The sequence below is a fragment of the Homo sapiens genome, chromosome 6 (genome assembly GCF_000001405.40).
Source record: "Homo sapiens chromosome 6, GRCh38.p14 Primary Assembly".
NCBI lineage: Eukaryota > Metazoa > Chordata > Mammalia > Primates > Hominidae > Homo > Homo sapiens.
The window spans coordinates 105495259-105567347 of NC_000006.12; the positions used below are offsets into that span (position 1 = coordinate 105495259).

Genomic DNA, 72089 nt, shown 5'->3' on the forward strand with positions numbered 1-72089 from the left:
ACATCACTGAATAAACAGACAAGACTCCTGCCTTAAGGAAGCTTGCTAAAGTGTCCAAAATGACTACATAACTTCCCTGGTTAAAGCCAACCAAAGCAGTAAAGTAATATTCAAAGATTCTCTATTTCCTCAATTTAATGGCAAAATCTTGGTTTGGAAATCAAGTTCCTCCACCATTTGGCCTCACTTTCCCTTTTCCCTTGCTCTTCATCAGCAGGTGCTCAGCCTTGCACCCAATACATTCTGTTTATTCTGTTTCCCAACACAGTGATTCTCTCACCTCCCTGCCTTGCCCTTGCTGTCCTTTCTGCTGGGAATAGCTCATCTTCACACTTCTCTACACAAATATTTCTGCTTTCCACCACCGTGGAGTTGTTTGCCTCCACCACGGGGCCAGATCAGGAGATACGCATGTCCCTTACTCACTTCACTGCTGTGGTCAGGTCTTGCCCGGATCTGGGGCAGGAGGGATTTAAATAGTATATAGCCTGACACTTTGTGGTAGAGAAAGTCCCTTTGTGACAATTTAGCCTGTTCACCCCCCTCAGCTCTTGCTTTGGTTCTGAGGCCCATCTTCACCCTCAGTTCTGGTACCTGAGCCTGTGCCTCATTTCTGTTTTCTGCGTCCCTCTTAGGGACCCCTTACCTCACACGTTGAACTCAGCATCCCCTTCATATAATCCTTCCCTTAAACTCCACCCCTATGACTGAGACCCCAAGGTCCCAAAACACTTTTGCAGATTCTAACAGCCTACCTGCCTCATTGAAAACTGGAATATTATGGTTCATTCATTCACCAACAATAAATGTTTACTGGAGCCTTCCTGTATGCCAGGGCCTGACCACATAACACATGGCAAGAACTATTCCCCATTCTCATGATGCTCACTCTCTCATTGGGGTAAGTGGTTAAATAAAGAAGCAAAGTAATTTTGGGGAGTGAGAAAGACTATGAGGAGAGTCAAACGGGCTACTGAGATGGAGGCAGGGACTGGCAGAAGCTGGTTTAGATGGGGCGCTTAGGAATAACATCTCAACTGAGATTGGAACGACGAGAAGGAGCCAGCCAGCCATGTGTAAAGCTGAGTAGTGTCCCAAGCAGAGGAAACTGCAGGTGAAAGATCCTACTGTAATCACCAGAGACCAAGGAGAGGCCAGCAGATCAGGGCAAAGGAGGGGAGAGTAGTAAAGAAAGTAGGGCAGCAGGGGCCAGAGCAGGGGAGACCTTGTTGCTGTGTTCCTGAGAAGTAGTTTTGTTGGATTTTCCCCAGTTGCCAGCTGCCTGGCTCTGCAGATCTTCTGCACTGTTTGTCTGGCTTACGTGCTCCTAGTTCCTTTTGGCTTGATTTGTCCTTCCTCGTTCCCCCTGGACGTGCCCCATTTTGATGGCAGGGTCTTGGATTCCCATCACTGTCTTTCTCATGGTCATTAAGTGGGCATTGCCCAGATAACACGTCCAAGGTAAGATGGTGCCCATCCAAGTTCTCCCTGGTCTCTAAAGCCTAATTCCCATATAAGTTTCTTTAGGACATTTTCCCAAATGATCATAGCTGGAGAAAGATCTAAGGCAGTAGCCTGGCTTGGTCTGAGCCATCACCCAGCTTTCCTCACATGCTCATTTATGCTTTGGTGTCACTTTCCTTTCCAGATTTTATGCCTCTGAAAATAGGAGCTGTCTCTGGTACAATTTTGTTCCACCAGATTAATAGCATGGTGGCTCGTTCTCAGTAGCCATGGAAATGTGTTTTGGAGAATAAACTATTTGTGGAGCTACTTGGCTATTGTCATGAGGATTAAAAATATATGTGAAGCAGTTGGCCATGATGACATGCTCCTCTAGTCTGAGCTACTCCAGAGGCCGAAGCAGGAGGATCTCATGAGCCCAGGAGTTTGAGGCCAATCTGTAAAAAAAAAATTATGAAGCATCTAGAAAGGTACTTGGCACATAATAGGTTCTAAATTAATGATAATATTATGATCATTGTCATAGTTGAGTGACTTTGGGCGTAACTCTTCCGATTTTTTAGTTTAAATGATACTGCTGGATAGAATGATTTCTAAAATGTTTTCTAGCTCTAAAACTTGATCATGGCTTGGATGAACACCTTGAAAGCTCTCAGGAAGAGAAAGAGTCTTTGCCTGTTGGGTAACTTTTCCCTAGTGAGAAGGCTTGTAGGCATTTGAGATTCTTTTATGGCATCAGTGATAATGTACAATATTTTCAATAAGGAAGCAATTATACATTTTTAATTTATTGAGTAGTATATATTTAGTAGTATTTCAGGCATTTTGAGAGTAGAGACAGTGATAATACTTTTTTCAAATGTGCACCTGCAATAGCAAGTGTTGTCAAAGGTGTGGAGAAACAGAAATTCTCATATACTTCTTACGGGTATATACATCAGTACAGCCTCTTGGAAGTGCAATTCAACGATAGTGAGAAAAGGAAAAGATGCACATATTGTATGATCCTGCAATTCTACCCCTAGAGAAACTGTAGCACATATGCACAGAGGCTTTTTCAAGAATATTCATGGAAGCTTTGTGGTAAAAAATCTGAAGCAACCCAAGTGTCTCTGAGCAGGAGAAAGGATAGATTGTGTATTCAAATACAAACATGAAAATAAATGAGCTACATCTACAAAGCTTCATATGGATAAGTCTCAAAAGCATAATGTTTAGGGAAAAAGCAAATTGCATAATCATAATATAGTATGATAAAAAATAAAGTTAAAATCATACAATATATAGCTATGGATATAAACAGATAATATAAAAATGTAAGGACCGGCATGAAAAACACCAAATTCAGAATAGTGGTTAACTCTAAAAGGGATGGAGGAAGGAGAGTGGAATTAGGAGTGGGATATATACGGAGTTTCAACTAAATATGAATGTCTTTTTTTCCTTAAAGAAAGATTTGAAAGAAATAGGGCAAAAGATTAAGATTTAATGAAGCTGGGTGTATACAGCAGTGCTTATTATTGATCTGTTTTTTGTATACTTATAATAATTAAAAAGAAAAATATAACTATTAAAATATACCTGTGACTAGTTGGATTTGAAAGAAAAAACAATTGAAACTACTAGTACAGTGGCTATCTAAACACTAAGTCTTGATGCTCATTTTTGTGTTCACATTGGAAAAATATCTGGATTTAGGTTTTGAGACTAAGTATCAATAATGATAAGAAGTAATCATGAAAACAATTAATGACATGTTTTGACAAATTTTTTTTTTTTTTTTGAGTTGGAGTCTCGCTCTGTCTCCAGGCTGGAGTGCAGTGGAGTGATCTAGGCTCACTGCAACCTCCGCCCCCCAGGTTCAAGCGATTCTCCTGCCTCAACCTCCTGAGTAGCTGGGACTACAGGCGCCTGCCACCACGCCTGGCTAATTTTTGTATTTTTAGTAGAGATGGAGTTTCACTATGTTGGCCAGGATGGTCTCAATCTCTTGACCTTGTGATCCGCCTGCCTCAGCCTCCCAAAGTGCTGGGATTACAGGCGTGAGCCCCTGCACCCCGCCTGACAAGTGTTTCTTATCCTACATCCTGGAAGTGTAAAGCTTTATTTTTTCTTTAGGCAGATTTTATCTTACCAAATGCCCATTTAGGTATTTAATTGTGTATTGTTTTTACCTTCATTTAAATGTTTCCTGTACTTATCTTCCCAACTACACTGAACCAGAACCCTGAATCACCCAGTTTTCAGTCTGGAGTTTTTCTCATCAACATCATATACTGCTTTTGTACTCAATAAATACTTTTTGAGGGTATGAATGACTAAATAATTATCCTCTTAATGCATTAATTTCTCTTATATAAGAAACCTAGACCCTTCTCTGAGGACAACAGAATTACTGACCTACTAAAGAATTTGATTTTCTGTGAGTAGGACATGAGTGATTCTTTTCTCAATATGCAGGTTTGTACAGTATCACAACAAATAAACAAAGTAAAAAACCTTATGGTTTATTTAAGCATTTATAAAAATGCACACTTCAGTTCTTTCTAGACAAGGCAGCTGGCCTCTCCCTCCCCAGCACAACACGAAATGGTTCCTACCATGCTGTCTGGCATCAAGGGCTGTTCTCGTCCAAGAAACACACATGTTGCTACTCTTCTATTCTATTTTGATTGACATTTGTATTTCTCAAAAGCAACAATCAGATTTTTAATATTCAGACCCAAATACTCATTGCATTGTCAATGATGGCAAGAAAAATTAGAGGATACAGGCAAATTTTCAGCTATGTGGATGAAAGCAACCTTTATTTTTCTCTAATACTGAATCCAGCTTTGAGGTTCTTTATTTACAGCAGATATGAAGCCAAGCCTTTGTAGTTGTGTGTTTTTTTCTTCCCCTCTTTTTTTTGGGGAGGGGTTGATGTGAGCTGGCATCTCTCATGAAAAGATAAAGGCATTAATTAACTACACTACCAAACCTCAAGGATAAAAGCTATTGTGAACAGGAGTTAGGCATGCACATGGTATCAAGTAAGGGCCTGGAAACAGACTGCTGCCAAGGAAAACAGATGTCTGTCTCCTTTAAGGAGATCAAATTATGGGTATATTAGCTATTGCTAATCTCTCAATTGATTTAACAATGATGGTATTGATGAGCTAATTTGAATTGAGTGCAATCATTGCCATTACCATTGTCACAATAAAATTCTTAAAACATTTGACTCAACCAAGTAATAATAAACAACAACAATAACAAAACAATAGCAAAGAAGCCATCCTAGAAGAGAAATGGATGCATCAAATCCAGAAATGATAAAGGGCCAGACGGGCTCCACTTCTATCTTTTGCTGTAAAGTCCAGATGTGAGTAGGAGAGGAATTTCCCCCACATAACAGTGAGTATTAACGACTCACAATCATAGGATGCATGAGACAATGATGAATTGTATATTACAAGCCTATAGAAGACAATCAAAACGGTCACTTTCTTCCTAGTGGAATTCACTAGCAAAATTGGAACAGAAAGAAAATTCTGCTTAAGGTTTTGCACACTGTTTTTCCTGTTTTCCTGACATGGTTATAAATAAGAAAAAGTGCAGATGTTCAGATTCTCTCTGTTGCATGACTGTGTTTCATCCCTTTATTGGGTTGCTCTTATTGTTTCTTTTATGTTGTTGTGGTGTTGTTTTTAAACTCCCCTGCACATGCTATCTGCAGAACATTTTCTTTCTTCTCTCTCTTTCTCTCGTTTCTTTCAACTGCACTTGTCATTTCTCAGGATTTTTGGGAGAAGAGGGAGAGGAGAGTTAGGCATAGATCATGAGCCAGAATCTAAGGGAGCAGGGTAAAGAGTATCTGAATAAGATAATATGCCCTAGAAAAACCCAGTTCTTTCTCTCCATCTTTTTAGAGGCCACTTCAATTCTTGTTTACATTCACACTTAGGGGACATATGCAGAAATAGGCCAACTTGAAGGTTAAGTAACTCCAGCATGACCAGGTCGGCCATGAGAACATGGAAAAAGTTCTGAAGTCAGTCTAGAAGTTCAGGTTCACTTTCAGGAAGCAGAGGGCCCAGTTTAATAAGTAATGCCTGATGTCAATACAAAATTAGACCCAAGCTTTGGCTCCCTTCAGAGTTGAGCTCTCTACTGCCCCTTCCCAGAGGTTTGAGGAATGGACATATAAAGAGGTTTCTTGACTGAGCAAGATACTGCAAAGCCATTTGAACTGCAGTGGGCTTTGTTGTGTTTTTCCTTTCCTTGTTTCAGTCCCTCTGGCAAAGCCCTATTAACCTATGTGTTTGATTCCAAGTTCTTTTTACTTTTTAGACTAGATAGTCTGATTCCCATGAAGGTCTTGAGAGACTCACAGTTCCTCCCAGCAGTCAGGAAAAATGATGTCCAAGCTTCTGGCCCTCACTTTCCAGTGGACTAAGACTACAATACAAGATACCGAACACCTAGATATTTCCAGATTTTGGATATTGGTCTGCCTGATGCCAAACATCTGGATAGTTGAAAAATCAGGATGCTTGGCATCAAGCAGACAAAACATCTGGATGACTGCTTGAGTTTTTCACTTTTTAAGTGGATGTTTGGTGTCTTGTAGACACAAGCTGAGGCTCTGACTTCATCTTGTAACAGCCCCCAGGCTGCCAGGCTGGCTCCAGATTCCCTTTATTGCAACTGACATTTTTACAAGAAAACTTTGCATTCTGTGTGATGCCTGTTGTTCTTATGCTGAGAAACAGATTGGTTACTCAGGAAAAAACCAGCCCAAACCGAGCCCCAAAGGCCACATGCTTGAGCAAGGGCTTGAAGGAGCTGGAGAATTTCAGACTCACTATTGTCTTTGTGAGGAAAATCACCACATAACTGCAGTAAGAAGAGGTGGTTGCTGGAGAGAGAAGAAGGCCTCCAGAGTGCTAAAAGTGCCAGATCCATTCTAATAGCTCTCAATTTAGCTCACCCTCATTGCAGCCATGGAATATTGTTTCCAGGTAGTGCTTTTTGTACCACTTAATGCAGATTAATGATAAATGGTCAAACATTCCATAAGATGCACCAGTGATTCTACAAATGAAACAATAGGGATGGTTTAGGAATCACCATTTTTTCTAGAATATTTGAGCAAATAAAATTGAGCAAGTAAGATGCTCAACTTTGCCTCATTTGAAAAAAGAGTTTCACAATCCAAGTGAAGGCTTATTCACTCCTCCACCTTGGAACAATTGTGGTAATGATGAAAGTAAATTATCAACAGTTATTTATTGACCACCTTCCATGCACCTAGCTGTCATGAACTGTCTGACTTCACACCCCTTCTCATCCCTGCTCTTTGCCAAGTGTACCTATTAGCTTCTCTGATGAGCTCAGACCTGCCTACTCACTGTGAACAGCCCTGCTGTATGGCACAGAAGGATCCCTGGCCTCCAAATGCTGTTGGAACGGGTTCAAGCTACACTCTTTCCTCTTTTCCCTTCATGCCTGGCATACAAGATCCCTTGCCTGGATCTTACTCCTTGACACCTCAATCCTTGGCCTGTGTTTTTAGTCTCCATTTGAGTCCCTCATCATTAACTTAGTCTTGGAAACTCCATTTTTTATCTCTGAGCTTCAATCTCCCTAACTCTGGATGATTCTTACTATCTATTGGAATTACAGGATTTGCTTCTTCCTACCCACTTTAATAGCAACCACTTGTTGAATACAGGATCTAGCATCGAGCTGACCTTTTAAATTTACTATCTTATTTAATCCTCACATGAGGTTAATATTGTAAACTGCTATTTTGCAGAGTAGAAACTGAGATGTAGAGCAATTTAACAACTTGAGGAAGCTCACAAAATAGAAATGAACAGAAGCAGAACCAGAATTCAAACCCAGGACTGACTCTAGAGCCTAGACAGTGACCACTACTCAGTATCGCCTCGCTTTGTTCTTCTAGGCTTGATGCCTTGCTTCTCTGGCCTGTAGTACCTCTCCATCTTCAGCACTTTGACTTTTCTTTAATTGACTGACTGTGCTTGATCCTATGCCTGACATTAATTTATTTATCGGATAACATAGCTTGAGTGCCCACTCTGTGGCAGGCACTGTGTTTTGTGTTGAGAATAAAATCATGAACAAGGTAAGACCCAGGCTCTGCCCTCACAGTCATACTCAGCTTAGTGCCTGGTAAGGGTAACAAACAAGTCAGACAGTAATTTCCATATAGTGCCATAAGAGCAGTAACACAAGGAGCTATTTATATAATAGTACCTGGTGGGTAAATTTCTGGTTCTGAGCCCTTCTGGTCTTCCCTGCTCCTGGTCCCATCAGGTCCCCTTCTTCTCTCCCTTACTAAACTGACATTGAGTCTTCTACTCAATGGAAGGGCGGGCTCATTCGCCCCTCAATGTGGGGGAGATGGCAGGATGAAAGGTCAGCAGCCTGAGGTCACCATCTGGGAGAACTTAGAATTGAGTTCTGCTCTCCAGATCTGGAACTCAGTGGCTAAGTTGGAACTTCTGAGCTCCTGTATGTACCCTCCAGCCTCCTCTGCAGCCTGGGACATATAGGCTCTGGGCTTCTAGGTATGAGCTACCTTGCCAGCATTCTCATCAGAGGTTCATAGAGTCTATGAGGGTTCCACTAATAGTCCCAAGTTTCTGCCTGCTACCTTTCTTAGTGGTTTTTAGGTGTTCTCTAGAATTGGGGCCACAGTATTCCTTCGCCCCAGGGCAGGGCTTTGTTTTTCAGGCCCCTGCCACCTGGCAGAGATCTTACAACCTATGGATGACAGGACTTCTGACATGGACTGCTTTTCAAAGTCTATTTCCACAATGTTTCAACCCCTGGAAGGGCCTCTGATGCCAAGGGTTACCTGAATCTCATGCAATCTTGTTGCACGTGGGTTTATATTGTGCTTGGGGGCTTCAAGCTACATTTAGGCTCATTCACTGGTCCTGGTCAGTCGCCAGGTCAGTAGCCGGGTCAATTTTCCCTTGACCTTGTTCAATACTGGCAATTTTCTTGGTAATCTCTCTTATCACAGTGATCATATGTGTAAGTAAATGCCCAATAAATATTTACTAAAGGAATTAAGTGAAGTTAAAACAAGAACTGATGCCAACACCCAAGCAGCACAGATCTTCATAGATACCCATCACTCAATAACCATTTGCTGATTTGAATGTTTGAATTGACTTGAACTACAATATGTCTGAGGAGATAAGATTTATAGATATGAAACAATTAAGGAGCAATAAGAGACAGCACACCTCAAACATGGTTTGGTACTGACTGCCCTGTGGATAAAGGAGACAGCCCTAGGGAACAGAGTTGTCAGCAAAAAAAAAGCTCATAGAAGATGAGGACTTGCAATGGACTTTGGGTCATTAATACCTCTCATGTTTTTCCAAATGATTTCTACAGTATAGCTACATCACACTCATTTTTAGAAAAATTAAAGAAGTTGAGAGATTAAAGCGTATTCAGAAGTGAAATAATATTTTTGTTCAAATTTGGCAAATATTGAATGCCTACTACATGCCATGCTCTGTTGCTAAGAATTGGGCATATCAAATGAACAAGAAAGACATGGTGGCCCTTTGGGGAACAATGTTGGTGTGTCTGTGATAAATAAGAAATCAAAGGACAAGGTAGCAAGTTCTAAAAAGGAATTATATGACAAGTACTATAATGGGAATCCAAAGAACAAGGGACATATGGGATATAGCTGGCCTTCCTGGCCGTGGCAGGGGTGGGAATACATTGGTAAGGAAATACTGCAGGACCTGAGTCTTAAAAAAGGACCTTCAGTTTACTGTGCAGGGTGAGAGAGAAAGGACTGAAAAGGAAATTGCAGGGCAATGACTTGCACTGCCAAAGAACATGGCATAGGTTGAGGCTGGCCAGGAGGGTTAAGGACAGGCTACGGAGTGCCTTCAGTACCCTGCCAAGATATCTAGAGAGATTTTGGAAACTTTGTGCTGCCTTGTACTTGTAGACTGTGGGTTCTAGCTGCTTTTTCTCTCCACTTTTCTTCTTCTCTCCTCCTTAGCATCCCACTTGCTCTGTCTCTGCTCAGCTCTTAATGCCTTGACTCATTCATGTGCAGGGACTAGCTCTAGCCAAGTCCAAATACAGGGCTGCAGGGCCTGCCAGCTCTCCACAAGGATGCCTGTGACCTCAGGCCACCTTGACTTTTTCCCTTTAGTTGGATTCTGCATTTGTTTCCATGGGAGTAAATCTAAAAGAAGGATGTCCCGTGATGCTCTTACAGAGTCAGAATGTTGGCTTTACACATCCCTAATGATGTCCAGAAAAGTTCAAAGCATTTTACTGTGTATAAGGGACAGGGCAGAATATGGTTCTCCCTGTGGATAAAACATGGTGTTTATTTCTGGCCTCTGGCTCCAGAAACATTTATTTCTAAAGATGGCAAAGGATCAAAGCCAAGCCTGTAAGTTATACCTCATATTCTATAGAGTTGTGTGATTCTTTTCTCTAAAATATTAGGCAATTCCACCTTCCATTTTGGCTTGGCAATGGTTTTAAAAATTATTTCCTTTGGGAGTCAGAGTGGCCTGACAGAAAGCACCTAAAAATTCACAAAACCATAGAGAAGATCATCCTTCCTTTTGGCCATATGATAAGGCAGTCTAAGAATCAGGTGCGTTTTTCTATTCCAGGAGTGGGCTCCACTTTTGAGATTTGCATGGTTCATTAAACCAACCCTGTGTCCTGCTGAGCCTTCCGGCTGTAAGCGCAGAACCCCCCACATGAGCATTAAGCTAATGAAATTCCCTGCCAGGAAAAATAGAGCCTAAACTAAGCTTGACACATCAAGGTTTCACCCCTCCAAGTATTTTAAAGGACATGATACAAGTTAGAGACCAAGTCAGGGTTTCTGCTTAACTCTTTGTAGGCCTGACCATCTGCTATGTGGTACATAAAGCCTGTCCCGGTGATGACTGAGTTTACAAAATGGCACTCTGCCCTCATAGATGTTTACCAAACAATACAACAACATCAACACTTTTCCCTTTTATGTTCACTTTGTTGTTTTTTTCATCTTTCCTAAAACATTTATTTTTAATTTCACATCTTCTAAATTTCGGATGGCACAGCCAAGTTTCATTGGAGGGTCTAGTCTCACTTGGTCTCCTACCCAGTGCTTCTTAAACTTTAGTGCATATGAATCCCTCAAAGGATTTTGCTAAAGAGCAACTTGTGACTCAGGAGGCTAGGGTGCACCTGAGATTCTGCATTTCTAACATGTTCTCAGGTAATGACAATACTGCAGGTCCATGGATCACATTAGAGGTAGTGTGATCATAGAATATTAATCTCCCTGTATGGACCAGGCATTGGGTAAGGTGGTGAGGATACAGGAGAAAAGAACAGAGGTGTAGCTTACATTCTTATACTCAGTATACAGTCCTGATCAGTTAATCAGTAAAACCTGACTTTATTCTTGATTGAGAATTAAGTGACCTAAACTTACACTCCTTCATCTAATTTTATCTATAGACTATTGATTTACTTATAAACAGAGTCTTCAAACTTTCCGGGAAATATGAAGTGGTCATCATTAACTCTGATTTCCCAAGATCGGTTACCTTTGGGGTAAATGAAACACACAATGATTTATTCCTGGAGGTGAATGCTTCCCAATCTTTTTTATTTCATGACATGATAGCAAGTAATGTTGGAGTGTCATCCTGACAGAAGCTCCTTGCCTCTGGAGGCAAGGCGGCCAATGGGAAGAAACTGGCCCATGGGCTGCCCAGTGGCAATCAATACCTTGGCATGACAGTAACCAATACAGTCAGCCCCGATTGACAAGCTCTGTTTTTTGGCTATAGTTCATCAGCTTCAGAAATTCATCTTTAAAATACAAATACCATGGGAAGAGTAACACCAAAGTCACTATCAGATAAGAGTCCTGTGGGAATTAGTTGAGAGCTAAGCCAGATACAAGAGGAACTTGGATAGGACCCAGAGTATGCCAAGGACAAAGGAGGGGTAGAGAGGATGGCAGAAGAAAAGGGATGGTGAAAAGACACCAAAGGTGGGTTCTTCACATTTTGCCAAAGACATGTCTGCTTCAGCACTGATCATGCTTGCTCAAAATATTTCCTCTTCCTTCAGCACATACTGTGAATCTACACAAAGATCAAGTATTAAAAAGTAAGGTGGGGCTGCGTACAGTGGCTCACGCCTGTAATCCCGGCACTTTGGGAGGCCAAGGTGGGTAGATCACTTGAGGTCAGGTGTTCAAGATTGGCCTGGCCAACATGGTGAAACCCTGTCTCTACTAAAAATACAAAAATCAGCCAGGTGTGGTGGGAGGCGCCTGTAATCCCAGCTACTTGGGAGGCTGAGGAAGGAGAATCACATGAGCTCCGGAGGTGGAGGTTTCAGTGAGCCAAGATCACACCGCTGCACCACTGCACTCCAGCTACTAAAAAAAACAAAATAATAAATAAACATGGATAGGCATCTGTCTTTGCATATTTTTCTCAGTGAGTTGAAAGGCAATGACTTTAAATCAAATATTCTTTTGCAATGTTCGATCATAAGGAATTAGCACCCAAACCCATGTGATGGATAATTGCCTCCTATAACATTTGTTTTCTTCTTTGTGGACCAAAGGTCAGCAAACATTTTCTGTAAAGGGCCAGATAGTAAATATTTTAAGCTTTGTATCCATACAATCTCTATAGCAACTATTCAACTACTGTGGCATCCATAGACAGCACATAAACAAGTGGGCATCCATGTGGACCAATAAACTTTATTTACAAAAACAAGTGGTAGGGTGTACTCGGCCTGTGGACTATAGTCTGTGGCCCTTCTTATGGAAGAACTCTATATGTTAATTAATCTAAAATAAAAGTTGAATATGGAAGAGAACAGAGCATACTTAATTGCAGGGCATGATGGACAATCACAGAGGTATGAAGACAGATTCTTCTCAGTGCCAGATGCTAAACACAAACACCCACCCAGGGCCTTTGGAAAGTGGTAGTAGGTTTGGCAAATTGCCCAGGGAATAGGACATAAGTGGGAAAATTGAGACTTAAAGAAATGGTCTATGAAATGATCCTGCTACGTCAACCTGGCTGATAGATTTGAAATTCTACTATTCTGCAAAAGTTTTTGTTTTTTCCAGAAGTTTCTCAGCAGCCATTTGTCATAGCAGTTGTTACATATAACATGACACTGACAACCAGTAGTTTGCAAAAATACTGCACAGTTGGCATAGGTTGTATTTTCATGTTTTACTAAAATTCTTCTTTGACCACATACCAATTTGTCTTCTTTGAGCCTATGAGACTATGCTCATTTGGATGTCTGTGGTTTATGAAGTGGGGCCATCTAGCTATTTAAATTGTACTTTGGGAGTTTCTCAAAAGAGGCCAGATATAGACACTAAATATTATGATCTCAAAATACAACAGATAGATAAGTGCACTTGTTAGGGTTGCAAAACATATGCACATTAACTATACATGTTATTTAAACATGTATATATTGAGAGGTCAACTTTTTCTTCCTGTGTGGCCCTACTTACATTAACTATTAAACTGCATTTTAAATGTAAATTAAAGGTATCTAAATACAAGCACTTTTATGTTAGTTGCACAAGTAACAATTTACTTCACTCAGTTATGCATCCATTTTTGTTTTGTTTTTACAGGAAGTGAAATCCCTGTCACCAGAGAGAACCTTAGGTAAGCCAGGGATTTCTCATTTGAAATAAGTGTGTTGTTCACATTATGCCTTTAAACATTTATCCTAAATCAACCCTTTAATCTAGGAGTCTTTGATCCTAGTTCTTTTCTAGAGTCTTCAATACCAGAGCTTCCCCCAAGTTATTCTTGTGTAAATCGATATCATGGATGTTAGAAGGCAATAAATGAACAATGCCACATCTAGTATTTATAACAACAGGGATTATTAACTTAATTACCTTATCCTTTTGAAATATCTGAAGAAGAATTATGACCTCTGGGACACCAGCAACAGTCTCCTAATCTATTTCTTAAGTTATAGCGGCAAAGTCTGCAGCAGGCATCCCTACGTGCTCTGGCTTATTGCAGTCACTATGGTGGCATTTAGTGGTGTTCTGTCTTCGCGGAATTCTAAAGGCAGATGCTTATTTCAGGAGTTTTCTATTTCATTCAGAAATGAAATGTCAAAATTAAATTTGGGGACCAATGTGGAAGCATCAACTTTTAATTTTGTCAAATGAGAACAATAATCATTTTTTATCATATTCATAACTTCAAAAAAGAAAGACATTTGAACATAAAAATAGTAAGTAGAAAATAAACTCAAACTAAAGAACAAATCTTTATGGAAAAACTCCGTACATTGTCTTTATCTTGTTTTTTCCATATAGATTGGGAAGAAAATGCATAATTGATAACAAAGATGAAGGGAATTAGAAAATCTAAAAATCTTAAATAAAATCAGAAGGGTCATTTGCTGTGTTTAGATAAAAATCATTTGACAGTATTCCTTTATAGTAAGTGAAGTTAAAAGAGCGAATGATTTAAGGGTTTTAAAAAAATCTGCCCCTTCAATTACTGTAATTCTATGGGACATGTTCCTTCAATAGGATAAGACTGTTCTTAGAACATCATCCCTAAAATTAGACTGCAGGGAAATTTATCTCAGTATTTTCTAAACTTTTCAGGTGGTCAAATGAAAGTCATTATTCAAGAGGTTATTAATATGGTGATTTTAACTGGTAGCGATAATAATAACCATATATAAATGTTAAAGAATGGCAGTCCTATATAAAACAATATTTCCTGGTAAATCTATTTTTAAAACATTTTAGACGGAAAATTATCATACCCCACAGAACAAAAAATTTGCAAAAGATGTTTTCAACTCCTTTCCTATCCAATTCTCATTTCCTGTCTACTGGCCTCAGGGGTATAAGCCAAGCAAAATTTCAAAAGCTCTTGGAAAAACAGAAGCTGTGTGTGTGTGTGTGTGTGTGTGCATGTGTGTGTGTGTGGGGTGGGGAGGTGGAAGGCCATTAAAAGAAAAACAGATTTAAAATGTCCCTTTTTGGGGTAATTTGCGTATCTCTTGCAAAGGCTCAGACACACACACTCTCTGGCTTTGTGAATTTCCCTGTGATTGCAGAGGCTGATTGATGATGTGCTGTGATGAGAGAATCCAGTGGAAGCATTCACTGAAGGAACAGAAATGATTTGGGAGACACTGAAGTGATCTTATCATTTGGGTTATCAATAACTAAGCCTCTATAAATATCAACACTTCATCCATTACATAGTGAAAAACACAGAGGCTACCAACTGGGATCTGGACTGGGTGTAATGCAATGATTCAGTATCCTTTGGAGTTGGAGGGCCCGGCTGAGAGAGGGCCACAGAGTGGAGCTGTGGAGTCGAAATGGGTGGGAGCAGCCGCGCCCACAGTTAGGGGTCAGTGTGTGTTCAGACACTACAGTGAGCATCTCTGCGAGGATGGGTTTATGCAGAAAGAAGAGGGATCATGAAAAGTGCAATCCCTGTGTCCTGAGATACTCCAGCAGTATAGGAAATTGACGTTAGTGTCTATGGTTTCCTGTCAACGGGGAATCTAAGAGAAAAGTGTTAAAAAAGCCACTTGTTTCAACTATAAAGAGATGTTACCCAGATTTCTCACTCTGTAAGTGCCAGGGACAAACATATGACAGGCAGAACAGGACGTCAGAGAACAGTAATGCTAAAAGATAGGAATAGGATGTGTGTAAAATATTCCCTCAGTACATTGCTGCTAATCTGTCAGGAGGAGTGGGGCTGGCTAATGAGGTAATGAAAGAAGAATAATGCAAATTATAGTTCATATTTACTATGAAATGATTCTGTTTCAGGCTCTATGCTCAAGGTTCTATTCAGTCACCAAACCTGTGCTTCTGAAAGAGGACAGCGTAGATTAATAAGGAAATCAGTTATTGGTAGCTGCCTTTTGTTATCAACACTGACAAATTTGCTGTCTTTACTATGCCTTCCAAGTGACTAATATCAGTAGATTTGGTTAATAGAAAGAGTGAAGTCTAAATACTGAAAAAGAATAAACAAAATGCAGATAAATATTTTGAAATGATTCAGATTGGGAAAGTCCTAATACCACTGCTAAGCTTTCAACATTTTCCTTGCCACAGAATGATTCCTCTGAGAACAAAGTAATTGTTGACTTCAAAGAACTCTGAGGAAGTTCAGTGGATGGAAAGAATTTGGCTAGCAACAGGATGAATCAAATCTAGATTTTTTCCTATCACTAGTATATGTGTGTGTCTGTGTGTGTGTGTGTGTAGAGCACATGAATATTTCCATACAATTTAACTCACTACCTAAAGTGTTTCTCAATATTAAAAATGCACTGAAGAATGGAAATGCCCTTCCTATTTGGTAACTACTCCAAAGATGCCTTGGAGTTGTTCCATACCTGGGCTACACCTACACTCTATTAATTATGGAGAGTACTGTTCCCCAAATCTAGCTGGGCCCCAGAATCATATCAGGACCTTTAAAAGTATTTATTCTTTTATCATAGTCCTACTGAATTGGCTTCTTCAGAGGTGGAGGTGGAAATATATATATTTGTGCAAGTGATGCTGAAAACAGTCTGGGTGTACACTTACATTTAATTCAGGTTGGCAGTGAATCTTGTGAGCCACTCATCTAAACAGCTCAATTGACAGGTTAAGTGACTGCTACCTGTTCCAACTGAAGTTATTCCCTCAATAACAGCAGATCTGTGTAGACCCCATCAAGGACTTTAACAGTAATTGATTGACCCTCCATACTCACTTGATTGACCCTCCATACTCACCACCTGAGACCCTGCTTTTCATTCTTGCATTTCAAAGAACATGTTCCACTGTGAAATACCAAGATATCTTGGCCAACCTGGCCTTGAAATTGCCTGGCTGTTGGAAATGATGCCCCCACAATGGATTTGGAGAATACACCTTAATATATGCCCTCAGCAAGATAGGTTTCAAATAAGCGACTCAAACCTGGAAGCCTCCCACATGGTACATGAGACATTACAAATAAGCTCTTGGTTCTGTTGATTCTTCCTCTTTTAGTTTTCTATGTTTATACAGTTTTCTTGGTTTTAGAAACCTCCTCACTATAAACTCTGCTTATCAGCCTATTCTAGCTCTCCACCACACAGAATTGCATGCATGAGACAAGAGCAACCTGCCTGCTGAAAGCCTGAGACCACAGTCGCTTAGATTTTTAGGGGGCACTAAGTGTCACTGGAGGACAACCCACTTCAATTATGGTTTTTCTTACTTTCTTTCTTTCTTTTTTTTTTTGAGACAGAGTCTCACTCTGTTGCCCCAGCTGGAGTACAGTGGTGATCTTGGCTGACTGCAACCTCTGGCCTCCCGGGTTCAAGTGATTCTCCTGCCTCAGCCTCCCAAGTAGCTGGGATTACAGGTGCCTGCCCCCACGCCCACCTAATTTTGTATTTTAGTAGAGACAGGGTTTTGCCATGTTGGTCAGGCTAGTCTTGAACTCCTGACCTCAGGTGATCCACTTGTCTTGGCCTCCCAAAGTACTGGGATTGCAGGCATGAGCCACCACACCCGGCCAGTTTTTCTTTTCTTTAAAAGTATTTCATCAGCATCTCATATGGTGTGTTTGTGAGTTTGGCAGAGCACAGCAAGGCATTTCAAGATCTCAGCATTCGTTTCTTGCTTGGAGAGACAGGAAAAGGTGCACTTGTTCTCATCCCTGGGGAAATGGTCCCTCATGAGTCAAAAATGCTTTGTTTCTGGTCAAGGCAGCTTCAGAGATACCGACACTGCCTTTCTCTTCCTAGTCCAATCACCCCCTTCCTTTTGGGTCTCAGCAGGTATAGAAGTTGAGAAGACTGAATTCACTGTTGAATTCATTCACCTATCAATTCACCTCAACAATGATTTCTCATTGTCATGTGCCAAGCACTTTGAGGAATACAAGGTAATCCATGGAGAGAATAAATTATATATAATTTCCAATGCAAAGTAGAAAGGGGTTTGTAGCATGAAAGAGGAAAACAAAAATTGCTATGTGAGCTTTGTGGTCAGAGCTCATATATTATATAGTGGAAGAGAAGGTTAAGGGGAAAGCTTCCCTTTCTTTCTTTCCCTATATCCAGTCCCCCAACTCTAAAGTATTGGGTGTAACATAACTTTTGGAATGCCTATAAGGTCTTACGTTTCAGGAATCTCTGTGACAATGCCAGCATTTGTGGGGTTCAGGAAGACTGAGGCCAGCTTTGCAGTAGAATGTTGCAGAATCACCTGGGAAGTTTGGGGAGCAAAAATATTCTTGCTTGGACCACAGAGATCGGGATTCACAGCCCTAGGGTGGGTCCCTCATGTCATCTCCAGGTACATGTGCAAAATTCTCCCAGGAGTTAGGCTAGTATCTCTCCACAGAGAGCCACAACACTGACTTAAACTGATTTTATGTTTCCTGCAACAGCAAATCCAGAAGATAGGAAGAAAAGTAACAGTTGGCCATGTAGCAGCACAAGCTTTATGGCATTTAGTGCTCACATTAAACCCATCTCACAGATGGAGAGACACATTGAGAAAAAGACCAAGTTGTTGACCTACAGTCATAGGTGGTCAGTGATAGAACCTGGCTATCCACTCAGATTTCCTGATTCCAAGTCCAGTGCTATTCCCTTGTCACCTCACAATGTGCATAGTAGTTATTCAATTAGTATCCATTGAAAGGAATTGAATCAGAGACAAAATAGTGCTTCCAGAGCACTGGTGAAGAAAGCCGCCCTTGTGGCACCTTTTCTCAGAACAGGGCTCCCAGACATTGATGCCTGGGTGATCTTTCACTGGGGCACCTAGGTGATCTTTCCACAGACACAGCTAGATGGCATCTGCAGCCAGTGGCGGGGAGCTGGAGCCCTTCCCAGTCTAGCCATCACGACATCTTTTTTTCTTTTTCAATTCTGTCATTCTAACAATGGCTGAGTAGAGGTTCAGGATGATGTTGGCAAAAGATCTTTTCCTGGGCCTCCCCTTTGAAACAGAGAAAGGGAGAAGCCACCATAGAAGGTCCTTCCCACTGTTTTTCCCTTCAAACTTACCTTCATTTGTAAGGGTGGCCTGAGCAGAGCTCACCCTGATTTCTGAACAGGTTATGCCATCCATCAAAGATGCAAGCATCATGTGAATAATTGAGGTAACTGGGAACTTTGCACCTGTAGCCAAGGCAGAGTTTTCTGCAGTGCATATTTACAATGTAGTTTTCCTTCAAGATATTAAAAATCATATTTATCTTTTATTTCAAGTCATTTCTACTGATAAAGGATGTTTTTATAATAATCTGCAAATCAATTGCAGAAGAAAGAAAATTGAGTACTGGATGCATACGTTGACTAATATCTACATGAAAATTTTTGGCTTGAGGTATTTAGAGGAAAAAATTCAATTATTATTCTTCTTCTCATTAAATATTTTCTGTACCCTGAGATAAAAAATGTTTATAAGCTTTATTTCCCCTTCACAGTTCAAAGTCTTTATCTTGATTAATCTGATCTTTTGGCTTTCTTCTTCGATGCTATGATTCATTGGTTTCCTGTCATTTCACTCTGCAGAGAGTCTGGTTTTCCCATTGACAGCCTGCCATATAGTCTCGGCAACAAGAATTAGCCTGAAGTAATTTGGGGCTGTTACTGTGGCTCTCTGACTTGTTTGGATCTACAGGGAGATGGCCATGACCAAACAAAACAACAACCAAAGGAAAGCTACCAGGTCCTCCTGTATTTGGACAGCCCAGATGTTATTTACAGCCTTGTTTATGAAGTATTTTCTTGACCCCGCTGGCTAGGATCCACACACTTTGTCCTTTTAGAGCCCACACGTCCTGTCACATGGTGACAATGTGCCCTGAACAAGTAAACAGGCTGGAAGACTATTATAACAGTAGAAAAATCTTTTGGCGTAACATCGTGCTCCTCCACTCCACCTCTAAAAAGGACAAAGGAAAGCATGGAGGAAGAGAACCAAGGACTGCTTTAGTTTTAGATTTTCAAATGACCGTAACTCATGCCACCATTTTGAAACTCCTACTATGTGCAAGGTGCTGTGAATAAAGAAGTTACATAGTCCACAAGCCCATCTCTCCATGACCTCAGGCTCCCATTCTAGTGGTATTAATGAGCCCAGTGGACCACCTACAATCTGAGGGCATGGTTGCTTTAACACACTTGGGCAGGGGTACCAAATATTCTCAGTATTACAAATAATCTGTGCACCCTACCATTTTTCAGTGACCATTATTTATCCCATTATAAATAATATTGAGAATATAGGGACTCTCACGTGTCTCAAATTAGGATAAAAATTAACTAAATTACAGTCTGTCCCTACAATAGAGGGCTTTGCTGTCCTGTTTACTTCTACTACCAGCAGAAGTCTCCTTGGTCAAACCTCCTCCCCAGCCTCTTACCCAGCATGGCAGGGTACACTCTGTAATCTGATTCCGTCTCCCATTGTTCTGATCCTTTCCCACACCCCTCTACTAGGCTGTTGCCAGCAGACTCCTCTGTCTTGAATACGTGCTTGGAACATCCTTGTTCTAACTGAAACCTGAAAAGTACCTGAGAATTACGCAGCCCACTGGGCCCTCTTAGGAGAACGTTGTTGCTTTCTTACCTCTGGCTCTCACAGCGCCTGAAGGTGCATTGGTACCTACCTTGCTCCTCTCTTGAAATCTGCAGTTCTTTTGATGCTTACATGCCATAAGAATCTGGCTGCTATTCATACTTATTGCTGTAATTAACTGACAGCCTCGTTATTCTTTCTCACTCACTAAGGGTTTTGGCACGTGACTCCCTACCTTTCCATCTACCACCTCTCCTGACATCATTCTTTAGGACTTTAACACCCCCATAGGTGATCATCTAATGTCCTGTCTTCAAAGTTCCCTGCTATCATCAGTTCTTTTTTTTGAGACAGGGTCTCGCTCTGTTGCCCAGGCTACATGGCTCACTGAAGCCTTGACCTCTTAGGCTCAGGCAATCCTCCTGCCTCAGCCTCACTAGTAGCCAGGACTACAGGCACACACCAGCACACCTAGCTAATTTTTGTAGTTTTTATAGAGACAGGGTTTCGCCATGTTGTCCAGGCTGGTCTTGAACTCTTGGGCTCAAGCAATCTACCCTCCTTGGCCTCTCAATGTGTGGGATTATGCATGAACCACCGTACCCAACCTAAGCTCAGTTCTGATGCTCATTTCCTTTACAACCCCATTTCCAGCCTCTTCAGTGATTTTACCCTAGAATTTACATAATCAATTAATGCACTGCCTCCAACATTTCTGGCTTCCCACTCTCTGTCCACCAACTGCTTTTCCAGCTCACTTACTGTAGTACCATTACTCCATTTAGGGTACGCCAATCTATGTGCCTTACCATTTTTCAGTGACCATTCTCCATCCCATTACATGTCCTATATCTCTTTTCTTATTAGACTCTATGGTTCATTGAGGTAATCACTTCTTTGCATATGCCCTCAATTCTTAAAGTGAATTGAAGAGTATCTCCCCCAAATCCACGTCTACTCAGAGCCTCAGAATATGACCTAATTTGGAAATAGGGTCTTTGCAGATATAATGAGTGAAGATGAAGTCTAAATTAGGGTGGACCCTAAATTCAATAACTGGTGCACTTATAAGAATAGAAGAAAGATACAGGAAACATAGACACAAGGAAGAGGACCATGTGAAGATGGAGCTAGAGAATGGAGTTTTATGCTGCCACAAGCCAAGGAATGCCAAAGACAGCTGGCAACACCAGAAGACAGGAGACAGTTACCCACTCCATTACTTCCTTCTCCTTTATAATAAAACTCCTCCAAAAAGTTGTCAGTATTAAATCTCTCACATCAACCTACTTCCATCATGTCTTCATTCCTATCAATAATGTTCATTTTGTCAAATGCAGTGGTCAGTTTTAACCCTCATCTTAGAGACTTCTTAGCAGCATTTGAAGCAGTTGACCACAAAATCTTCTGTAAAACATATTTTCTTCAATTGGCTTCTTGGATATCTGTTTTCATATCTTCCTCTATACTCATTGGACTCTCATGCTTGGTTTCTAAGTATCTGAATGGCAGAGCAGCCAGGGTTCAATCCTTTGAACTCTGCCTCTGTACCTACATTCATGCGTTCATTAGGTAATCTCATCCTGTTTCATTATTTAAAAACCATCCATATATGTGAAAAGGTGCTCAACATCATTGATCATCAGAGAAATTCAAATCAATACTACAATGAGCTATTCCCTCACCCTGGTTAAAATAGCATATATCCAAAAGACAGGTGATAAACAAATGCTGGCAATGATGTGGAGAAAAGGGAACCCTCGTACATTGTTGATGGGAATGTAAATTAGTACAGCCACTATTGAGAATAGTCTGGAGGTTCCTCAAAAAACTAGAAATTTAGCTACCATATGATCCAGCAATCCCACTGCTGGGTATATAGACACAAAAAAGGAAATCAGTATATCAAAGAGATATCTGCTGGCCTATGTTTGTTGCAGCACTGTTTACTACAGCTAAGATTTGAAAGCAACCTAAGTGTCCATCAACAGATGAATGGATAAAGATGGTACACATACACAATGGAGTACTATTCAGTCATAAGAAAGATTGAGATCCAGTCATTTGCAACAACATGGGGTAGAACTGGAGATCATTACGTTAAGTGAAATAAGCCAGGCACAGAAAGACAAACATCACATGTTCTCACTTATTTGTGGGATCTAAAAGTCAAAACAATTGAACTCATGGACATGGAGAGTAGAATGGTTACCAGAGGCTGGGAAGGGTATTTTGGGGGCTGTGAGGGAGGCGGGGAAATGGGTACCAAAAAAAAAAAATAGAAAGAATGAATAAGATTTACTGTTTAATAGCACAATAGGGTAACTATAGTCAATAATAACAATAATACATTTAAAAATAACTTAAAGAGTGTAATTGGATTGTTTGTAACTCAAAGGATAAATGCTTGAGGGGATGGATACCCCATTCTCCATGATGTGCTTATTTCACATTGCATGCCTGTATCAAAACTTCTCATGTACTCCATAAATATATACACTTATGTACCCACAAAAAATTTTAAAGTGTTAAAAAAAATTAAAATGTTTATTAGCAGGTAAAAAAATAACTAAAAAATACAAAATAAAAACCGTCCATATGCTACTGACCCAGATGTTATCTACAGCTCCTCAGAGCTCTAGAATCATGGGTAACCAATGTCCTATTCAACATTTTCACTAATAGACATATCAAATTCAATCTGTACAAAACCAGACTTGATTTCCTCACTTACCAAGTTCAGTGCTCCCCCATTCTTCCCCATCTCGTTTATCCCTGTCTCATTCTGCCCAAAATGTTAGATATTCATTATCCTGGGCTCCTTTACATCATTCCACATCCAAATCTAGCACCAAACTTTGTGAGCATTACTTTCAAATCATGTACCCTTTTAGCATCTCTGCAACTACCACCCTGTCCCAAACCCCATGTCTCTTGTCTGTTACTGAGTCAGCAAGATGCCTCCCAACTGGCTTTTCCCATTAGACTCATTTGCTCTTGTCTTATTGTTTGCTCCTCATACATTATCCAGGATGGTCTTATTAAAATATGAATCAGATCATGTCATTCCCCTGTATAAAATGTCCCAATGACAATTCCATTATACTTGGAATAAAAGCCATACTCCACACGGTGGATCCCAAGACCATACATGGTCTGGCCCCTCCCAGTCTCTCCAACTCATTTCCTCCCCCTCTGCTCCAGCCATCTTTGCCTTCCTGACATTTCCACTAGGGCAAGTGCATCTCGAGTTCAAGGTCTTTGTACTTGTAGTTGTCTCTGTCTGGGAGGTTTTTCTTCTCTGATATCTGTATGTCTTATTCCCTCACTTTACTCAGAAACTTTTCTTAACTATTTCCTCCTCAGAGAGGCCTTATCTGATCATATTATTTAAAATAATATTGCATCTATACCATATCCAATCATTTTCCATATCCTACTTTGATTTATGTGTTTTTGGGGTGATATTTATTGGTACTTGAAATTATATACATATATATTTTTTAATTTTTATTTTTATTTGAAGTCCTGGGGTACATGTGTAGAATGTGCAGTTTAGTTACATAGGTAAACATGTGCATGGTGGTTTGCTGCACCTATCAACCCATCACCTAGATATTAAGCTCAGCATGCATTAGCTATTTCTCCTAATGCTCTTCCTCTCCCCACCCGACCCCCCGACAGGCCCCATTATATGTTGTTCCCCTCCCTGTGTCCATGTGTTCTCATTGTTCAGCTCCCACTTATAAGTGAGAACATGTGGTGTTTTGTTTTCTGTTCCTGCGTCAGTTTACTGAGGATAATGGCTTCCAGCTCCATCCATGTCCCTGTACAGGACATGATCTCATTCCTTTTCATGGCTGCATAGTATTCCATGGTGTATATGTACCACATTTTCTTTATCCAGTCTATCATTAATGGGCATTTGGGTTGATTCCATGTCTTTGCTATTGTGAATAGTGCTGCAATGAACATATTCATGCATGTATCTTCGTAATAGAATAATTTATATTCCTTTGGTTATATACCCAGTAATGGGATTGCTGGGTCAAGACAATAATATATTATATTTATTTACTTACTGGCTTATTACCTGTCTTTTTTATTAGAACATAAATATCAAAGGGCAGGGGCTTTGTCTTGCTCACTATTTTAACTCTAGAAGCTTAAACATGGTTGTCATTAAATAAATATTTAATTAGTTGAGTAAAATTTCTGTTTACAAAAAATTTAAGAACATGGAGAAAATGTATAAAATAACACTAATAATCAAATCGCTAATAATCACTGGATATATGCCAGGGAGTCTGCAAAGTACTTTACAAATATGATCTCTTTAATCCTTGTATCAACCTGAGAGGTAAGGTATTATTATTTCAATTCAACAAATGAAGAAAGGAGAGTTTAAAAAAAGTTTAAGAAATTTACTGCAGCCAAACAGGGGAGTGGGGCATGTTCCCTTCTGGGTCACACTATGCGCCTCCATGGATCCCTCAAACCCAGGAGGTCATCTCAAACCCTTTATTCAGAGACAACCACCTTCTAGGCCGAGGCTTTCTACCTAGCAGAGTAGCACCCTCACTGTGGACACAATTAAACAAACAAATGGATGAACAAACATCTAACTTGCCTATGGCCGTACAGTAGTAGGTCAAATAACTGAAATTCTAACCTGAAATTGACTGGTGTCAAAGCCCGAGGATTCAATATCTCAACCATGTAAATGTTTATTCTTATTTATGGTAGAAAAGGGACTGGTTATGTTTCCCGTAGTATGCTGGAGTAGTACCCTAGGTGGCTCTCCTGACTAAAACAAAATATTGGACAGAATAAAAATGCTGCATTGAGCTGGCACAAAAGTAAGGAATTCACTAAGCACATAAAAGAAGGGAAACTAGCAACCCTGGGAGGTAACCAGATGCTGGAGGCTCTTAAACTGGGGAATTCTGATTAAACCTGGAAACCTTGGTTGTTGCTTGAGGTTCAGGGAATGAAAGATAAACCTCAGACCTCTGCCAAGGTGAGGAATCCTTGTATAAAGTTAGGAGAATCTCAAGTGGTTGCATCCTCTATGAAAAGCTGCTGAATGAGAAATAAAATCCACTGTTCAGGAAAGCTACAAAATAACTTGCTTCATAACTTTTGGTTTTGAAAAGAAGGGAAAAAGATCTTCACTGAAAATGCATAATCATATTAAAGTCCCATGAAAGATGACCTGTTAGAATTCATGCCTTCAAGCTGAGAATTGAATTAAATAATTTTTATTTGGTAGCACTTCCAGGTAACTAGCAGAAGTAGACATGAATCCACTATAGAGGAATGGAAGTTCAATTCAGGTCTCAAATAATTTTTGCAGAAAAGGTTTTAAGAGAAATGAGCCACTTATAGTCACAAATCACACACACAAAGCAACATAAAGGAGAATTTCAAAGAGCGGACAATAGTCACAGACTCCGAAAGACTCAACCAGCTTGATTTATCAATGCTAAATAGAAGTTATACTTAATGTTAAAAAAAAGATAAGTTGGAAATTGAAAATATGAACAGAGAAAAGGCAGAATTTTTTTTGAGGCAGAACTTCTAGAAATTAAAAAGGTAATACTTGAAAATAAATTTTGGCTGATGACTTCATTAGCAGGTTGAATAGAACTGGATAGAACATACTGAGATGGAATATGGAGCTCTAGTCCAGACAGGCAGGGGTGAACTGCTGAGCCAACAGGTTTATTAGAGGGGGTAAGGGACAAGTGAGGGACAATAGCCCAGGGCATTCTAGCAGGCTGTATGGAAGCTGAGAATCTCAGATCTCAAGTTACTCCAGCAGCAGGCTAAGGATGGGGCCATCAGGATGAACAGCTTCCAGATGATAACAGGCAGCTCTGCAAAACAGCAGATACTACGAGCATTCACCAAAAGCAGCATTCACCAAAGGCCCAGCATGAGAATAGGATGTCCTTTTTCCCTAATGTTACAAGGACACATAAACAACACATCTCCCTCCATATATTTGGACTCCCTGCTAAGGGGCAAGGGGCCCTGAGAGCTCAAGCATTTTTATCAAAATGAGGTACTATTACCCGACTTTTAAAAATTTTGCAAATAATATCAATATTAAATCAGAATGCAAATTTAGTTAATTTTTAAACACACAGTGGCTAGGGTTATGAGTAAAACGATATTAATTTCAGACAAAATTACAGAGCTACATTTTTCTGCCACATCTCCATATATGACATCTCTACATTTGTATGATTTATTTTTTTTTTGAGACAGAGTTTCACTCTTGTTGCCCAGGCTGGAGTGCAATGGCGTAATCTTGGCTCACTGCAACCTCCGCCTCCTGGGTTCAAGTGATTCTCCTGTCTCAGCCTCCCGAGTAGCTAGGATTACAGGCACTTGCCACCACGCCTGGCTAATTTTTGGCATTTTTAGTAGAAACAGGGTTTCACCATGTTGGCCAGGCTGGTCTCAAACTCCTGACCTCAGGTGATCTGCCTGCCTCGGCCCCCCAAAGTGCTGGGATTACAGGGGTGAGCCACCACGCCAGGCCTTGTATGATCTTTTATTTAAATTGGCTAAAATTCCATCTAGTTACTTTTTTTCTTCGCCCAGGCTGGAGTGCAGTGGTGTGACCTTGGCTCACTGCAACCTCCACCTCCTGGGTTCAAGCAATTCTCCTGCCTCAGCCTGCCGAGCAGCTGGGATTACAGGCGCCCGCCACCACGCCCAGTTAATTTTTTGTATTTTTAGTAGATACGGGGTCTCACCATGTTGGCCAGGCTGGTCTCGAACTCCTGACCTCAAGTGATCTGCCTGCCTCAGTCTCCCAAAGTGCTGGGATTACAGGTGTGAGTCATTGTGCCCGGCTCCATCTAGTTACATTCAAATCTAGTTAGTTCTCTTCCTCGTACATTTATAATATTGAATGGAAGATAAAACTAAAGATATAGTGGAAAATTGTTTTATTCCAAGTTTCACTGTTTCAGTGTTCCTGAGACCTCCAAGTAGGGCTTGAGAATGTAAGTTTTATGCAGCACTCCTTTATGCACCACTCAGATCATGAAGTGTGTAATAAATTGTTTGATTCTTTGTGCGTGGTCCAGAGACCTGCCTTCAGTAAACCTTTTAAGTAATTTCACAAGTTTGGTAAGGGGAGGCTAGAGGAGACAGAGATCCAGAAATAAAGTTTCTTTTTTCTGCTTCTGTGCAAAATTCCTGGCCCCTAGATGTCAGAAAGGAGAGGGCATTTTGAGTAGGTTTGGAGTAAGAGTTGAGACACTAAGACAGACCCTGCAATACCCTGGTCATCATTGCATCCTCTGTTTCAGGGCAGTCATTTGGAATGAATAAAAAGACAACTGACTGAGTAGCAGAAAGAGGGGTCTTCGCATCCCAAACCAGTGCCCGTGATAGGTAGGTGATGAAAGGCCCACAAATGTGTAAACACAGATGCTGACATGGAGATGCTGAGTCATGACTCAATGACTGTGATGTTATTATCTATTTTGCTGACTCATTGGGGCTAGTTGTTCTATAGTTTTACCTGTCCCATTGGCCGGGGGTTTATCAATATATGACTTGCTCTGAAAGAATTCCTAAAATTATTCTGTAGCAGAGGGATATGATGGGAGGAAAAAAAGTTTTCTTTCTGGCAGAGACTCAATGGCTGTACTCTAAGTAAGGAGGAAAGATCAGTATGGATGTATCATTTTAGCTCATATATTTCATATCTCACTCATTCTTGAATCAAAAGTATAACTTACAGAGAAACTCTGGATGAGTATGTCAGAATCTCACAGAGTGAAACTGAGGAGGTGTGGTAGATGTTGCTAATTCCAGTCTTCTACTGTAGGAGAAACTGTTCCTGTCTCCATGGCCTCCACCTCACATAGGACTTTCTCCTACCAGCCCTGCCTGGGAGGAGTGGTAGGAGTCCAGTCCCTTAGGAGGGCATGTGTTCTTCTCCAGATCAAGGGCTTTCTTTGTTACAAGGGAACCTGATGCTTGACTCATGTGGTTTATATCCAGTTTAACTCTCGGGATCACCTACGACAAGTTTTCCCCCAATCCAAACAGAACCCTTGTCATCACCTGTATTCTCTTCACTACGTTCAACTGTTATCTCTGGTGACTCTTACTACAATCTGTCCAAATTTGGCTAACATTCTAGTAGAAGTCTGTTTTCTGACTTGTAATTTTCTTGCTTTGAAATTTGTCTGTACTCCGTTAAATTCTATCTTAACTGCCACCACTAGAAAAAAAAAAAAAACTATTTCAAAAATAGTACAAAAGCTTTGGGAAAGTGTCAGAAATGTTTATAATTAAATTTGGCCTGATACGATGCTAACTTAATATTAGATTCACCACAAGCTATAAGGAATGAATGAACAAAATAAATAAAATTTTAAACTGATATAACTGAAAGCAAGAAAGATGGGCTCTTTCTTAAAAGAAGAGGTATGACAATCATTTCTTACCTCCTTTCAGTTAATGACAGTCTATCCAATTTCTTAAATAGCTCTAAAAATGTATTTCCACCTCTACATTTCTACCATCACTTTTAGTTAAGATTTCATTATCTCTTGCCTGCATTCTTATGAGATAAAAAAAAGTAGAGAGTAAAGGGAAAGAGACCAGTTATTGGAGGCTTACTATGTGTTGGGCAGTTTGGTATACGGAGATAAAGGAATGAATAAGACACAGCCCTTGTCCTTAAGGAGCTCATAGTCTTAAGGGGAGATACATGCAAACAAGTAATTGTTTTACAGTGTGATTAAGATGACAATAGTGACAGTATGAGATAAAGCATTAGCACTGAGGAAGAAATAACTAAGTCCTGTCTAGGGGTGTTAGAGAATCCCTTCCAGAAGTCATGCCTGAACTGGCAGTTAAGGGAGTAGGGCAAGGCAACCCAGGAAGAAGGCACAGACAGATACTTGGCCTGCTGCAGATGATCCAGGCTGTGCCTGTCTTCTCCATCCTTTATCTCACATACGTGAGCTTGGGCAACCTCAAAATGCTTATGGCTTTCCCAGAGATTCCATGTGGTTTCATGCCTTTGTACTTTTGTGTGTTTTGCTCTCTTCATTTTCTACCTTTTCCTGTAAGTAGTGATAGTTAGGGAAAGTTTTGAACAAAGGAGGAACATGATCAAGCTTCTATTTTAGAAATAGAGAAAGCTTGATTTTAGAAATCAAGCTTCTATTTTTGTGGTTTTGTTGGGGATGAATTGAAAGAGAAAAAGACGATAGTTAGAGAAACGAATCACAATCCTGCTACAAGAGTTAATGAGATGCTAGACTAAGGAAGTTGCGGTGGAAAGGAAAGAACTGCGTGGATATGAGAGATGATAAAAGGTGGATTCAAAGAGACTTGATGATTTATTGCGTGGGATGAGTAGGGCAAAGGAAGAACAGCATGGAGTGAGAAGAATCTATGATGAACCTTAGTCTCTGTCCTAAGACGTTGGGTGCTTGGTGTTGCCACCAACCAAAGTCAGAAATAGCAGATGAAGAACATATACTGGGGGAATGTTAATTTCATTTTTTGACATAAATGGTCATGTAGGTGACTTGGTTAGAGGTGACAGGAAGTAGCTGGATTTGTGGCTAGAGTTCAGGAAAGAGCTCTGGGGTAGGGATTTATATTGGGAGGCTTCATCAAATAAGGCGTAGTTTAAATAAAGGGAATGCATTTAAAAAGTAGAGAAAATATGGGTGAAACTCCTGGTTTGTGACTGAGGTGACTGATTGACATAGTTGACTTCTACGGGGAGGGACTCACTGCTATTGTAGAATGTTTTTTAGGAGTAGCCCAGCTGGACAGAATGCTACAGATACCAAAATAAAATAGGTGCCAGTTTTTTCAAACTGAGGTGACTGAGAATGATCCATCTGGCATAGGAAACGTCCACCTTCCCGGACTGAGGCCCTTAAGCACTTTCATCCTGCAATTAAGATTATCTGGATGCAAGAAAATATGATAGGTGTGTCTGACTGAGATGATTTGCAAATAATTTAATGATTGAGGTACTTTCCTCTCTAAGTAATTACAGGAAGACTTACAACCTTATGAAAGACACCAGGTTATGAAATTATTTTGAAATAAAGTAGGTATGAGTGTAATAACAATAAAAACAAAACAATAGTAGTCTTATAGTCTGGTAAAAGAGGTCCAGAAGAATGCCCATATTTCTCTAGTGCTATTCTAGATAGGGCTATATCCACTTGCCAACACAATGTATTGATGGAGTTAGCAGGAAGAGAAGATCTCAGAATAGTAAAGAGAGACACACCCAGCAACTGTAGTGAAATAAAAATCTCTTAAAATCACTCAGCTACATTTATTCTAATGAGCGCATAGTAAAGACTTAACAAATGCTCGTTAAAGGAATTAATGACTTATTGTTTATTAAGCAATCTTCTAACCTTAATTTGCTTTTCCAAGTAAATTTCCCTTTTGGAAAGAGAAGATGTTGACTATCAGATAGGTAACTGTTGTCAAGGAGATGTCTCCTATGTATCTGGCACATAGTAAGTGTTCAATAAATATTTGAGGGAGGAAAGAAAGTATGGGAAAAAGATGAGGAAGAAAAGGAATGAAAGGTTAGTTAAATTAGTTTTCCCATACATACTCATTCTCAAGACCTTGAGCTGTCTAAACTTACGCTCTAGAATTGTACTTTTTAACTTAGGTTGTGTCTGAATTACTTGAAATGCTTAAAAATAGAGACTTCGCTGGGTGCGGTAGCTCACATCTGTAATTCCAATACTTTGGAAGGATTGCTTGAGTCCAGGAGTTTGAGATCAGCCTGAGCAAGACAGTGAGACCCCATCTCTACAAAAAATAAAAAAAGTTAGCCAAGCATCCAGGTATGGTGGTGCAGGCCTGTAGAGGTTTGAGGCTGCAGTGAACTGTGACTGCATCACTGCACTCCAGCCTGGGCAACAGAGTGAGACTACATCTAAAAAAAAAAAATAGAAATTCAACAAGGCTCCACCCCACATGCATTGATTCAGAATTTCAGGAGGTGACATCAGGCCGAGTATACACTTTTAAACCTCTGCTGATGATTGATGCTGTTGCATAACCTGGGTTGAAAATTGTTATTTTCAGATGCAATAGCTCCTGGTTACATTCATTAAGTAAAGCTCCAAGCCTATAGAATTGAGAGATCCGATCTCAAACCCAGAGTATCCTCACTCACATGTAGGACACTATGGGGCTCCTCTAACCAATCTGCCAGGTCTTGTTTTTGTCTGCATTTTGCTCATATTATATAACCCCAAGCTACCCAGTGGATGGGGATAGAAACCCAGACTGATTCTGACTAATTTTTGTGTTTGAGGGATGACTGATTGTACCAAGCTTAACTATCTCTCCTCAGCAATGCTAGTCTGGAACTATCCCTCCCCAGCAATGCTGGTGTTGTTTTTACTTAAACTTCCAGCTCCTCTACAACTATTAGGACAAATGAAGTGGCTGAACACACTTCATTCAAAACATTAAACACCTAATAATCTTTGTAAAGTTGTATCTTCATCATGAAATCTTTGCCCATCTTTGCCACATTGTCTTCCACAATGGTTGAACTAATTTACACTCCCACCAACAGTGTGTAAGTGTTCCATAATACATCAGAAATGTATTATGACATTCCTGATGATCAACCCCAATGTTTAGATTTCATTTTCATTCTTATAGGAAAAAGAAATACCAGCAAATCAGCACTTCACCCGTCCTCAGTTATCTAAAAGTAATTCTTTAATAAACTTTCTTGACCCAAATCCAAAGCTGGGGAGGCAGGAAGATAGTCAGGGCCCCCAGGGCTAGACAAGGCTGTGGCCGGGGAGGTAGACCTTCTGTTGTCACACTCTTCTTTTTGGGTGACTTGCTCCAATTAAAACATGGCTCTCCGAATAGCCAAGGCAATCCTAAGCAAAAAAAAAACAAAGCTGGAGACATCACAGTACCCAACTTTGGACTATACTACAGGGCTACAGTAATCAAAACAGCATGGTACTGGTACAGAAACAGACAAATAGACCAATGGAACAGAATAGAGAACCCAGAAATAAGGCCACATGCCTACAACCATCAAATCTTTGACAAACCTGACAAAAGCAAGCAATGGGGAAAGGATTCCCTGTTCAATAAATGGTGCTGGAATAACTGGCTAGCCACATGCAGGTGACTGAAACTGGACCCCTTCCTTACACCGTATACAAAAATTAACTCAATATGGATTAAAGACTTAAATGTAAAACTGAAAACTATAAAAACCCTGGAAGACAACCTAGGCAATACCATTCTGCACATAGGAATGAGCAAAGATTTCATGATGAAGATGCCAAATGCAATTGCAACAAAAGCAAAAATTGACCAGTGGGATCTAATCAAATGAAAGCGCTTCTGAATAGCAAAGGAAACTATCAAGTGAAGAGAAAACCTACAGAATAGGAGAAAATTTTTGCAAACTATGCATCTGATAAAGGTCTAATATCCAGCATCTATAAGGAACTTAAACAAATTTATTAAAAAAAACCCATTAAAAAGTAGGCAAAAGACATGGCAGACACTTCTCAAAAGAAAATGTATACGCAGCCAACAATCATATGAAAAAAACCTCAACATTACTGATCATTAGAGAAATGCAAATCAAAACCACAATGAGATGCCATCTCACACCAGTCAGAATAGCTATTATGAAAAAGTCAAAAGATGACAGATGCTGGTGAGGTTGCAGAGAAAAAGGAACGCTTACACACTGTTGGTGGGAGTGTAAATTAGTTCAACCATTGTGGAAGACAGTGTGGCAATTCCTCAAAGACCTAAAAACGGAACTACCATTTGACTAAGCAATTCCATTACTGGATACATACCCCAAGTAATATAAATCATGCTATTACAAAGACACATGCACATATGTGTTCACTGCAGCACTGTTCACAATAGCAAAGACATGGAATCAACCTAAATGCCTATCAATGACAAACTGGATAAAGAAAATGTGGTACATATATACCACGGAATACTATGCAGCCACAAAAAGGAATGAGATCATGTCCTTTGAAGGAACACGGATGGAGCTGGAGGATATAATCCTTAGCAAACTAACACAAGAACAGAAAATCAAATACTGCATGTTCTCACTTATAAGTGGGAGCTAAAGGATGAGAACACATGGATACATACAAGGGAACAACACATGCTGGGGCCTATTGGAGGGTGGAGGCTTGTGGGAGGGAGAAGGGAGGAAAAATAACTAATGGATACCAGGCTTAATACCTGGGTGATGAAATAATCTGTAAAACAAACCCCCATGACACAAGTTTGCCTATGTAACAAACCTGCACATGTACCCCTGAACTTAAAATAAAAGTTAACAAAACAAAACACGGCTTCTACTACCTTGGAAACTTTAATAGAGGGGCAGAAGCAGGAAAAACTATACTGATCCACGTCAATGACAACCTGAAATAGCCAATGTTTCTTGTACCTTTGAGTAGCAAGTATTCTCTAAGTGACTGAAACTAGTTTGAAGCACATACTTTTTTCTCTACTGAAACATTTTACTTTCTAGTGGATTAAATAGTTTACCTAGGGGTTACAAAAAGGCTTTACTGTCACAAATATCAGAAATTTTTTCATTTTCATAGATCTGCTTTATTTGTGTGCTAACAGCCCTGTCTAGATACAACAAGGCAATCAGAATTGTTTTTATCAAAGAAAATCAGCCAACTGGAAATCCTTCCTAATTCCAAAGATGAATGTTGCACTCATTTATGGCTATTGTTGACTTTTCTAAAATCAGGTTATCTTTCTGATGGAAAAAAAAAATGGATTTAGTTTGAGCAGCTACACATATATGTCCCTGGAATTGAAGCTGGAAGGGGAAAGACTCTTTAGATAATCATGAAACATGAAGTTGTGTCTGACAGGAATAACAGCTCACGAAAAACTACCCATGAGAACGGACTTCCAGACAAGGGTGGTTCATAGTCCAGGGGGAAACACCCCTGACAATAGACACACAGCTTCAGAACCACACACCCCCTACTGATGCCAGGGAGATCTGTGGGCAAATCTTGCCTTATTCCATGAAAGACTAGTCTACATCTAAAAATGTATTTATATTTCATTTATATAAATAGGAACCCATATCATTAAGTAACCTAGAAAGAAAAAAAAGGCAATTTTCAGGAAATACTTGTAAAACACTGAATGAAAACTTCTGAAGTATAATTTACACATTCCTCCTTTATGATGACTTGGTGCTTAGAAGAGATTAAGATTTCTGGGCATAATTGATAATGATTCATAAAACAAATTCAGAAGAAGAAAGATAGCCATCTCCACAGATTCATATGTTTGAGTTTATTATATTATATACACATACATATGCATTCTCCTTCCCCAATATGAGGACAGCTCCTATGTTTAAAACTTTCTTTCCAAATTTGAGGTGGTGATGGATCCACTACAGTTCCAGTAAAGATTCAGATACCATATTAAAATATTTAACTGAAACTAGTTTAAAGAAGGAATTATTTATAGTGGCATGATCAAGATTAGGGAAATCAATAAGGAATGGTGAAATGTCAAGGGACTAGGAACAGGAGGAAGTTATTCCTGGCACTCGTCCTGAATGAACAGGGGGGCAGCATTATCAGAAAGGGAGGGCCTTGGTGCCCTGAAAGAAGCCCCTCCACAATAGAAGCTGGTAGTAGAGAAACTTAATGAGGCAGGGAAGAAGCAGTGATGGAGTGGGAGGGTTTATCACCTGACCAATTTCAGATACCTTCCATTGGCCCAGTTCATCTGGAAGCCAGAGGGCAAGGAAGGAGATGGTGCAACCCAAAGGCTGGCCTCTTAAGGCCCAGAGCAAAGCAGAGAATAGATTTGGGGAGGGTAAACAAAGAATAACCACCTTAATGGGAGAGAAGACACACACAGAAGAGTCAACTAATGACACAAAATAGAAAATGGCCCTGCAAACCCATCGTGACAATCTGTATGGACAATAGGTGAAAGCACAGTCTAGTAGGTAAGAGCATGGACTTTGAAGGTCAGCAGGTACTCCTTCAAATCCAGGCTCTGCTGCCTCAGTCCTCTATGTGCAACCTGGGTACATAACTGATTCTCTCTGCTTCATATAGATGAAAATAATAGTGCTTACCCTATAGAGTAATTATAAGATTTAAGTAAATCCTTTGGCTTGGTTCCTGGCACATGGCAAACACTCAATCAATGTTAATTACTATCATCATCATCAACATCATTTTGTCATCATGATAACTATCAATAGGTGGATTTAGTAGAGGAATAACTTACCAATAACTTCTAAGGTCAGAGAAGGATGGGTAAAATTCGGAAAAGCAGGAAGTGATAGGAAAGAATTCGGAAGGGATTTAGTTGGGGAGGGGCGGAATGAACAAAGGTTAGGATGCAAGAATTCACAGAGTATGTTGATGGGGTTATGTCAGGGGCAGTAGATGCAGATTGGGAGCGATAAAATATAGGAGGAGGGGATGATCCAGGGATACAGGCTCTCGGCTGTCAAGTCATATAAGTTTGGCCTTTGTCTTGTGCATTGTGGGAAACAACCAAACATTTTTAAAGCAAATTACAAAGTAATAATAGTGTTTTTAGAAAGATTTACAATGTGGCAGAATTTAAAATGAATTTAGGCATGAATCTGACTACTAGTCAAATCATAGCAGTGAATTATCAAATTCCTTGAAAAAACATGGGGAAAATGAATACAAGTAAAGCTATTAATTAATATCTATGAGTTAGTATAAGGATACTTCCCTACTCATCCTCCTAATAGTTACTGGGATCTTTGTATTTTCTGAGTCTTGGATGTTGCATCTATTGAAATTTCAGTCTGCTTCTGCATTCACTGACTCCAATCTAGCGACATTTGACCATTAGTTTCTTATAACTTAAAAATTTTAAACAGAATAGTTATTCTGGAGTCCAAGGAAGAAACAAGGGCTTTAAATGATAAAAGCATAAACTTTTTTTGATGACTTACAATGTTCTAGGTGCTGTGTTTTATAGATCTTCATGTATCTAATCTTCACAATAATCCTGTGAGGAAATTCTATTACCATTCCCATTTTATAGATGAGAAAATTAAGGCCCAAGGCTTTAAAGCAACATATGCAACACATACAACCAATAATAATTTATAGAATTTGTATGCAGGTGTTTCTGTTCCATGTTTCCCAAGAAAGACACCCATAGAATGCACAGCTTCAGTTATTAAAGTTGATATCAATAATAGTGTTTGTTTTGGGCTACATTATATTTCATCTCTGTATCTTTGTTATAGTTTCAAAAGTCCTTTACTATTTGCAAGGTTTACATCCATGATTATATCTGATCCTCACAATGATGAAACAAGTTTAAGGTGGTTAACTAATTTGTCCAATATCCTCCAATTAGTAGGTAGCAGAGTTAAGACTTGAGTGCAAGTCTTCAAATTCCAAATTCTGTATTCTTTCCACTAGATTAAAGAAGAATTAAGAACACAAAACTTAAAGAGGCATCTATTCATTTATGTAATAAATTATAATACTCATTTACAAAGCACAGGTTATGTCTCTGACAATATCCTGGTTCTGATACAGAGGAGCAAATAATTTCTACCCTTAAAGTAGTCATTACTTAGAGAAGAGACAGAAAAAAAAAAAAAGGCAGTCCCCAGGTTGGAGTTGGGGGAGATAGCAGTTTTGGTGGCTTGTGGCTGGGTTGGGAAGAAATATTTACTAGAGAAGAAACACATGGTTGAATTTTGAAAAATATACGCATGGATGTGGTTAAAGAAAAGGAGCATGTGCAAAGATCTGGAAGCTTGGGAGAACACAGCGTTGGGGAGGTGCATGAAGCCCAATTTGGCTGGAGCTCAGAGGGGAGAGATAAGGCTGAAGGGTGAATCCGGGACCTTAAGGTCCAGGGTGGGGAACTAGGACTTCAGGCTGAAGTAGGGAAGTGACACGCTCACATTCGCATCTCAACAAACTCACTCTGGAAGCAATCTAGAGGATGAACTGGAGGGGACTGAAACTAGAGCTTCAGCTATCACAAAGGTAGCTTCTTCATGATAGTCATGAGAGAAAGCATTGCATGGAGATGTACACGCAGTGATGGAAGGATAGATTGATTGAAGAGTGAGTAGGAGGTAGAATCATCAGGATCTTATGATTCTTTAGACACCAGAGTAAGGGAAAGAGAAGGATGTCAAGAATGATTTCCCAGATTCCTGACTTAGACAACTGTAGAATTTAGTGGAAGTAAAAACTATGGTGATGGGAGAGAGATTAGTCCTGTGGGAATGTTGAAATCCATTCTGCACAAGCTGGTTTGAGCTGACTGTTGAAAATCCAAGTGGAGGTATCTCATAGGAGTTTGACACATGTGTTTACAGACAGAAAGGTTAGTGTGGGCTGGTGATAGAGATTTAGAATTCAGCAATACATAATTGGTGCTTGACAATAACAACAGTTTTAGTTGACAACTATGTGTTGGGCACTCATTTTTCTGGGTATTCCAAATGTTTTATCATCTCATTTAATCATCACAAGAACATTTTATGAAGAACATAATTTTTCCCATTTTATGGGAGAGGAGACTGAGGTTCAAAGAGCTTATTAAATTAGTATGGCAGTCATGTCGGTGGATGAATTAGGGAGATTATGTAGAAATGAATAGAAGATACCATACAGCTCAGAATTCCCAGAAATATCTGTATTGTATTGAATTGTATCTGTATTGAATACTCATTATGTGCCAGACACAATTCTAAGTACTAACAATATTCTGTAGAATTGAACACTTCAAAAAAGCCCGTGCTTTTGAAAAATCTATAAATACTTCTTTAATGATGATGTTAGAAAAATGCAACTGTTGGATTTCAAAGTGTAAGTTTGTGTTTACCTATGGTGAATTAGTGGTAGGATCTTGAAGAGCAAGACAATGTTAAAGAATAATGCCAAATCATCCATGAGGAAAAGAAATATAAAGACTTTAGATTTCAGTCAGATGTGAAAGCTCTCTGGGGCAAGTTAGCAGAGGATGGTGACACAGGGCCCAGCATTTGCACTTTGGTTTTACTCATTATCTGTGTGATCCACTTAATAAATACACAGCAGGGTGTCAGTGTAAAGAATGAGATAATGCTTATTAAAAACATGAGTTGGCATAAGGCAAACACAATCGAATGTAGATGTCGTCAGAATCTAACTCTGAATCATATGTCATCTTCTATGGTTTTACATATAAATTTCCTAATTCTCCAAAACGGTAGGTTTCATTTAATGGAGGCTGATCATGTGCCGGACTCAGTACCAAGAATGTTATAAACATTATTTTATTTATCTGCCTAATGATGGTTCTTGGCCTCATATCAATCCTGTAAGGTGGTTCTTGTTTATCACAAGGACCTTGAGTCTCATGAAGGTTAAATGACTTGCCCAAAGTCAAATAACTAAGTGCACGGACTCTAAAGAAGTGACCATCTGATTCCATCACATGGCCTCTTGGAGGTGGAACTCCTCCGGGGGCAGGGGGAGGGGCCAGTCAAGGAAAGCCTGTCACAACTTCACTTAAAAACACTTATTTGTTTTGCCCATAGCTTATGGTTTTCAGCAAAAAGCACTTGGAATATGTACCTTATTCTCATCATCCTTTTACTCATACATTTTAACCATCTTCCTCACCATCATCATCATCAACGTGAATGCACATAGGGAAAAGCAGAGTCAAAAACACGAGATGCTTTTTTTCTTACATATTTATAGCCTTAGAGGCTAAAAATGACTCAGATTAACTATTTTTCTTTGTGTAACTAACAGGCCCAACATTGTGGAACTATATATGAAGAAAGTGTGTCATGACATATATACTAAGGGAAGAAAGGAATTTAGAGGAAATTATAGTTCTTAGTTTGCTTGTCACCTCTTCTAATTAACGAATATAAAAGAATTCATAGAAGATGTGGAATTTCAGGAAATGTATAATTTCACACATCACTGTATATCATTGTGCCTGGCTGCCACAGGATTTGTATGCAAATAATATACTAGCTTTTCTTTTTTCTTTTTTTCTTTTTGAGATGGAGTCTCACTCTGTTGCCCAGGCTGGAGTGCAGTGGTGCGATCTCGGCTCACTGCAACCTCTGCCTCCCGGGTTCAAGTGATTTTTCTGCCTCAGCCTGCCGAGTAGCTGGGACTGCAGGCGCGCACCACCACTCCTGGGTAATTTTAGTATTTTTAGTAGAGACGGGGTTTCACCATGTTGGCCAGGCTGGTCTTGAACTCCTGACCTCGTGATCTGCCTGCCTCGGCCTCCCCAAAGTGCTAGGATTACAGGCGGGAGCCACCATGCCTGGCCAACTAGCTTTTTTTTAAAAAAAAACATGATGGCCATCCATGGTTTTCTCTGGGTATTATGTCAACTACTTTGATTTCCATAATGTTCACCCAAATATGTTACCTGAATTATGATATTGCAGAAATATATTAGATGAAATAAAATATTCCCAGTCAAATACAAAGCATTTAAATTTTATATTTGCTAAGTCTTTTTTTTTTTTTTTTTTTGAGACAGAGTTTCGCTCCTTGTTGCCCAGGCTGCAGTGCAGTGGCGTGATCTTGGCTCACTGCAACCTCCGCCTCCTGGGCTCAAGTGCTTCTTCTGCCTCAGCCTCCTGAGTAATTGGGATTACAGGTAAGCGCTACCATGTTTGGATAGTTTTTGTATTTTTAGTAGAGATGGGGGTTTCACCATGTTGGCCAGGCTGGTCTCGAACTCCTAACCTCAAGTGATCCACCCACCTTGGCCTCCCAAAGTGCTGGGATTACAGGGGTGAGCCACCATTCCTGGCCAGTATTTGCTAAGTCTTGATTGAACCCTGTGGCAGTTTCCTTTGTCCCTTACTTAGTAGTGACAATACAGTTTAGATAGAAAATATTAGCATGGGAAATATTATCCGTTAAGATGTTCATGATGGTTAGTTTCTCCTGAAGCCAATGTATTTCCTTGGAATTGCTGAAGGAACTTTGCCAATATTTATGATCTGGAGAGCAATGTGTGCTATGCACTTCACTTTTGTACTACAAATAAAATTAATTTTAACTGTTCATATGGAGTTTCAATTAGTTTTGTTCACTTTTTACCACAACCAGCTTGACGTTAAAAAAATAAACAACTTCGCTACTTGGTTTGGAATTAATTTGACAGCTTACTGAATGTTCCTGTATTAAGTTAGGAGGAGAAAACAGAACTCAAAATGCAACTCAACTAAAATGTCAATTAAATACGTCCTTGGACTTTTAGCCATTCTGTGGTTATAAAATTGTTTTTAATAAATACATATGAATAAAATATCGTTATGGTGATAGATCTTCATCATATGGCCACATGAAATTACTTTGAGAATTAAATGATATAAAATATTAGGCATAGCCATAATAGCAACTAATACAGTTATTACTCTTATTATAAATTATTTTTGTCACCATTATTATATTTTCATATCTGAAGGCCAACTTCCAGCAAATGCCTTTTACAGTAGAGAAAATAAGTCTAGGTACAGTGGCTCACACCTGTAATCCCAGTGCTTTGGGAGGCTAAGGTGGGAGGATTGCTTGAGGCCAGGAGTTCAAGACCAGCCTGGGCAACAGAGCGAGACCCCATCTCTATAAAAAATAAAAGAAATTAGTCATGCATGGTGATGTGCATCTTGTAGTCCTACCTACTTGGGAGGCTGGGGCAGGAGGATTACTTGAGGCCAGGAGTTCCAGGTCACAGTGAGCTATGATCCTGCCACCACAGGCCCAGCCTGGGTGACAGGCACCCTGTCTCTTAAAACAAAAAAAGAGAAAATACAAAATTCATTTAATAGGATAATGCTTCTTAGTTCATTGTCATCATTTACTGGGTTTAACTGAAATGTGAAATTGATTACCATCATCAATAATGTGCTTAAATTTCACAAGTGTGAGTGAATTTTATCCTTTGGCAGCCCCTGACAGGAACTCACTTGGTCACTGTGTTCATACTTAATTGCTGTAATCATGGCACAGGATCTTTCTGAAAGCTAAGAAATTATTATCCCCCATAATATATCTACTAGGACTGTAGTTATTAACAATGCTTCGGATTTTCTTATAATCTTCCTTATTGATCATTGGGTTCAAAATATCTTGAATAACAAGTTTATTAATCATTTATACTGGGGTTGATAATGCAGAATTATTTAAGCATATAACTCTTTTTACATTTTTAAATTTCTGAATCTCTAAGACTTTTCTAAATATTATTTTAATTGATTGTGCTACATAGTTTCTCAGCAAGTTGGTGACAGAATCACAATTATGAACTGACTTATTTACTTACAGATCTTAGTTTCTTGGTCACAGTTTTCAATTTAGACACACTGGCTGAAATATGGAGTGAGAAGGATTTGAAGAGGATTTTTAAGGATAAAAATCCAACAAAGAAAGGTCCTATCCAAATTGCATCAGATAATAGTTCAATTAGTATCCATAGCAATATATTCTCTCCAGAACAACATAGGTGATTACCAAGATACTGTTTTGGACTACAGTAAAGTAGGGGATAACATCTTTCCAACTCTCAAAAATATTCACCCCCAAAGGGTTTTTCTGAAGAACTGCAATGACTGAACTGAACTGACACTGCATAAAGGCGAGGGAGTGGTGCTGTAGATGGATCACAGACCAGTTCTTCCAGGGAAAGCCTAGAGTTAAAGTGAAAAGAAGTAATCCAAGTCCCAACTTGCACACTCTGTCATCGGAGTTTCCAAGTAAGAAATACTTGGCTTCCAGACAACTGAATGAGACTTAGACTTTAAGCGGATTATCTGAATTGTTTCTCTAAAAGCCTTTACACCCCCACCCTTTTCAATAATCTACTTTAGAAAATAGTGGCAACATACTTTTGGAATTAAAAAAAAACTCTCACCACTTTACTACATTATGTTATATTTTCTCTTAATTGTGAAAGACAGTATCTCCACATTTGGCAATGTTAAATGTGGCAGAAGGAACATTGTATTATAGCTCATTGATGAGTTGATATTAATCTGAACTATTTGGACACACTGCAGGGAGTTATGAGAAAAGAGAATATTACACCATTATGCAAAGTTGAAAATTTTGAATTAATAAATTGTCACATTTGAGCACTCTATTTCTGTAACTCCTTTGTTAAAATGTCAGTGCATTGCAGAAAAAAATTTCCTTAAAAAACAAGTGATTCAAGGACATGTTCTCAATAAAAAAATGGGTGGGCAAATTAAATACCATGCAAACACATAAGAGAGAAGAATATAATGGAAGTTCAAAATCCATCAATCCAGCTAGGCTCGGTGGCTCACATCTGTAATCCCAGCACTTTGGGAGGCCAAGGCCAGCAGATCACCTGAGATCAGGAGTTTGAGACCAGCCTGACCAACATGGTGAAATGTTGTCTCTATTAAAAATACAAAAATTAGCCAGGCAAGGGGGTTGTGTGCACCTGTAGTCCCAGCTACTCGGGAGGCTGAGGTGGGAGAGTCCCTTGAACCCGGGAGACGGAGGTTGCAGTGAGCCGAGATCATGCCACTGCACTCCAGCCTGGGTGATAGAGTGAGACTCCATCTCAAAAAAAAAAAAAAAGTATAAAAATAATAATCTGCCAATTCCCAAAAGCTGTCAGAATTCAGAAATGAGACTGCTGCTTGATGATGCTGTATGCATGCTGCTCTGATGCATCTGACCATAGGAATTTGACTCCAGGAAATATCCTACTACATTAGCTATTTAACTATCTCTGTACCCCACTCTATCCTTATTAAATCCATCATTTTCTCATTTTTAACTAGAAAAGGCTGTGAAGAGTGTTGGGCTCATTGGAATATTGAGGTTTTGCCCCCAAACCTGCAACTGAGAAAATTACTTACACTTGATGGAGACATATTTCAAGTAATGCAGAGCCTTTTCCATTCATCCCATGTGTCATACCTGTATCAAATTAATATCTACCTGGGCTTGAGTCATTCTTACCTGTCTACCTGCCTTATCAAAATATACCCATCCTTCAAGATTTGGCTTAGATACAAATCCCTTGGGTAATTCTCTCTTAATACCCCAATTTAGTTAACTTTCTACTTAACATAACATTCTTAATCGGTCTGTACTATGGTTATGATTTATTTGGCTACTTCCCCTCTGTAAGTTTCCACAGGACAGGGGTCTCCACTATCAATCACTTTCTCTCCAGTCCCCAAAGCAAGCCTGGCACATGGAAGATCCTCAAAATATATGGTTGTACAATTGTGGAAGACAGTGTGGTGATTCCTTAAGGATCTGGAACCAGAAATACCATTTGACCCGGCAATCCCATTACTGGGTATATACCTAAAGGATTATAAATCATTCTACTATAAAGACACATGCACACATATGTTTATTGCAGCACTATTTACAATAGCAGAGACTTGAAACCAACCCAAATGCCCATCAGTGATAGACTGGATAAAGAAAATGTGACACATATATACCATGGAATACTAGGCAGCCATAAAAAAGAATGAGTTCATGTCCTTTGCAGAGACATGGATGAAGCTAGAAACCATCATTCTCAGCAAACTAACACAGAAACAGAAAACCAACCATGGCATGTTCTCACTCATAAGTGGAAGTTGAACAATGAGAACACATGGACACAGGGAGGGGAACATCCCACATGGGGGCCTGTCTGGGGGTGGGGAGCAAGGGGAGGGAGAGCATTAGAACAAATACCTAATGCATGTGGGGCTTAAAGCCTAGATGACAGGTTGATAGGTGCAGCAAACTGCAATGGCGCAAGTATACCTATGTAACAAACCTGCACATTCAGCACATGTATCCCAGAACTTAGAGTAAAATTGAAAAAAAAAATATATGGCTGTATACATTCTGAAAACCATAAAAATGGGCATTATCACTTGTACTAAGGCTATTTTTTAAGATTAAAATTTCAAAAATTATGTTGAATACTGAAAAGTTAGAATGAAAAAAAATCATGTGATGTTATTTTTAAAAAGCTTGGTAAATCAGCAAGGAAAGAGAAGACATATTCACATACTTTGTAAGGTATGTTTTTATACCAAACATGTGTTGCAGTGTGTACACATGTTCTTAGAAAGAACAGATTTGCCATGAGTACCCAAAAGGAAGGTGTGCTTTGAATGGTTGTTGTAATCCATGAAGTGAGAAGGATTTTACTATGAAAAGAAGTACCCAATTAGGTGATACTTGTTTTTTTGAGACAGGGTTTTGCTCTGTTGCCCAGGCTGGAGTTCAGTGGTACCAGCCATCGTGGCTCACTGCAGCCTCCATCTCCGTGGCTGAAGCTATCTTCGCACCTCAGCTTCCTGGGTAGCTGAGACCACAGGTGCAGGCTACCATATCCAGCTAAATTTTAAATATTTTGTAGAGATAGGGTCTCACTAGGTTGCCCAGTCTGGTCTCAAACTCCTGGGCTCAAATGGTCCTCCCACCTCAGCCTCCCAAAGTGCTGAGATTACAGGTATGAGCCACCACGCATGGCCGTGATTCTTGTTTAAATATTCTCTATCTATATTGGGGTAGGTTCAAATCTAAATACTAAAAATTCTGCTATTTTATTTTCACACAACCAAAGGTTGCGAAACATAGTTTTGAAAAGATAAAATGCTATGACATGACTGAGAATTACAACACTGGTAATTTGGAGAGGCAATACTACTCAGTGAAGAAAGACCAGTCTTAGAGGCAAATAGTTCTGGGTTCAAATCCCAGCTCCATCCTTTAGCTGCTTGACCTTATGAGAGGTATAAAATTTTTTTTTAAAAAATTGCTAATTCATCGGCAAAGTGCGAAAAATATTACCTATTTTTCTAGGTAAAAAATGCATTTATAGTACTTGACACATAGTATATTATCAACAAATATCATTTATTATTATTTTACTTCAGCTCACTTGTCCTGTTAATTACCATTAAGAACTCAGGCACCAGGATAAGAATCAACACAGCTGTATTGCCTGGTGATAAAAATGGCTCACTAGGCTGGGTGCGGCAGCTCACGCGTGTAATCCCAGCACTTTGGGAGGCTGAGGCCTGTGGAATGCTTGAGCTCAGGAGTTCAAGACCAGCCTGGGCAACATGGTGAAACCCTGTCTGTACAAAAACACAAAAAAAATTTAGCCAGGTATGGTGGCAGGTGCCTGTAATCCCAGCTACTCAGGCGACTGAGGTGGGATGATCATTCAAACCCAGGGGCAGAGGTTGCAGTGAGCTGTGATCCTGCCACTGCACTCCAGACTGGGTAACGGTGACAGAGCAAAACTCTGTCTAAAAAAACAAACAAAACAAAACCAGGCTCACTAGTTGGGAACGTATGTGACCCTACTGTAAATGAGTGGAAATGGACTAAGGGGCAGCACTCACTAGACTAGTACTGCTACCAGCAACCTGGACCAGCATAGTGGCTGAACCTAGTGTCTCTCCCAAAGATGGAAAAATTTGGGTAAAAAGTGGAGAAAAGGAAGAATAATAGCTGAGGGTAAAGAAATGAATAAATAGGTTATAAATGGAGGGGCATCCAATATTACATTATCAACTCTAAATAGCCTCAGAGCAAGAGATGGCCTTATCTCTTAGCTCAGTGATTCCAGATGCCTGAAAGGGTGAAGCTGTGTGTTTGCCGAGACCACTCCTGCTTTTGGAACCTGACGAGATTGAAGGAAAGTCTACAAACTTGAGTGGCCTCACCCTGGGAGACATTCAGACAATATGATGGACTGGACTACTTATTAAAAATTGTGTACATTCATTTTGCCATAAGGGATATGTGGTCCACAACCAGGGTGTGACCTGTGGTGTTATGACATATATTCTGGTTTTTGTTATATATTTGGTTTCCTGGCTTGTAACTCCCATAGCCCTTGTCATGGTCTTGCTATAATGTGGAGTGTGTTAGGCCTCAGGGGCAGGCCTCAGGAAATGGAATCTCTCTCACCTTCTCCTACCTTCCTTTCACCTGCCCCAAGGCAGGACTCTAATATTCTCCTACCTTTCTGACTGTAGGTCATAAGATCCTCCCCAGAGAGGGTCCAGCTTTATACCCTGGGAGAAGAAATGTTGGCTTTATGAAGCTTCCATAAAAACCCAAGAGGACTGGGTTTGGGGAGCTTCTGGATAGCTGAACACAAGGGGGTTCCTGTTATGCCCAGGGAGGGCATGGAAGTGCTGCACCCCTTCCCCCATACCTTTCTCTAGGCATCTTTTCATCTGTATCCTTCGTAATATCCTTTATAATAAACTGGTGCATATATTAAAAAAAAAGAACTCAGGCACATATCTCAAATCTTCTCTTTTGGATCTCAGTGTGAAAAGTACAGCTAATAATTATACACATCTGATTATAAGGACTGTTACAAGACTTCAAGTCAATAAGGTACCATATCAGTATAAAGTCCTAAGTATAAAGTACTATGGAATATAAACACAGAAAATATTTTTCAAACTCAAAGAATAGATGAAAATTGGCAATGGCAGAGGTCCAGGGAAGGGAATTATACCAAGTTGTCATTATGGGTTTATTTACTATTCGTTCTTTTTCTGGAAACATGGAGAACTTATCATTTACAAATTAAAGGAAAGCCACATTTAATAGTGCTTTTCAAAAAAATTCAAAAGAGAGACTTTAGTTGGCACGCCACATAACCAAAATAATATGTATATCAGTAACTCTCCAGACATCAAAGTTTCTATTCAGTAACTAGTTACTCTGTCTATCATTTTAGGGATCTTGCCTGTTTGGCTTTAGCTGGTGATCTTTTTTCTTTCTTTCTTATTTTAGCTAATGGATAGAGGTATCGCTACTTCCTGGGTTTCTGGTGGTTCTGAACCTTGGCCCACAAATGTGCTAAAGTATAAAATGAACGCTTTGGCATTCTGTTTTAGGCATATTATGAGAGAAAGAGACCATGTCCAAAGGTCACACTGAGATCCTTAGGGAGAAAAAGCTCAGGGTAGAAAGATGGGATGTCAGAGGAGCCCCTGGCCCTGGTACAGGTTACGTCCCGACTTGTGAGTCTGTTGTGCCACTTACAAGAAAGTCATCTTATTTTTTTTCTTACTTTCTTCTTTAAAAAACAAAAGATGATAAAATATTAACAACTGTACATGCAACTCTGCTGTTTAAGAAATGCTTTCGACCCCATTATTTCATTTCCTTCTTCTCATCTCCCTTTGAGACAGGGAGAAAATGGATTCTTCCCTCCCCACATTTTCTAGGTGAGGTCTTATGGTTTGTCCAAGTGACACCTGTAAAATTTAAGAGACAGAAATTTAGACTGAACTTTTTTTTTTTTTTTTTTTTGAGACGGAGTCTTGCTCTGTCGCCCAGGCTGGAGTGCAGTGGAGTGATCTCGGCTCACTGCTAGCTCCGCCTCCTGAGTTCACGCCATTCTTCTGCCTCAGCCTCCCGAGTAGCTGGGACTACAGGTGCCCGCCACCATGCACGGCTAATTTTTTTTTTGTATTTTTAGTAGAGACGGGGTTTCACCATGTTAGCCAGGATGGTCTCGATCTCCTGACCTCGTGATCCACCCGCCTCAGCCTCCCAAAGTGCTGGGATTACAGGCGTGAGCCACCGCGCCCGGCTAGACTGAACTTCTTAGATCTTGAGCCCTTTCTCCTGATGACTAAGTTTCCAAAGTGCTCTATGGAATATTAGCTTCATGTGATACTGTATGATAAACAGTTCCATTGCCAAAGAAGATAAGAAACATTGTATTAAAGAACGTTCAACTGTTTTCTCTATTGCAGGCCCTTGATATGGTAGCATGTCATATGAACAGTATAGAAGAAGGAAAATGTGCCGTAATTCCCTAAAATCATTCGTCCAGGATTGTCTACAAGTCAGATAAGATGATTACTTTAGGGGAAAACTGTTCTATATATCATACTTTTCAAGGAGCACAGATACTTTAGTAGATGTTTAATAGTTAAAAATTCTGCTTTAGCCCCTGGCTATGTCCTCAGAACTTGACTGCCATGTTGTAACCATAATCCCCCTGCCTGTGGGGAGGGAGGAGGCACTGCCTTTTGGTCCAGGTACCCCAATGGGTTCACATTTTCACAAAGGTCCAAGAAAGTGGAGAAATTTGTTTTAATTTAGAAACTATTATGATATAGAGAAAATAGTCTTCAATTTCGACCATGTGTATTATTTTAAAAGTTGTCTTGCCTTAGACTTTAGTACGAAAGTTAAAATAAGCCATTCCTTATGTTTTTGAGTCGTATTGAGTCTGTCCGGGGAGCTCTCAGGGCATTTTTGAAAAGGGAGATGGATGTCACCATGTGGAACTAATAGTGTTTTTTGTGGGGGACAAAAAAGAATATTATTTTGTGTTATGTGGACTCATTCCCAAGGGAATATACACAGAAAAATTAGAAAGAAAACCTTCCCACTATTGGTGAAACAAATGAAAGATTCTGTTTTCACTGGCTTACAAAATAATCTCCCAAATGTTTAACAACAGTATTTTTATTTCTCTCATTTTAGATGCTTCATGGGGATAAAAGATTGAATTTACAAGTGGAAAATAGCCATACATACAATTTCAACCATCCACATTAAAAACTGGTAGCATCTCATGTTTTTAATTAATAGCATTACTACCATTCACTTTAACTCGTATGGGATTAATGCTAGTGAATGTGCTATAATCTCATTCCAAACAGAACTGCCAAAATAGAAAAATGGCTACAGAGACAGATGCAGTAGATACATTCCTGTCATTATGGTTTTTACCTAAGATACTTCAAATGCATAGCTGGTATAAAGGAACTGTGAATGTTAAGGATATATCCATACCCTAAAAGATAAGGTTCAACCTAAAGGAGTAAGAATCCATCCAATGAGATGGGCTAGAAAGCAATTTCAGCTACTCATCTGGGTACTTAGAGTCAGGACTGGATTCAAACCCAGTATTGGGTTTTAACTTCTCTCTAAGCCTCAGTTGCTTATTTGTAAAATAGGGATAGTCTTGCCTATTTTTCAGAGGTGTGGTGACGATGAAATGAGATCATGTAGGCAGAGACTAAATGTTCTGATTTAGCCTAATTACTAAGTAACTATTTTCTTCACCTGAACAATATTAGGGGTAAGGTAGGGAGATTGACAATTTGAGAAACCTTTAATAAAACTGCTGAATTGGCCTGTGCAGTCAAATCAAATAAGCCTTGCTCTCTGGAAATGTTCCTCCAAACAATGCAGGACATTTTATTTCTTTCTAGACCATTATGTATCTCCATGTTCACTGCAAAGACTCCCTATTAAGAAGTGAGCAAACACGCCTGTAATCCCAGCACTTTGGGAGGTCAAGGAGGGCAGATCACTTGAGGTCAGGAGTTCGAGACCAGCCTGGCCAACATGGCAAAACCCGTCTCTACTAAAAATACAAAAAAATTAGCCAGGCGTGGTGGCGGGCACCTGTAATCCCATCTCCTCAGGAGGCTGAGGCAGGAGAATCACTTGAATCCAGGAGGCGGAGGTTGCAGTGAGCTGAGATCATACCACCGCACTCCAGCCTGGGCGACTGAGTGAGACTCTATCTCAAAAAAAAAAAAAAAAAAAAAAAAAAGCAAAAAGGATCTTTGCTCTACTTCTGAGATTCTGACATTTATAGGTTTTCTTGATAGTCCTACTAAAATGGCCAAAAAAACACAAAAAAACAACAAAAAAATATTCTTTAGTCTGAAAAAGCAGAGGTTGAGATCTACAAAATTATCCAAAGTGTGGGGGAAGAAAACACATTTGTTTACAAATGTGATTTAATTGAATGAGAAAAATCACCTGTAAAATTCAAGAGACAGAAATTTAGTTCAAACAAGAATAAACCACTTCACACAGTAAATAGTATATGTTACTTATTATTGGATAGAGATATAAATCACTTCTCAAGTAGTTAGCTGAATTCATGGATGACAGATCCATGATGAACTTCAGAGACAAATGGGAATGCTTGTGGTTCATCTAGAATCTTTTGAGGTAACTAGGATAATGGGGAAGCATTGCCCACAAAACATCCTGGGTCCAGCATGGTATTGATCTTGTTATTGTAAAACTTAATGCTCTTACTTGGAGATTTTTTGGTACACTTTTCATCGTAGTTTTGTTGCTATATACAAGGAATGGATTATCAGGAAGCCAATCTTGTGTTTTGCTAAATCCTGGATTACCTAAGGTCCTTCTGCTCTCCTCATCCACACGCTGGGTTGGAGACAGTTACTCAAGTTCCTGGAGACAGCTGATCTCAGTGAAGAAACCATAGCTCAGCTTCTTACTCATCAAGCTAAGACAAAGGAGAACAGTGCATGACCGAAAAATACGTTCTTTATCCAGGCTTTTGGATTATGATCATGGCTTGGGAAACAATTTATTTGATATTAGTCTGCTTACCAATTTTGCTTCATTTTCAAAACATTTCCTAGTTCCTGGAAACACCTGAAGCTCAGAAGAGACATGATAAATTACTTTTCTCTAGAAGACATCTGAATTGCTTTACAGTATTTGTTTTCTCAAAAACATTGATGTTTGCTTTGGACTAACTTTATCAAGATAAAATAGCAATCTTATTTTTTTTTTTTATTACAGTACTCTCCTAACTGAATGGTAAACACCAGCTTTTAATATGGAAGCCACCATGGCAATATATGAGTGATATTTCTCATGTGATTGGTTCTGGAGTTCGATGTCCTTAAAGGCTGGCCTGGGAAAGTGGTTCCCCAATTGTTTACTCTCCTATGCTATTTATACACAGCTATTGAAAGTTAGAGCCTTTCTCTGGGACTTGGCCTCTTTAATTGGAGTGTGAAACACAATTCCCATTAAGATGCCACTTGAAGCAAGGAAACCGTATTCATATCCTGTGAGCAAATGTGGATTTTTCCACTCATGCCCATTTAAATGTCTCAGTTCCTGAACGCAAGAATGGGGGTGTCCGAAGCTTAGCGTTTCCAGGATTTGGGATGAGGGAATCCTGTGAGCGCTGTCTCATGACTTGAGGAAACTTATCTATTCTGAGAAACTCACAGTTATTTATCCCTATAATAATTACTCATTTCTAACATAAGACAGAGTCATCAGGGATGCGCGTCTTGCTGCAGTGATTCATTTCTTTCTTTCATGAGGATTAAGTGCCCTACTGGACAAAGTACAACGTAAGTTGCATCATTTTACACTGCAAATGAGAGCAATATGCGATATTAAGGAATGGATAGTTTCCAAAGTCGAATTCTGCTTTCTGTCAACAGCAGGATTAGCTTTAAGAGTATTCTTTTTTTTCTTAAGTACCTCCAATTCTAATGTCATGTGCAAGGGGCTCTCAGAAAGGCCACCAGTACAGAAAATATGGGGTAAAACCTCCTGTTTCTAATCTTATAGAGGACCCTTAAGTGGTGGTCCTTTTGAGGCTGGCCTTTGTATGAATTGTGGGAACACAGCTCGAGGACAGGGACTGTCTCTGAGTGAAGCTCAGACCATCTGCATGCTGGTACACAGACACGACACAGACACAGTAAACACAGTCAACTGGCAGAGCTACAGGCAGCTATAGGAAAATGGGAATACTTTTACATGACAAAGTTACAAGTGTGTGGCTGTGAAATTAGGGACCAAGATGACTGGAAGGTAGGTGATAGATGTAAATAAATAATACAGGGAGCAACCAAGACAATAGGTAGATGTAAATGTAAATACAAAGGTATAGAATGAGGAGAAGGCAAATGCTTTCAGTGCATACAGTTCATCCTCCTACAGCTCAAAGCACTTTGGATGCCCTTCTAGTTATGAACAAGAAACCTCTGGGAGTTAAATGGACAGCATTATTATATTCCTTTCAAAACCAATGATAACTTGGTTTAGGAAGAGGAAATCCTTTGGGGTAGTAGTGGTTGAATGGAGGTTGAGAGATAATTTTTTTTTGTCCTGGCCATATAATTAGACAAGTCACCAGACCTCTCTGGGCCTGTTTTCCCATCTGTAAAATGGGCTAATAAATTCTAAAGTTCCTCTTATTGCTGAGGTAATCAACATGAAAGTATGATTTTTAAAGAACATTTTGGACCTTTGTTCATATAACAATGAATGTTCTCTCATTCTTCTGATTCACTTTAACTTTCATATATTTCCTTCAGAAGATAACTATAGAAGATTTGTTTGTTTTTAAGAAAGCAGACCTTCATTTAAAAGATAAGAACTCAAAATAAACAGAAGTACTTGGATTTGAGGTTACGAATTTGAATTATTGCTGTTATCTGAAGCTTTGGTTATTTATTTCTTAAATTTTGTACCTATTCTTAATTCCTTTGCATTACCATATTTTTTTTTCTGCTCACTGAAGATAATTTGTTATCTCTTCTTGTATTACTAAAGAAGGAGAGGAAGGAAGGCAGAAAAGAAACAAAGGGAAGGAGGTAGAAAAAAGGGAGGAAGGAATATTAAAAAATGTAGGGTGTCTGTTGTTACAATTTTATGTGCTAACATCACTCTATCACTCTTAAGCTAGAGGAATAGATGACGGGGTTTCTCTTCGGAGGTGTGTGTGTGTGTGTGTGTCAGGGAGTATTATTTTTACTCCAAAACATAAACACACAGACCTACACGTTTACTAACCACTCTCTCCTTTTGGAAGACAGATCTTCAAAAAAGTCTGCACTTCTGATTTCTACCCCCTCACCTCTAATTGTTTTATTTTAATTTTTTTGAGACGGAGTCTCACTCTGTCGCCTAGGCTGGAGTGCAGTGGTGCGATCTCGGCTCACTGCAACCTCCACCTCCTGGGTTCAAGCGATTCTTCTGCCTCAGCCTCCTGAGTAGTTGGGATTATAGGGGCGCGCCACCAGGCCCAGCTAATTTTTGTATTTTCAGTAGAGACGGGGTTTCACCACATTGACCAAGGCTGGTCTCGAACTCCTGACCTTGTGATCCACCTGCCTCGGCCCCCCAAAGTGCTGGGATTACAGGTGTGAGCCACCATGCCTGGCCCTTCACCTCTTATTAACTCCTCACTCTCCTGCAAGCCGACTTCTGGTCCCGTCCTGCCACTGAAACTGTTCCTGCCACAGTTACCCAATGGAGACGCCCCACTCACTCTCTATAGCAATGAACACTATCCACTATGTTTTCCATCCCGAAATTCTCTCCACCGTAAAACGACACCAATCTTTTCCTGTTTTACATTTTCCCTTCTTCTTGGTCATCTAGAATTCCTTTTGTCTGCTTAGCCCTTAAATGTCTATGTTTACCAGACTAAGTGTCCCCGATCCTCTTTTTTCTTCACAGGTTCATGGTGGGTGATTTCCCTCACACACTTTTTTTTAAAATCTTAAGTCTCAATCTCTTCTCTGAAGCTCCAGGCCAGTGTTTGCATGTGCCTGGCAGAATTCTCCACTCACAGGCTTTTTACATGCATCTTAAATTTTTTTTTTTTTTTTTTGAGACGGAGTCTCACTCTGCCACCCAGGCTGGAGTGCAGTGGCGCGATCTCGCCTCACTGCAAGCTCCACCTCCTGGGTTCCCGCCATTCTCCTGCCTCAGCCTCCCGAGTAGCTGGGACTACAGGCGCCCACCACCACGCCTGGCTAATTTTTGTATTTTTAGTAGAGACGGGGTTTCTCCGTGTTAGCCAGGATGGTCTCGATCTCCTGACCTCGTGATCCACCCGTCTCGGCCTCCCAAAGTGCTGGGATTACAGTCATGAGCCACCACGCCCGGCTGCATCTTAAATTTTTGTTCAAAATTCAACTTTTTATCTTAGACTGAAACCTCCTCCTCTCCCTGCATTTCCCGTCTCAGTAAATGCTCCCGTTGTCCACTTCATTATTCAGTGCAGTCTGGAATCATTCTCTTATCCCTCACCTCTGACCAATGACCCAGTCCATCTCCTCCACTCTGTTTCCATTGTCCTGGGGCAGGACTTGCTCATTTCTCACTGGAATTGCTGCAAAGGCTTCCTATTTTATCTGTGATTCCAGACTTCTCTTTCGATGATCAATTCTCCACCCTGCAACCGAAAGATTTTTCTAAAAAGGAACTCCTAAGGCTTAAAAGCCTTCTGAGCTTCTCCAGTAACTTCATGTTAAAATCTAAACTCTTTTATCCTGACTTGTAAGTCTTCTTCCGGCACACACCCTCTGCTCTGCCAACCTGTATGAATCAGGGTCTCAAGAACCAGTCATGTTCTTTCAAACAACTGTGCTGTGCTTCACATATGTTCTCTGACGGCTGTGAAGTGTCTTCTCTCCCCAGCGTGGTGTATCAGGATTGCCTACTTGTCTTCTATGCCACCTAACAATGAGCTTCTGAAGAAGCCTGAATCTTACCTTTATCCATTGCTGAATAAAGCACAACTCAATACATAAACTGAAAGCTAATATTTAATTTTCAAGTTGCTTTTAGAAGTTAGTTCAAAATTGCTATATAATTAAAGCATGCTTTATTTCCTCTTCTACCCTTAGTTTCATTAAATTATGTATTTACATTTTTTTCTGATAGAAACTAAGTTTTAGTTTACTTCCATGTCCAATTCCTAAAAGACTTATTTAAATCATCTCCTTCAGTGATCATCCACAACCAGTAATCATGAATCATTTAGACATTTTTCTTGACTATTCTGAACAAAGTATAAAAACTTAGTTGCTCGTTATTAAATGAAGGAAAAGACACTTTTAAAATTTCACATGAATAAGAAGTTCATGTGCAAATTTTCTTCCGAGAGAATAGTTACAATTCTTTTGTTTGGTAATGAATGTTGCTCCTCAGTTTACTTTGTGAATAATGAACCAAACTTACACCTGATTGTTTCTGCTCATTGAGTCTCCTGTCTCCCTTATGCTGCGAGTTCCACAGGGACTTTTTTTTTTTTTTTTTGAGACGGAGTCTCTCTGTTTCACCAGGCTGGAGTGCAGTGGTGCAATCTCGGCTCACTGCAACCTCCGCCTCCCAGGTTCAAGCGATTCTCCTGCCTCAGCCTCCCGAGTAGTTCAGATTACAGGCGTGCACCATGACATCTGGCTAATTTTTGCATTTTTAGTAGATACGGGGTTTCACCATGTTGGTCAGGCTGGTCTCAAACTCCTGACCTCGTGATCCTCCCGCCTTGGCCTCCCAAAGTGCTGGGATTACAGGCGTGAGCCACTGCGCCTGGCACAGGGCCTATCTTTTCAACACCATATCTCCAGCACCAACCATGCCTTACCTATAACAGTCTCTTCATACGTATTTATTTAATGTGTTCAAATATTTTGTTTTTGTTTTATGTGTTACCTTATAAAAACCTAGTTTTTACACACATAAAAGATGAAATTAATTTGCAAAAGATGAGAGAAAATGTCACGCCTGGTCATAAAAACTGTGCTGGGCCAACTGTTTATCATAAAGAGACAAAAAGAGGTTATTTTTTCTATTCCATGTGTGTCATTCTAAGCTTGACTCTTAAGCACAACTTGTTGAACATTTTGCAATTCAAAGTTACCTTTTGGTCAGCCATAGACAATCCACTAAATGAATCTGGAAAGAGTTTAGTACTGATTAAACTTGGCGAGTAACTCTATGAGACACAAGGCACTACAACAAAGTAGATTTCTATTTCTAAGTCAGCGAAGCGAAGAAAAACTTTTCAAGAATGACTCTGCCTATAACAACATGAACATTAGGTTCAGAAGTACCCATTAACTCAAATAGCTTATTCAGCAATAAGCTTTCTCAGTGTTATAAAATAAGTTTTCCTTCTTCAGTTTCTTCATTAGTGACCATTTGTCAGGAAGTCATACCACATCAAGGGATGCTCATAATAGACTCAATATTCTCCACTTAATAACATTTAAACAAGCATTGTCTTCACATTCATGGTTGTTAAAAAAAAAAAAAAGAGTCTTTTCAAAGTATGTGCATCTGGTTAGGAGAGAATAGGATAAACCCAGAGTTATAAAAAACTGACATTTTTGTTTCCTGATTCAGCACAAAGAAAGCCAGAATCTGCAAGTCCTACGTTTTTTTCTGGTGTGGGGTCTTAGAGTTGAAACCCTGACCCAGACGTGGATATTGCAAAAACAGAGTGAGGTATCTTGCTAAGGTGACAGTGCTTCAAATGGTCAAAATATTTTCCATCTTTCTGGGAAATGTCACTCTGTTTTGTAATAAAGCTGGAATGACTTCCCAACAAAGATGCAGTCAATGAAGAAAAGCAAGAACTTTCCAGTTTCCCAAATCCAGGGAGAAAACAAGTTAGATAACTGTTTATAAGAATGAATCTAGTGAAAAGGGGGCTCTGTCAATGATAAATATTTATTTTATTCTGCGTGTTTAGCATGGGAAAGGAACATGTTAAAAGTTGGCCAAATATGGTAAGTATCAGTCTCCACAGAGTCCCAAACCTTGTGTTGAGAATGCCAAGATCTTTGTTTTATTCCAGAAGGGATTAATAGTAGCAGACAGGGGAAAAAGTGAGGGTAAACTAAAATAGCATAGAAACCAGCATGCTTACTGCACAAGTTAAGTGATGCAGTTTCCCTAAGTCTGCTGTCTAAATTCTGTCTAATCTCAGAAGCTGGCTCTTCTCTGACTCAACTGGATATCACCTCCAGCACTTCATATCCTCAGATACATACCTGTATTCTGCATTATGTGATTGTGGCCTGTGTACTCACACTTTGGAGTTACATGTAGACATCCTTATTTACCTCTGCAATACCGGGCATGATTTCTTCTCAATGGAATATAATACGTAACTGAAATAATTGTCTCTTTAATTAAATTTGAGCATTTGATCATACTATAACTGCTATAAATAATCCTAAACTGCTATAAAACTTGAATTTAATATAGGAAAATTTAATAATATTCTTAATATAAAGCAATTTATAGAAATGAAGGAGATTGGCATGAAAATGGCATAATTTTTTTTTCCTCTTTTATGTCATTGTTCCTAGTGTCTATGACAGCATTTCTGTGGATGATCTTTCCTGCTTCTGTGCGCACTGTTTAACTATAATGGTCATTTTTTGCACACAGTGATGTTCACATACATCTAGTATTTTCCTCCCCAACATCTGGGTTTCCTCTTATTTTGAATGCCTTAGATGTCACTCCTCTGGGTGTGTCGTTCACATGTTTCATTCACATCCTCATTTTTATTTGATCTATTCTCTGATTCCCAGCACTCAAAGACTTTTATTCCTTAATTCACTGGTAAATAATTGTGTTCGGGGGAACTCAAAGCAAAATAAACTGTGGCCCTTACAGGGTAGAGGGGTGAAGGCAACTGTTGAATTACCGTTCTGCAACAGGAGACCCACGCTAATGCTGATATTACAGGGAAAGTCCAAGGGAAATGGAGAGGTTTCAAGAGAATGAACACTGGATTCCCAGGATCTGAGATAAGAAAAGCTAAAATTATGAGAGGCTGAAGATGGAAGGAGTATCATAATCCATCTGGCTTTGTCCGCGACATTTGCTGGACTAGGGAAAGGACTGAAATCACGGATAAAGGAGCAAGTAGTAGGAGAAAGAGCCTGACAATAGCAAGGCTTTCTACTGGGAAGAGTAGTCAGGGATCCCCATCCCAGAGGCCAAGGGCTAAGCTCAGACCTGAGGTAGGCCAGAATCAACAGCTTAGTCAAGTTTAGTGATTACAAAAGGCAAGGCTGCAGGAATATCTGGGTGGGGGCTGTGGAGGTGATTTAATCAGATTCAAGGAGGTCTTTCCGTGCTACAAAGAGCCTCCTGAATGGCAAGTGGCTAAAGATTCAGAGATTTTTAGCCACAACGAAAGACTGGAGTGCAAATGAGAAACCAGAATAAAAGTCCAACCACGCAAAATAAGGAACAAGTACTAGGAGATAAGGGAAGGAGTTATGACTCAGTGTACACAGTAGCCAGGGCACACCATAAACCCCACTGGAAAGAGGAAATTATGGCCAGTCCCACTCCCTCAGGGCAGACAGAGCTCTGAATTTATTGTTTCTTTTGTTCCCATTAATGTGCAGGTCCATGATTACAGGACCATTTGTACCTGTGTTGCATGACTCAGGCACAAGCAGGTAAGACACAGGAAACGAAGACAGGAAATGTGAGCTTGGCTTCGGACGCTTATCATCCCCAAAAGCCTGAAATGCCTAGCACACTTCAATGTACCATTCAAGACCCAGGTCCAGCGTTTGTTTCACAGCAGCTTTCAACATGTTCCTCACACACAGTAGGCAGCTAGGAAGTGAAATCCATCACTACCACCACCGTCATCATCATCCTCATCCTCAATAGTATTATTTCCTTCAGGGTCAGTACCATCATCTCAGGAATTAGATGATAACCCCTCTGGACTTAAAATGTCATCCTGTGAATGATGTTTAAAGTATAAATGGGGAGTTCAAGTTCAGATGGTTTTAGCTGGAGAGAGCAAAATATCTGTTTCCCGTAGCTTAAAAAATAAGGGCAATTGACTGGCTCGAGTGATGACAAGTCCACTGGAAGAGCTGACTTCAGGTGTGGCCTGAACCAGCAGTTCAAAGATACCACTAAGCACCAGATTTCTTCCCTTCCTTGTTTCTAGTCTTGTGTGGTTGACTTCTCTTTGAGGCAGGCTTGTCAGAATTGCTAGGCTTCAGGCATCTTTATGTACAGCAGGAAAGATAGAATATCTTTGCCTCAGCATTCCTAGAAAAGGCCTGGCACTTCGCTGTGATTGGGTCATCTTCAGAAACTTGCCTACTTGGAAAAGGAATCACTATGTGGATTGGCTAAACAGAAGTCATATGCTCTACCCAGGATCCTGGGGTGAAGTCATTTTCCCTAGAACCACGTGAATCCTAAAGTGGACATTAAAACTGTTGAGAAAGAGAAAGAGAAAAATGGATACAAAAAAAATCAATCAAGGTCCTAAGGGGTAAACAAGAAGTTAAGAAAAGGAATGTATTAGAAGGACATTGGGTAGCTCAAAAAAACTGTCAGAAAGGCTGGAAAACTAGGTTTGGTAAAAGTGCATGTATTAGTTTGCTAGGGCTGCCATAACGAAGTTCCACAAACCAGCAACTTTAAGAGCAGAAATGTTTGATTTCACTCCTGGAGGCTAGATGTGTAACATGAAGGAGTCAGTAGGTTGGTTTTTTCTGAGGGCTGTGAGCGAGACTGTTTCAGACTTCTCTGGTGGTTGGTTGGCAATCTTTGGCATTTCTTGGCTGGCTGATGCATCACTCCAATCTCTGCCATCTCGCTCACATGGCCTTCTTCCTCTATGTGTGTCTGTCTCTGCGTCCAAACTTCCTGGAAATGGCAGGCTGGAAAAGCCAACGACAAACTTCTGTCCTGTATTTTGTCTTAGAGGTGACTCAGTTTGTCTTTCTCTACCCATGGAAGGAAAAAAGCTGTGTCTTGTGGTTCTTTTATGTGAGCAGGCACATGAGCATGCTCAGGAGTGAGGGTTTCTGCTGATGGGGTCTGCAGAAGAGCAGCAGAGGCTGAGCTGCCCTGATATCTGCACATTGCAAGCTCACGGGACACCTTGTGAGATAAGCTTATGCAGGTGATAGGTTAACACTTATATTCTGATGATGCCATAATTCATTTCCAAATATTCATATACTAGTTGTACTTCTCCCTAGTGACAAGTTATTTCTTTATAGGCCCACCTCCCTTACAGAGTTGTATCTTTCTGGAGTTCAGAGGACTTCTTAATTATTGCAATATTTTCAGTGCCTAGTCCAGCACCTGGCATTTGACTTTGAGGATGAAGCAGGAACAAGGGGAATTTATAAAGTAGCTTTAAAAGGCTCTCAATTTGAGAAGAACATTTCCTCAGAGCAGTTCAACTGTGATCCATGACTATGCTTTATTTTTTAATTTATTTTTTAAAGCATAGTCATGTATACAGTATGATAACAGAAAACAAACAGAAGTAGTAATACCCTAAAAAGTGCAGGTCTTGCTGGGCCCTATTTTCATTTTAGCAGAGGTTTCTAATGTTGCAGCATTAATCTACTTCTGCTCATTCTCCAGTGAGAAACCCTGGACACGAGTAGAGACACAGATTTGCCAGTTTGCACCTTCCTAAAGTGACCTTGAACTAAGTTTTCATTATATCTAGATTCTAGATATTATATCAATATTCCAGGTTATTTATTGGTACGTATTTTTACTTGTATCCCCAAAATCAAATAAATAATTTAAATAAAATGATTTCCAATCTGAACTGAGAACAAAACTTAAAATGTTTTAGCTTCTGTTGCCTTCAAATCTGACAATGTATTAGCTCAGCCTTTTGAATTTGATTTTCCTAGTAGTTCTAGAAGCAAACAAGAATTAATTTCAAACAAAAACCTGTCTTATTTGTATAATACAAGTTTGAATTTAGTTAAAACAACATTTTTTAAATTAAATTTCCTTTGAAAAACAAAGGCTGAAGGGGAAAATGTTTTAGAAAACTTGAAGTTTCAAACAACAAAACTTGAAGGAAAATAAAAATGGTTTTAGGGCTTTCTGAAAAATCCCTGATACTGCTAAGCCCCACTCCGTCATTCACAGTAGGAACCAGTTTAAATGCTCTTGCTGTCCCAACATTAAAATAGAACTTCTTTAGAGATTTCAATAAAGTGTTATTTACTCATTTCTTTGTTACCTCATTTCCTCCCTTCTAGCTTTGATTATACTCTTCAATTAAAATGGAAATGATTTGACATTGCAAATACAAAAAAATTCAGACATTTACTTCTCAGTGTAGAACAAGTTTGTGATGTTAGGGTGTTGATATGTGATCTTCTAGCTTTCTGATGTGGGCATTTAGTGCTATAAATTTCCCTCTTAACACTGCTTTAGCTGTGTCCCGAGATTCCATACATCGTGTCTTTGTTCTCATTGGTTTCAAAGAACTTCTTGATTTCTGCCTTAATTTCATTATTTACCCCAGAGTCATTCAGGAGCAGGTTGTTCAATTTCCATGTAATTGTGTGGTTTTGAGTGAGTTTCTTAATTCTGAGTTCTAATTTGATTGCACTGTGGTCTGAGAGACTGTTATGATTTCAGTTCTTTTGCATTTGCTGAGGAGTGTTTTACTTCCAATTATGTGGTCGATTTTAGAATAAGTGCTATGTGGCACTTAGAAGGATGTATATTCTGTTGATTTGAGGTGGAGAGTTTTGTAGATATCCATTAGGTCCACTTGATACATAGCTGAGTTCAAGTCCTGAATATCCTTGTTAATTTTCTGTCTGGTTGATCTGTCTAATATTGACAGTGGGTTGTTAAAGTCTCCCACTATTATTGTGTGGGAATCTAAGTCTCTTTATAGGTCTCTAAAAACTTGTTTTATAAATCTGGGTGCTCTCGTATTAGGTGCATATATATTTAGGATAGCTAGCTCTTCTCAATGAATTGTTCCTTTTATCATTATGTAATGTCCTTTTTTTAATTATTTTTGTTGGTTTAAATTCTGTTTTGTCAGAGACTAGGATTGCAACCCTGTGTTTTTTTGCTTTCCATTTGCTTGGCAAATATTCCTCCATCCCTTTATTTTGAGCCTAGTGTAGAGGAAGTTTGTTTGATTCGCCAGCAACAGTCAAAAGTACATGAACTGAACAATGTCAATCACCTTTTATCCTAAATTATTCCTTTGAAGTTTCTTCAAATTGGAAACATAAAATATCTGACTGACCTACAATTTAAAAAATGTATTTAGAAACGTTTATTTAACAAGCAGGTATTGAGTGGTGTCCTATTAGGTGCATATCCAACTGGAAAGATGTTTAAAAGATATTCCTGTATATCTCTAGTACATAAGCTTTATTCATACCTTACTTCAGGCTCAGCTCCTAGATTTCTAGAATATATCTAACTTCATTTTTATAAAAGTCATTTGTTTGCCTCATGTAGTATCTTGTGATCATTCTGTTATAAAAATCTTCCACTCATGTCTCATTTGCATGAATGTTCTGCTTATGCTACTACGGCAACCTTTATACTATTTTATGATACGGGGTTTCACTCTGTCGCTTAGAGTGGGGTGCAGTGGTGCAATCATAGCTCATTGTAACTCTGAACTCCTGGGCTCAAGGGATCCTCTTGCCTCAGCCCTCCGAGTTGCTAGGACTACAAGCACTCACCACCACTCCTGGCTAAGTTACAATTTTTTTTTTTTTGAAATGGAGTCTAGCCATAATACCCAGACTGGTCTTGAAGCCCTGGCCTCAAATGATCCTCCTGTCTCATCCTTCCAAAGTGCTGGGATTACAGGTGTGAGCCACTGTGCCTGGCCATACAGCAGCCTTTAATCAACTGCTGATCAGTATCTGTACTAGTTTGTGGCAATAGTAAGAATCATATTTTTATTAAGTGTCTTAGGCCATTTTCTGTTGCTTATAACAGAATACCTAAAACTGGGTAATTTATAAAGAAAAGAGGTTTGTGTCTTACAGTTATGAAGTCTGAGAGGTCCAAGGTTGAGGGGCTACATCTGGTGACGGTCTTCTTGCTGGTGGGGACTCTGCTGAGTCCCGAGGCATCACATGGTCCAGCACATGCTAGCTCGGGTCTCTCTTCCTCTTCTTATGAAGTCACCAGCCTCACTCCTGTGATAACTCATTAATCTAGTAACCCATAATTTACTAATCCATTAATGGATTAATTTACTTAAGTGGGCAGAGCTCTCATGACCCAATCACCTCTTAAAGGCCCCACTTCTCAATACTACCGTATTGAGGATCAAGTTTCAACATGAGTTTTGGAGGGAACAGATATTCAAGCCACAGCATTAAGTCTCCTGATGATCTGGGTAGGGGTGGTAAACTCAAATGCCTTTACTGGCCAGGAGGGCAATGTAAAATGTGAAATAAGGAAATAATAGGAAATGATCAGCCTTCGGCAAACTGGGGAATATATGCTCTGCCTAAAGACATTCAAATTCATTTAAGAACATGGTGCTAGCTAGATAGAACATATCTGTGAGTATTTTTGTTTATTTGTGGATTTTGGTTTTCTTTCTTAACATTTTGCACAATGACAAGACTATATATAGACCTCTCCCTTTTTAAAACACAAATACACAGATTTGTGGTCTGTGGCTTACTTTTAACTATGATAAAAATAAGTACTTTAAAATGTTTTCTGATGAGAGTGCTGTTAACTAAAATAATAAAAATACAAATAGCTGAAAACCAATTTTTATGGCCAGATTGTCCTGTGAGAGCCACATGGCATATTGAATTCCCAAAACTGTTATAATTGTATTGTTCTTTTTTATTATGAATTAATTTCTTGAGAGCTCTTGTGGGCAAATTTTTACTCTGTGTGTTTACTAGGAGTCATTAGAGTGTTTGTTTTCTATAGTGCTAACTACAAAGTCAACCCAACACTCTTCTAAATTCAGCCCAAATTCAGAGGGAATGCTCAGTTTACCACCACAGAGGAGCCGAAAAAATAATGGGAAAGGACAGCAGACAATTTAAACAAATTTTACAAACACAATTTAGCATAGACACAGAACAGGAAGAGAAAATCAAGACTGACTAATCAATAGTGGACTTGGTTGCGCCTTGAAGTATTGAATCAGGAAATTATTAATTCCTACGTCTTCCTCTCACCTTCCTAAAGGTTCAGTGTATACATTGATGTCTGGAGTAAAATCTACACAAGATGCATTTTCACCACAGCATCTGGTCCTCTGGGAACTCCGTTGCCTGCTTTCTTGAGAGCTTTAAGCTTTTTGTCTGAAGTATGTTCTGGCAGCCAAAGATGTGTCTGAATTACTTTGTGTTTTTAGGAATCCCACTTTCTCTTCACTCGTAAAGTCTGCAACCTGGTGCGGGGATGTTGGAAATATGTTTCCTGAGTGCATACGTGTTGTGGGGAGGGCAATGGAACTGTCCGCTTTAGATCCATCTACATTTCAGTTTTCATCCCACCCAGAGACGGGTTTCTTTTCGTCAGATGGTCTGCAGGTAAAACCACAAACCCTCTGGTGATCAGTGAAATCACATCTTTGTTGTCTTTGCCTGGTGAATGAGGTAGCTATGAGATTGCTGTTCTTTTGTAAATAGAATACTAAATGAAGTGAGTATAAAAAGGAAAAACCCATACAGTTTTTAAGGGCAAATGTACTCATTTGAAAAGTACTTTGGATTTATTACACTATTGTTGGCATCAAATCCAGTTGCTTTGTTATATTAAAAACATCTTTTTTTAAAAAAAGTCAACCATTTTAAGAGAGGCGTGAAGAGCCTAATGTGTCTCTCAGAAAAGCTTCTTCCTTTTCTGAACTAAAACCAAATATGTTACATAATGTGAATAAGATCAAACCACAATCAGTGGCCTTCCTCCTCCAAATGGAGGTGATATCTAAAATCATATGGCCTAAATACATTATCTTCAGTGTCTTAGGATCACGGGGAAGACCATAGCCATAATGATTAAAGTTTTCCAAAGGATATTTCATAAATCCTTATAGAGACACTTACTTTTGGATTTCAATACCAGACTGTGGGAGGTTACTCATGGGTCAGTATTTCTTTCTTTCCTTCTCAAACGGTGCATTCCATTTTTTCAGAGTATCTAGACTATGCTACAGAAGTTTATTGCAAGCATGGCCCATCAACTTCACACTGATTAATATGTAAACCTGGATATTTAATGAGCCTTTATGACTCTTTCAATTACAAATTACTTTTCTAATCATTTGAGGGAACCCTCAAATGGCATTTGTTCAAAGGCATATATGTTCTTAGAGTGGGAAGCTGGTTCGTATACTGCTACACAGCACCATTCTCTCAATACAATACCATGAATAGTGTGATATGCAGATATTTGTTTGTGGTGCTTGTTACTATCATATATATTAAGCTATAACCTGTATTTGAAAGGCTTGTATGTAAACCACTTATTCTGATAGAAGAGAGACTTTATATCTCTCAAAGTACTTGAGCAAACCAGGAAATAATGCTCTATTAAAATAAAAAAAAATTCATTCCATATTTGATGATAGGATTGAAAATCTTCATTCACATATCACTTTTATTCAGCCATTTGTATAAAATTACTGGAGTGAATCATCAGCTTAGACTTAACTTAATAATTTTTTACCTAGCACATCACTTATCCAGTTTGAACCTCATACATACGAAGAAACTTGGGCTCAAATAAGTGATGTCTTTTAAGGTCATTGACAGTAATAGAAATGGGATTGAAGTGCCTTATGTCTGACTCCACAGCCCATGGGCTAGTCCTTAGAACAGTGGTTTCAATGACTCACAGCAAGAAACAGACACATAGATACTCATATTTGAATTACAAGTTTCACAATATGAGGCTTATCCTTATTTGTAAAACACTTCTATTTCTAAATTATGTGTGTATGTATGCATGTGTGTTAAAGTTGGCCACAGACCACATTTAAATAGGTTTAACAACCACCAATGGATCGCAATTTACAAATGAGCTAGAAGCCACATTTTGAAAAATGATACCACACAGCCCTTCTTTGCCGGGTCCTTCATTGCTTGCAACCTGCATAGTCACACAGGGCTCAATGCTTAGAAGGACCTCATGCTTGGTTTAATGCTCTGAGGTTGTCATCTTGAAATTCTTTTTTTAGATGGAGTTTCACTCTTGTTGTCCAGGCTGGAGTGCAATGGTGCGATCTTGGCTCACTGCAACCTCCTCCTCCCAGGTTCAAGAGATTCTCTGCCTAAGTCTCCAGGATAGCTAGGATTACAGGCATGCGCCACCAGGCCCAGCTAATTTTGCATTTTTAGTAGAGATGAGGTTTAGCCATGTTGGTCTGGCTGATCTCAATCTCCTGACCTCAGGTGATCCGCCTGCCTAGAAATTCTTAATAATTTTATCTTTCAACTTGTGGAAGTAAAGTCCAATAGTACAGTGGAACATGTATGTGAGCAGAGATAAACTTAACATGCATGCCTGCTATTCCTTGCCACCCATTCACATAACTGCATTCATGATGCCCCACTAGCACAGAATTCTGGAAGACCTGCAGTGTGTGGGAATGCAGGGAGACTCAGTGAGTACAAGCTAAGTGTGTAATGTCTATGTGAGTGAGAGTGGGTCCTGATACTGTTGAAAGGCCATGCTTTTCATCAGAATCAGAACTTGTTTCCAGTGCAAAATAAGGCAATGCCATTCTAGGCACCATGTATTACCAAGTGGCCTTCTCATATCCTTTCTTACTCATAATACTTCCCTGTATTAGCCAACCACTTGTGTGGAAAATGATGACATGGAAGGAAAGGGGAAGATAGGTCAGCCTAGATTTCCTTTTCCTTTCAGTCCTTCCTTAATCATCACTCAGCCAAAGATAGAGTGTTGGTAGAAAGTGTGTATATTGTGGTTGAGTGCTGTGGTTTATGCCTGTAATTCCAGCTCTTTGGGAGGCCAAGGAAGGAGGATCACTTGAGGCTAGGAGTTCAAGATCAGCCTGGGCAACACAGTGAGACCGCATCTCCACAGGGAGAAAAAAAAAAGGCAGGTGTGGTGGCGCACACCTGTAGTCCCAGTTACACAGGAGGCTGAGGCAGGAGGATTGCTTGAGCCTGGGAGGTCAAGGCTGCAATGAGCCGTGATCACACCACTGCACTCCAGCCAGGGCAACAGAGCAAGGCCTTATCATGAAAAGAAGAAAAAGAAAGAAAAAGAGGTTATGTGCATCCACAGATATAATAAAAAGGGTTGAGTTAGTTTTGTGCAGCATCTCCATGGTTCTGGTAAGAATAAAACATGTAGGCATGTATTTGTTATGAAATACAAATTGTGTAATTTTGGTGGTTCTGCATATGAGTTAAATACTGTTATATTTGTATTTAAAACTGGCATTGCACAATATAAATATAAATGGCCAAATTCTTGCAAAGGGCTTAAAATTTAAATTTCCTTTTTTTAAAGAATGACATTAAATAACAAAGAAAAAAATCGTGATAAGTTAAGAGAGGGAGACCATCAAAGAAAGCAAGCTTCTCAGTACTTTTAATGACACAATTTTCCTGGTTTTTGAATGAATATGGAGGGCAGTATTTTCATTTTGCACTAGGTCCTGCAACTTATGTAGGTGCCAATAGTGGGTTGAATGGCGGTCCCCTAGGTGTTATGTCCATGTCCTAATCCCCAGAACACGTGAATATTTAATACCTTATAAAACAAAAAAGGAATATGGCAAAATATATGATTAAATTAAGGATCTTGAGATGATGGATCTATACTGGATTATCTAGGTAGGCCCTAAATGCCATCATATGTATCCTTATGAGACAGACACACAGAAGAGAAGACACAGAGAAAAGGAGGAGGCAATGTGACCATGGAGGCAGAAATTGGAATGATGTGGCCACAAGCCAAGGAATGCCTGGGGACACCAGAAGTTGGAAAAGATAAGGAACAGAATCTCTTCTAGAGCCTCTGAAGGGAACATGGCCCTGTAGAACTCTTAATTTCAGACTTCTTGCCTCTAGAACGGTAACAGAATAAATTTCTGTTGTGTTAAGCTATCTAGTTTGTGGAAATTTGTTACAGCAGCCCTGGGAAGCTAATACACTGATTCTTTCTCATTCTTTACTCAAATAAGACATATAGACTGTGCTCTGGAAGGCTTTACCCATGACACCAACCCATTGAGATCTCTTTCTTCTCTAGATGAGGCTGCTCTTCATAATCCCTTACCCTGAAGTTGGTATTCTTAAATAATTTCACACATTAATTCTGCCCCTTTCTCTTGGCTCTGCACACAAAATTCCTTGGGAATGAAGAGCATACCTCAATGCCCTTTAAACACCCTGGACTGTCATAAACAATGCTAGTTTCATAGAAAATGCTCAGTGGATTCCTGTTGATTGGCCACAGACTTGAAATACTGATGAGATGTTTTTAAATCTGAATTTCATTTTCTTCCATTCAACATCTAGAGAATTTACACTAGGAAACTAACCTCCCATTCCTACTTGAAATGGATAGAGAAACCCTTAGTGTTGAATCTCAGGCAGATAGAGTTTACTTTAACAAAGGAATTGTTATTGGAGGCCTAAAGGTAATTTAAATGGAAAAACTGCTATTGAAGGGGGCCAGTCCCAGGTGGCATGTGCAACAGAGGCCCTTCTGCTCTGTCAGATCTTGCCCTTATTACACATGATGGGATTTAAGGCTGATGATGGATTAGGACATTTTAGGCTAAGGGCCATTCTACATCCTCTGAACAGCAACTTGAAATAGGGCAGTCTATATAGCAGATTCGGTATAGAGTCTTAATTAAAGGATATATAGACCTTAATTTAGCTCCATTTTAATTGTGCAGAATTCTTTTAAACTTTAGAGGATGGTCTAAATTTAGTTCAGCTTTTTTTTTTTTTTTTTTTTTTTTTTTTTTTTTTTTTGAGATGGAGTCTCGCTCTGTCACCCAGGCTGGAGTGCAGTGGCACAATTATGGTTCACTGCAACCTCCGCCTCTCAGGTTCAAGCAGTTCTCCTGCTTCAGCCTCCAGAGTAGCTGGGCTTACAGGTACCCACCACCATGCCCGGCTAGTTTTTCTATTTTTAGTAAAGATGGGGTTTCGCCATGTTTGCCAGGCTGGTCTCAAACTCCTGACCTCAAATGATCCAACTGCTTCAGCCTCCCAAAGTGCTGAGATTACAGGCGTGAGCCACTGCACCCGACCTACTTTAGCAAATATTATCTTCTTTAAGAGAGGCCCTTTACTAGTCTGCTGTAGAGTTCATAAAAGTGAATAAGACACAGGTCCTGTCCTGAAGGGGCACACTCTCTAATAGGGTCAATAATTTATATAAGTAACTTCAGTTTTGTCATCAAATCTATTGACACACACACACACACACACGCACCAAAGATGAGTCAAGGACGAGAGTTATTCATTCTGAGAGGAAGGATTGGGGAAAGATTCATTATAGATTGTGATATTTGGGTCACATCCAAAGAATGGAAATTTTATCATTAGTCAAACAATTTTAGAGGAAGGATGTTTTAGGAAGAAGCCTATCAGAAGCCAGGAGAATGTAAGCACTTGTTCTGTGAAGGCCCTGCAAGTATATTGATGGTGATTCTGGAGGCTGGCGTGTGTGGAAAGATGTGGCAGGAAAACAGGTTTTAAAAAGCATTTGAACTCAATCATTCAGAGCCTTAAAACTCAGGCTAAGAAGATCATACTGTATCCCATAAGGCCTGAGACGCTATGCAGATTTTTGAGCAAAAGAAACAGGGAACGTGACATTTGTGTCATGTTAATGAGGTGTGGACCAAAGAGACAAAGGCTTAGTTGCAGAAGGGGCTATTGCTATGGTCTAAGGAAGAGTGGTGAGAGCAAGAGTTTGGGAAGTAGCTTGGGAAATATAAAGGAAGAGACAGCGTTGTTTGAGAGATAATTAGAAAGTATAATCAACAAAATTTAGTGACTAATGAGGCATGAGTGTAGAGAGAGGAATTAAAGACAACTCCAATAAAAGTGGCCTGAGAGCAGGGAGGTTTAAGTGGGGTATATGGGAAGCATAGGAGGTGCAGTTCTGAAAAGAAACTGGCCAGGAGAGTATAGGGTTTCGACACGGTGATTTTGAATTGCCAGCAGAAACTTTAAATTGGAATTCAGGCGATATAAAATTTAGAGTCACCAGTATGGAGACTAGGCTTAAAGCCATAAGAGAAGATGAGAGCCCAGGAAGAAAGCACAGAGGAAAGGAAGAAAGCAAAGAGGGGAAGCTCTGTGGTAGAAATTTTTTTTTTTTTTTTTTTTGAGATGAGTCTCGCACTGTTGCCCGGGCTGGAGTGCAATGGCGCGATCTCGGCTCATTGCAACCTCTACCTCCCGGCTTCAAGTGATTCTCCCGCCTCAGCCTCCCAAAAGGTGGGATTATAGGTGCCTGCCGCCACGCCCAGCTAATTTTTTGTATTTTTAGTAGAGATGGGGTTTCACCATGTTGGCCAGGCTGGTCTCGAACTCTTGACCTCGTGATCCGCCCGCCTCGGCCTCCCACAGTGCTGGGATTACAAGCGTAAGCCACCGCGCCTGGCCCAGTATAGTGCTTTTTGAATAGGTATGTAGCCTTTTGAGTTTGGCTTCCTTTGCTGAGCATAGTATACTTGACATTCACCCATATTCTTATGAGTATCAGTTGTTTGTTTCTTTTTACTGCTGAGCTGTATTCCATTCTGTGGATAGACCTCAGTTTATCCATTAACCAGTTGATGTACATTCGGGTTGTTTCCAGTTATTGTTGATTTTGAATAAAGCCACTATAAACATGTGCATATCAATTTTTGTGTGAACATAAGTTTTCCTGTCTCTATGGTAAATACTTACGAGTGGGATTGTCGGGTCACATGGTAGGTATATATTGAACTTTATAAGAAACTGCCAAACTGTTTTCCAAAGTGACTGTACCATTTTGCATTCCCATTTGTAATGAATGAGAATTCTAGTTACTCTTCCTGCCAGCACTTGATATTGTTAGTATTACTAGTTTTATTATTTTTAGCCAATAGATGTGTGTGGTATTTCACTGGGGTCAAATTTTTCTGTGTATAGAAATATCCACAGTCCTCTGGGAAAAGCTTCCATAACTCCATCAGATTCTCAAAGGTACACGGCCCAGAAGGTAAAGCATCATCAAATTCAGAGGCTGGAAAATGAAGGAGTCAGCCAAACACACTGAGAAGACTGGAGAAGAATTGTGAAATGTATAGTCTATAATACCAAGTGAGGAAGAAAGCCTGTACCATGAACTAAGAATAGGATGCTGTACTTAGCAAGAGGATTCCTGGTGATCTTTGAGAAGCCAGCCATCTCACTGGAGTGGAAGGGAGGAGAGGTGAAAAAATAGGGGTGTGCTGGGGTGAAGCATAAATGAAAAGTAAATGGAAGCACCACGTGCAGACCGAGGAAGTATCATGATAAAGAATAACCCAAATGTCCCTATTTTACTAGAAAAAAATTACTTATAGGAGTCCTCAGCAGAAGAACTTTTGATAATGGTGAGCAATGTTACCGGTATTAACATTATCTATTTTAAAAATCTGTTTTTACTGGCATTTACTTCAAGTTTCCCTGAGAAGCAAATTCACTTTACCACTGATGCCACTAACTTGGCTGACAAGAAATTTTGGGCACATAGAGTGTAATTGTGGCAATGAGATCTTTCCCCAAGTACATGTCCAAGGGTTTTACAACATGCAATAAGTGTGCTGTCAGGAAATTTTACAAGTCAGCTGATGCGTGCCACAGTGCCACAATCATTACCCTTTCCCGTACAGCATGCTGTCACGCGCAACCTCAGCTAATCTATCTGGGCATTTCTGCCCCACACAAAAAAGATGATCACACCGAAATAAGAAGGAAATCAGCATGTGGTCAGTAAGGATTCACCAATCTCTTTAGCCCCTGCCTGGATTACAAGAAAAGCTGCGGAAGGAAAAGAGACAATATTTTGGTAAACTTTGACATGTGCACACAGAGAATGCTTTTCTTAGTCATGATGTAGAATTTGAATATAAGGATGATCCATTCCTGGCTCTTTCTCTCTCTCTGCTCTTTGAATACATTGTAGAAACCAGGAAGCAGAAAAGAGAGATTGTACCACTTTCCCTATCACTTCTTCTCTATCAGATACACACACACACACACACACACACACACGCATACACACACCCTGCATCCATATTTTGATTCCTGCTAGTTCAATGTCTTATCCTCCACTGTTTTGAATAAGGTCATCACATTAATGCAGTTTAGAAGACTGAAAATGTCATCTTACTTCCTCCCCTTTACTTGTCTTAGATACTAGATTCACAATTACACCTGAACGTGTTACCTATCAATGCTATGCCCTAGACCACTTCACAAAATAAGTTGTTGCAGCAACTGTGGTCCTAGGAAAAGAATGTAGACTAC

The 72089-nt window shown here is 39.7% G+C and overlaps 2 annotated features.

Annotated features, from left to right (window-relative positions):
* Positions 318 to 387: an enhancer, noted in NCBI's record as "active region_24872". NCBI's record gives its function as "activates an Ori minimal core promoter by ATAC-STARR-seq in GM12878 lymphoblastoid cells {active_cell/tissue: GM12878}" and the evidence as "EXISTENCE:reporter gene assay evidence [ECO:0000049][PMID:35858748]".
* Positions 26617 to 27816: an enhancer, noted in NCBI's record as "MED14-independent group 3 enhancer chr6:105969750-105970949 (GRCh37/hg19 assembly coordinates)". NCBI's record gives its function as "activates an origin of replication core promoter dependent on BRD2, BRD4, P300/CBP and CDK7 cofactors, and independent of MED14, by STARR-seq in HCT116 cells {active_cell/tissue: HCT116}" and the evidence as "EXISTENCE:reporter gene assay evidence [ECO:0000049][PMID:35650434]".